This window comes from Nothobranchius furzeri, chromosome 1 (assembly GCF_043380555.1).
Source record: "Nothobranchius furzeri strain GRZ-AD chromosome 1, NfurGRZ-RIMD1, whole genome shotgun sequence".
NCBI lineage: Eukaryota > Metazoa > Chordata > Actinopteri > Cyprinodontiformes > Nothobranchiidae > Nothobranchius > Nothobranchius furzeri.
In genome coordinates this window covers 9,998,236-10,070,324 of record NC_091741.1, presented here as the reverse complement: position 1 = coordinate 10,070,324, position 72,089 = coordinate 9,998,236, and positions in this window count along the sequence as shown.

The window sequence follows — 72,089 nt, the reverse complement described above, 5'->3', positions numbered from 1 at the left end:
ACCAGATCTGGTGACCTTTGGGACAGGGTTTGACCCCCTTAAGAAAGTGCTATCATCATGAAACGTTCAGATCACTTACAACTCAATAGATTCTACCTTCCTGTAACGGTTCAGCCTGATTGGACCTTGTTTTCACACAAATGAACCCAGAATGATGTGAAATTGTGCTTCGTGCAACATAATTCTGGGTGCCATTTACAAACCATAAGTGCTAATGACTCCATTCCTTTTTGTGGTTGTAGGGGCTGTTGATTGGAGAACACTAAAACAAGCCTAACCTCTCTAGGACATTCTGAAGCCAAGTTATAAGCCCACAAAGGTGTAACTGGACTGCTTCTTTAAAGTGACACCAGGCCCGGTGACCTTTGGGACATGGTTTGACCCCCTATAGGAAATTGTGATCATCTTGAAACGTTCAGATCACTTACAACTCAATAGATTGTAGTTTCCTGTAACGTTTCAGCCTGATTGGACCTTGTTTTCACACAAATGAACCCAGAATGATGTGAAATTGTGCTTCGTGCAACATAATTCTGGGTGCCATTTAAAAACCATAAGTGCTAATGACTCCATTCCTTTTTTTGGTTGTAGGGGCTGTTGATTGGAGTACACTAAAACAAACCTGATCTCTCTAGGATATTCAGAAGCCAAGTTATAAGCCCTCAAAGATGTAACTGGACTACTTCTTTAAAGTGACACCAGGCCCGGTGACCTTTGGGACATGGTTTGACCCCCTTAGGAAAGTGCTATCATCATGAAACGTTCAGATCACTTACAACTCAATAGATTCTACCTTCCTGTAACATTTCAGCCTGATTGGACCTTGTTTTCACACAAATGAACCCAGAATGATGTGAAATTGTGCTTCGTGCAACATAATTCTGGGTGCCATTTAAAAACCATAAGTGCTAATGACTCCATTCCTTTTTGGGGTTGTAGGGGCTGTTGATTGGAGTACACTAAAACAAACCTGATCTCTCTAGGACATTCAGAAGCCAAGTTATAAGCCCTCAAAGGTGTAAATGGACTACTTCTTTAAAGTGACACCAGGCCCGGTGACCTTTGGGACATGGTTTGACCCCCTATAGGAATGTGCGATCATCATGAAAAGTTCAGATCACTTACAACTCAATAGATTCTACCTTCTTGTAACGTTTCAGCCTGATTGGACCTTGTTTTCACACAAATGAACCCAGAATGATGTGAAATTGTGCTTAGTGCAGCATAATTCTGGGTGCCATTTACAAACCATAAGTGCTAATGACTCCATTCCTTTTTGTGGTTGTAGGGGCTGTTGGTTGGAGTACATTAAAACAAACCTGATCTCTCTAGGACATTCAGAAGCCAAGTTATAAGCCCACAAATGTGTAACTGGACTACTTCTTTAAATTGACACCAGATCCGGTGACCTTTGGGACATGGTTTGACCCCCTTAGGAAAGTGTTATCATCATGAAACGTTCAGATCGCTTACAACTCAATAGATTCTACCTTCCTGTAACGTTTCAGCCTGATTGGACCTTGTTTGCACACAAATGAACCCAGAATGATGTGAAATTGTGCTTCGTGCAACATAATTCTTGGTGCCATTTACAAACCATAAGTGCTAATGACTCCATTCCTTTTTGTGGTTGTAGGGGCTGTTGATTGGAGTACATTAAAACAAACCTGATCTCTCTAGGACATTCAGAAGCCAAGTTATAAGCCCACAAATGTGTAACTGGACTACTTTAAATTGACACCAGATCTGGTGACCTTTGGGACAGGGTTTGACCCCCTTAAGAAAGTGCTATCATCATGAAACGTTCAGATCACTTACAACTCAATAGATTCTACCTTCCTGTAACGTTTCAGCCTGATTGGACCTTGTTTTCACACAAATGAACCCAGAATGATGTGAAATTGTGCTTCGTGCAACATAATTCTGGGTGCCATTTACAAACCATAAGTGCTAATGACTCCATTCCTTTTTGTGGTTGTAGGGGCTGTTGATTGGAGAACACTAAAACAAGCCTAACCTCTCTAGGACATTCTGAAGCCAAGTTATAAGCCCACAAAGGTGTAACTGGACTGCTTCTTTAAAGTGACACCAGGCCCGGTGACCTTTGGGACATGGTTTGACCCCCTATAGGAAATTGTGATCATCTTGAAACGTTCAGATCACTTACAACTCAATAGATTGTAGTTTCCTGTAACGTTTCAGCCTGATTGGACCTTGTTTTCACACAAATGAACCCAGAATGATGTGAAATTGTGCTTCGTGCAACATAATTCTGGGTGCCATTTAAAAACCATAAGTGCTAATGACTCCATTCCTTTTTTTGGTTGTAGGGGCTGTTGATTGGAGTACACTAAAACAAACCTGATCTCTCTAGGATATTCAGAAGCCAAGTTATAAGCCCTCAAAGATGTAACTGGACTACTTCTTTAAAGTGACACCAGGCCCGGTGACCTTTGGGACATGGTTTGACCCCCTTAGGAAAGTGCTATCATCATGAAACGTTCAGATCACTTACAACTCAATAGATTCTACCTTCCTGTAACATTTCAGCCTGATTGGACCTTGTTTTCACACAAATGAACCCAGAATGATGTGAAATTGTGCTTCGTGCAACATAATTCTGGGTGCCATTTAAAAACCATAAGTGCTAATGACTCCATTCCTTTTTGGGGTTGTAGGGGCTGTTGATTGGAGTACACTAAAACAAACCTGATCTCTCTAGGACATTCAGAAGCCAAGTTATAAGCCCTCAAAGGTGTAAATGGACTACTTCTTTAAAGTGACACCAGGCCCGGTGACCTTTGGGACATGGTTTGACCCCCTATAGGAATGTGCGATCATCATGAAAAGTTCAGATCACTTACAACTCAATAGATTCTACCTTCTTGTAACGTTTCAGCCTGATTGGACCTTGTTTTCACACAAATGAACCCAGAATGATGTGAAATTGTGCTTAGTGCAGCATAATTCTGGGTGCCATTTACAAACCATAAGTGCTAATGACTCCATTCCTTTTTGTGGTTGTAGGGGCTGTTGGTTGGAGTACATTAAAACAAACCTGATCTCTCTAGGACATTCAGAAGCCAAGTTATAAGCCCACAAATGTGTAACTGGACTACTTCTTTAAATTGACACCAGATCCGGTGACCTTTGGGACATGGTTTGACCCCCTTAGGAAAGTGCTATCATCATGAAACGTTCAGATCGCTTACAACTCAATAGATTCTACCTTCCTGCAACGTTTCAGCCTGATTGGACCTTGTTTTCACACAAATGAACCCAGAATGATGTGAAATTGTGCTTCGTGCAACATAATTCTGGGTGCCATTTACAAACCATAAGTGCTAATGACTCCATTCCTTTTTGTGGTTGTAGGGGCTGTTGATTGGAGAACACTAAAACAAACCTAACCTCTCTAGGACATTCAGAAGCCAAGTTATAAGCCCACAAAGGTTTAACTGGACTGCTTCTTTAAAGTGACACCAGGCCCGGTGACCTTTGGGACATGGTTTGACCCCCTATAGGAATGTGCGATCATCTTGAAATGTTCAGATCACTTACAACTCATTAGATTTTACCTTCCTGTAACGTTTCAGCCTGATTGGACCTTGTTTTCACACAAATGAACCCAGAATGATGTGAAATTGTGCTTCGTGCAACATAATTCTGGGTGCCATTTAAAAACCATAAGTGCTAATGACTCCATTCCTTTTTGTGGTTGTAGGGGCTGTTGATTGGAGAACACTAAAACAAACCTAACCTCTCTAGGACATTCAGAAGCCAAGTTATAAGCCCACAAAGGTTTAACTGGACTGCTTCTTTAAAGTGACACCAGGCCCGGTGACCTTTGGGACATGGTTTGACCCCCTATAGGAATGTGCGATCATCTTCAAATGTTCAGATCACTTACAACTCATTAGATTTTACCTTCCTGTAACGTTTCAGCCTGATTGGACCTTGTTTTCACACAAATGAACCCAGAATGATGTGAAATTGTGCTTCGTGCAACATAATTCTGGGTGCCATTTAAAAACCATAAGTGCTAATGACTCCATTCCTTTTTGTGGTTGTAGGGGCTGTTGATTGGAGTATACTAAAACAAACCTGATCTCTCTTGGACATTCAGAAGCCAAGTTATAAGCCCACAAAGGTGTAACTGGACTACTTCTTTAAATTGACACCAGATCCGGTGACCTTTGGGACATGGTTTGAACCCCTTAGGAAAGTGCTATCATCATGAAACGTTCAGATCACTTACAACTCAATAGATTCTACCTTCCTGTAACATTTCAGCCTGATTGGACCTTGTTTTCACACAAATGAACCCAGAATGATGTGAAATTGTGCTTCGTGCAACATAATTCTGGGTGCCATTTAAAAACCATAAGTGCTAATGACTCCATTCCTTTTTGAGGTTGTAGGAACTGTTGATTGGAGTACACTAAAACAAACCTGATCTCTCTAGGATATTCAGAAGCCAAGTTATAAGCCCTCAAAGGTGTAACTGGACTACCTCTTTAAAGGGACACCAGGCCCGGTGACCTTTGGGACATGGTTTGACCCCCTATAGGAATGTGCGATCATCATGAAACGTTCAGATCACTTACAACTCAATAGATTCTACCTTCTTGTAACGTTTCAGCCTGATTGGACCTTGTTTTCACACAAATGGACCCAGCATGATGTGAAATTGTGCTTCGTGCAACATAATTCTGGGTGCCATTTACAAACCATAAGTGCTAATGACTCCATTCCTTTTTGTGGTTGTAGGGGCTGTTGTTTGGAGTACATTAAAACAAACCTGATCTCTCTAGGACATTCAGAAGCCAAGTTATAAGCCCACAAATGTGTAACTGGACTACTTCTTTAAATTGACACCAGATCCGGTGACCTTTGGGACATGGTTTGACCCCCTTAGGAAAGTGCTATCATCATGAAACGTTCAGATCACTTACAACTCAATAGATTCTACCTTCCTGTAACGTTTCAGCCTGATTGGACCTTGTTTTCACACAAATGAACCCAGAATGTTGTGAAATTGTGCTTAGTGCAGCATAATTCTGGGTGCCATTTAAAAACCATAAGTGCTAATGACTCCATTCCTTTTTGAGGTTGTAGGAGATGTTGATTGGAGTACACTAAAACAAACCTGATCTCTCTAGGACATTCAGAAGCCAAGTTATAAGCCCACAAATGTGTAACTGGACTACTTCTTTAAATTGACACCAGATCCGGTGACCTCTGGGACATGGTTTGACCCCCTTAGGAAAGTGCTATCATCATGAAACGTTCAAATCACTTACAACTCAATAGATTCTACCTTCCTGTAACGTTTCAGCCTGATTGGACCTTGTTTTCACACAAATGAACCCAGAATGATGTGAAATTGTGCTTCGTGCAACATAATTCTGGGTGCCATTTACAAACCATAAGTGCTAATGACTCCATTCCTTTTTGTGGTTGTAGGGGCTGTTGATTGGAGTACACTAAAACAAACCTAACCTCTCTAGGACATTCAGAAGCCAAGTTATAAGCCCACAAAGGTTTAACTGGACTACTTCTTTAAAGTGACACCAGGCCCGGTGACCTTTGGGACATGGTTTTACCCCCTATAGGAATGTGCGATCATCTTGAAACGTTCAGATCACTTACAACTCAATAGATTCTACCTTCTTGTAGCGTTTCAGCCTGATTGGACCTTGTTTTCACACAAATGTTCCCAGAATGATGTGAAATTGTGCTTCGTGCAACATAAGTCTGGGTGCCATTTACAAACCATAAGTGCTAATGACTCCATTCCTTTTTGTGGTTGTAGGGGCTGTTGATTGGAGTACATTTAAACAAACCTGATCTCTCTAGGACATTCAGAAGCCAAGTTATAAGCCCACAAAGGTGTAACTGGACTACTTCTTTAAAGTGACACCAGGCCCGGTGACCTTTGGGACATGGTTTGACCCCCTTCAGGAAAGTGCTATCATCAGGAAACGTTCAGATCACTTACAACTCAATAGATTCTACCTTCTTGTAGCGTTTCAGCCTGATATGACCTTGTTTTCACACAAATGAACCCAGAATGATGTGAAATTGTGCTTCGTGCAACAAAATTCTGGGTGCCATTTAAACACCATAAGTGCTAATGACTCCATTCCTTTTTGTGGTTGTAGGGGCTGTTGATTGGAGTATACTAAAACAAACCTGATCTCTCTAGGACATTCAGAAGCCAAATTATAAGCCCACAAATGTGTAACTGGACTACTTCTTTAAATTGACACCAGATCCGGTGACCTTTGGGACATGGTTTGACCCCCTTAGGAAAGTGCTATCATCATGAAACGTTCAGATCACTTACAACTCAATAGATTCTATCTTCCTGTAACGTTTCAGCCTGATTGGACCTTGTTTTCACACAAATGAACCCAGAATGATGTGAAATTGTGCTTCATGCAACATAATTCTGGGTGACATTTACAAACCATAAGTGCTAATGACTCCATTCCTTTTTGTGGTTGTAGGGGCTGTTGATTGGAGTACACTAAAACAAACCTAACCTCTCTAGGACATTCAGAAGCCAAGTTATAAGCCCACAAAGGTGTAACTGGACTACTTCTTTAAATTGACACCAGATCCGGTGACCTTTGGGACATGGTTTGACCCTCTTAGGAAAGTGCTATCATCATGAAACGTTCAGATCACTTACAACTCAATAGATTCTACCTTCTTGTAGCGTTTCAGCCTGATTGGCCCTTGTTTTCACACAAATGATCCCAGAATGATGTGAAATTGTGCTTCGTGCAACAAAATTCGCTAATGACTCCATTCCTTTTTGTGGTTGTAGGGGCTGTTGATTGGAGTATACTAAAACAACCCTGATCTCTCTAGGACATTCAGAAGCCAAATTAAAAGCCCACAAAGGTGTAACTGGACTACTTCTTTAAATTGACACCAGATCCGGTGACCTTTGGGACATGGTTTGACCCTCTTAGGAAAGTGCTATCATCATGAAACGTTCAGATCACTTACAACTCAATAGATTCTACCTTCCTGTAATGTTTCAGCCTGATTGGACCTTGTTTTCACACAAATGAACCCAGAATGATGTGAAATTGTGCTTCGTGCAACATAATTCTGGGTGCCATTTACAAACCATAAGTGCTAATGACTCCATTCCTTTTTGTGGTTGTAGGGTCTGTTGATTGGAGTACACTAAAACAAACTTAACCTCTTTAGGACATTCAGAAGCCAAGTTATAAGCCCACAAAGGTGTAAATGGACTACTTCTTTAAAGTGACACCAGGCCCGGTGACCTTTGGGACATGGTTTTTCCCCCTATAGGAATGTGCGATCATCTTGAAACGTTCAGATCACTTACAACTCAATAGATTCTACCTTCTTGTAGCGTTTCAGCCTAATTGGACCTTGTTTTCACACAAATGTTCCCAGAATGATGTGAAATTTTGCTTCGTGCAACATCAGTCTGGGTGCCATTTACAAACCATAAGTGCTAAGGACTCCATTCCTTTTTGTGGTTGTAGGGGCTGTTGATTGGAGTACATTTAAACAAACCTGATCTCTCTAGGACATTCAGAAGCCAAGTTATAAGCCCACAAAGGTGTAACTGGACTACTTCTTTAAAGTGACACCAGGCCCGGTGACCTTTGGGACATGGTTTGACCCCCTTCAGGAAAGTGCTATCATCAGGAAACGTTCAGATCACTTACAACTCAATAGATTCTACCTTCTTGTAGCGTTTCAGCCTGATATGACCTTGTTTTCACACAAATGAACCCAGAATGATGTGAAATTGTGCTTCGTGCAACAAAATTCTGGGTGCCATTTAAACACCATAAGTGCTAATGACTCCATTCCTTTTTGTGGTTGTAGGGGCTGTTGATTGGAGTATACTAAAACAAACCTGATCTCTCTAGGACATTCAGAAGCCAAGTTATAAGCCCACAAATGTGTAACTGGACTACTTCTTTAAATTGACACCAGATCCGGTGACCTTTGGGACATGGTTTGACCCCCTTAGGAAAGTGCTATCATCATGAAACGTTCAGATCACTTACAACTCAATAGATTCTATCTTCCTGTAACGTTTCAGCCTGATTGGACCTTGTTTTCACACAAATGAACCCAGAATGATGTGAAATTGTGCTTCATGCAACATAATTCTGGGTGACATTTACAAACCATAAGTGCTAATGACTCCATTCCTTTTTGTGGTTGTAGGGGCTGTTGATTGGAGTACACTAAAACAAACCTAACCTCTCTAGGACATTCAGAAGCCAAGTTATAAGCCCACAAAGGTGTAACTGGACTACTTCTTTAAATTGACACCAGATCCGGTGACCTTTGGGACATGGTTTGACCCTCTTAGGAAAGTGCTATCATCATGAAACGTTCAGATCACTTACAACTCAATAGATTCTACCTTCTTGTAGCGTTTCAGCCTGATTGGCCCTTGTTTTCACACAAATGATCCCAGAATGATGTGAAATTGTGCTTCGTGCAACAAAATTCGCTAATGACTCCATTCCTTTTTGTGGTTGTAGGGGCTGTTGATTGGAGTATACTAAAACAACCCTGATCTCTCTAGGACATTCAGAAGCCAAATTAAAAGCCCACAAAGGTGTAACTGGACTACTTCTTTAAATTGACACCAGATCCGGTGACCTTTGGGACATGGTTTGACCCTCTTAGGAAAGTGCTATCATCATGAAACGTTCAGATCACTTACAACTCAATAGATTCTACCTTCCTGTAATGTTTCAGCCTGATTGGACCTTGTTTTCACACAAATGAACCCAGAATGATGTGAAATTGTGCTTCGTGCAACATAATTCTGGGTGCCATTTACAAACCATAAGTGCTAATGACTCCATTCCTTTTTGTGGTTGTAGGGTCTGTTGATTGGAGTACACTAAAACAAACTTAACCTCTTTAGGACATTCAGAAGCCAAGTTATAAGCCCACAAAGGTGTAAATGGACTACTTCTTTAAAGTGACACCAGGCCCGGTGACCTTTGGGACATGGTTTTTCCCCCTATAGGAATGTGCGATCATCTTGAAACGTTCAGATCACTTACAACTCAATAGATTCTACCTTCTTGTAGCGTTTCAGCCTAATTGGACCTTGTTTTCACACAAATGTTCCCAGAATGATGTGAAATTTTGCTTCGTGCAACATCAGTCTGGGTGCCATTTACAAACCATAAGTGCTAAGGACTCCATTCCTTTTTGTGGTTGTAGGGGCTGTTGATTGGAGTACATTTAAACAAACCTGATCTCTCTAGGACATTCAGAAGCCAAGTTATAAGCCCACAAAGGTGTAACTGGACTACTTCTTTAAAGTGACACCAGGCCCGGTGACCTTTGGGACATGGTTTGACCCCCTTAGGAAAGTGCTATCATCATGAAACGTTCAGATCACTTACAACTCAATAGATTCTACCTTCTTGTAGCGTTTCAGCCTGATTGGACCTTGTTTTCACACAAATGAACCCAGAATGATGTGAAATTGTGCTTCATGCAAAATAATTCTGGGTGCCATTTAAACACCATAAGTGCAAATGACTCCATTCCTTTTTGTGGTTGTAGGGGCTGTTGATTGGAGTATACTAAAACAAACCTGATCTCTCTAGGACATTCAGAAGCCAAGTTATAAGCCCACAAAGGTGTAACTGGACTACTTCTTTAAATTGACACCAGATCCGGTGACCTTTGGGACATGGTTTGACCCCCTTAGGAAAGTGCTATCATCATGAAACGTTCAGATCACTTACAACTCAATAGATTCTACCTTCCTGTAACATTTCAGCCTGATTGGACCTTGTTTTCACACAAATGAACCCAGAATGATGTGAAATTGTGCTTCGTGCAACATAATTCTGGGTGCCATTTAAAAACCATAAGTGCTAATGACTCCATTCCTTTTTGAGGTTGTAGGGGCTGTTGATTGGAGTACACTAAAACAAACCTGATCTCTCTAGGACATTCAGAAGCCAAGTTATAAGCCCTCAAAGGTGTAACTGGACTACTTCTTTAAAGTGACACCAGGCCCGGTGACCTTTGGGACATGGTTTTACCCCCTATAGGAATGTGCGATCATCTTGAAACGTTCAGATCACTTACAACTCAATAGATTCTACCTTTTTGTAGCGTTTCAGCCTGATTGGACCTTGTTTTCACACAAATGGACCCAGAATGATGTGAAATTGTGCTTCGTGCAACATAATTCTGGGTGCCATTTACAAACCTTAAGTGCTAATGACTCCATTCCTTTTTGTGGTTGTAGGGGCTGTTGATTGGAGTACACTAAAACAAACCTAACCTCTCTAGGACATTCAGAAGCCAAGTTATAAGCCCACAAAGGTGTAACTGGACTACTTCTTTAAAGTGACACCAGGCCCGGTGACCTTTGGGACATGGTTTGACCCCCTTAGGAAAGTGCTATCATCATGAAACGTTCAGATCACTTACAACTCAATAGATTCTACCTTCCTGTAACGTTTCAGCCTGATTGGACCTTGTTTTCACACAAATGAACCCAGAATGATGTGAAATTGTGCTTCGTGCAACATAATTCTGGGTGCCATTTAAACACCATAAGTGCTAATGACTCCATTCCTTTTTGTGGTTGTAGGGGCTGTTGATTGGAGTATACTAAAACAAACCTGATCTCTCTAGGACATTCAGAAGCCAAGTTATAAGCCCACAAAGGTGTAACTGGACTACTTCTTTAAATTGACACCAGATCCGGTGACCTTTGGGACATGGTTTGATCCCCTTAGGAAAGTGCTATAATCATGAAACGTTCAGACCACTTACAACTCAATAGATTCTACCTTCCTGTAACATTTCAGCCTGATTGGACCTTGTTTTCACACAAATGAACCCAGAATGATGTGAAATTGTGCTTCATGCAACATAATTCTGGGTGCCATTTACAAACCATAAGTGCTAATGACTCCATTCCTTTTTGAGGTTGTAGGGGCTGTTGATTGGAGTACACTAAAACAAACCTGATCTCTCTACGACATTAAGAAGGCAAGGTATAAGCCCTCAAAGGTGTAACTGGACTACTTCTTTAAAGTGACACCAGGCCCTGTGACCTTTGGGACATGGTTTTACCCCCTATAGGAATGTGCGATCATCTTGAAACGTTCAGATCACTTACAACTCAATAGATTCTACCTTCTTGTAATGTTTCAGCCTGAATGGACCTTGTTTTCACACAAATGGACCCAGAATGATGTGAAATTGTGCTTCGTGCAACATAATTCTGGGTGCCATTTACAAACCATAAGTGCTAATGACTCCATTCCTTTTTGTGGTTGTAGGGGCTGTTGGTTGGAGTACATTAAAACAAACCTGATCTCTCTAGGACATTCAGAAGCCAAGTTATAAGCCCACAAATGTGTAACTGGACTACGTTAAATTGACACCAGATCTGGTGACCTTTGGGACATGGTTTGTCCCCCTTAGGAAAGTGCTATCATCATGAAACGTTCAGATCACTTACAACTCAATAGATTCTACCTTCCTGTAACGTTTCAGCCTGATTGGACCTTGTTTTCACACAAATGAACCCAGAATGATGTGAAATTGTGCTTCGTGCAACATTATTCTGCGTGCCATTTACAAACCATAAGTGCTAATGACTCCATTCCTTTTTGTGGTTGTAGGGGCTGTTGATTGGAGAACACTAAAACAAGCCTAACCTCTCTAGGACATTCCGAAGCCAAGTTATAAGCCCACAAACGTGTAACTGGACTGCTTCTTTAAAGTGACACCAGGCCCGGTGACCTTTGGGACATGGTTTGAAACCCTATAGGAATGTGCGATCATCTTGAAACGTTCAGATCACTTACAACTCAATAGATTGTAGTTTCCTGTAACGTTTCAGCCTGATTGGACCTTGTTTTCACACAAATGAACCCAGAATGATGTGAAATTGTGCTTCGTGCAACATAATTCTGGGTGCCATTTAAAAACCATAAGTGCTAATGACTCAATTCCTTTTTGTGGTTGTAGGGGCTGTTGATTGGAGTACACTAAAACAAACCTGATCTCTCTAGGATATTCAGAAGCCAAGTTATAGGCCCTCAAAGATGTAACTGGACTACTTCTTTAAAGTGACACCAGGCCCGGTGACCTTTGGGACATGGTTTGACCCCCTTAGGAAAGTGCTATCTTCATGAAACGTTCAGATCACTTACAACTCAATAGATTCTACCTTCCTGTAACATTTCAGCCTGATTGGACCTTGTTTTCACACAAATGAACCCAGAATGATGTGAAATTGTGCTTCGTGCAACATAATTCTGGGTGCCATTTAAAAACCATAAGTGCTAATGACTCCATTCCTTTTTGGGGTTGTAGGGGCTGTTGATTGGAGTACACTAAAACAAATCTGATCTCTCTAGGACATTCAGAAGCCAAGTTATAAGCCCTCAAAGGTGTAAATGGACTACTTCTTTAAAGTGACACTAGGCCCGGTGACCTTTGGGACATGGTTTGACCCCCTATAGGAATGTGCGATCATCATGAAAAGTTCAGATCACTTACATTTCAATAGATTCTACCTTCTTGTAACGTTTCAGCCTAATTGGACCTTGTTTTCACACAAATGAACCCAGAATGATGTGAAATTGTGCTTAGTGCAGCATAATTCTGGGTGCCATTTACAAACCATAAGTGCTAATGACTCCATTCCTTTTTGTGGTTGTAGGGGCTGTTGATTGGAGTATACTAAAAAAACCTGATCTCTCTTGGACATTCAGAAGCCAAGTTATAAGCCCACAAAGGTGTAACTGGACTACTTCTTTAAAGTGACACCAGGCCCGGTGACCTTTGGGACATGGTTTGACCCCCTTAGGAAAGTGCTATCTTCATGAAACGTTCAGATCACTTACAACTCAACAGATTCTACCTTCCTGTAACATTTCAGCCTGATTGGACCTTGTTTTCACACAAATGAACCCAGAATGATGTGAAATTGTGCTTCGTGCAACATAATTCTGGGTGCCATTTAAAAACCATAAGTGCTAATGACTCCATTCCTTTTTGGGGTTGTAGGGGCTGTTGATTGGAGTACAGTAAAACAAACCCGATCTCTCTAGGACATTCAGAAGCCAAGTTATAAGCCCTCAAAGGTGTAAATGGACTACTTCTTTAAAGTGACACCAGGCCCGGTGACCTTTGGGACATGGTTTGACCCCCTATAGGAATGTGCGATCATCATGAAAAGTTCAGATCACTTACAACTCAATAGATTCTACCTTCTTGTAACGTTTCAGCCTGATTGGACCTTGTTTTCACACAAATGAACCCAGAATGATGTGAAATTGTGCTTAGTGCAGCATAATTCTGGGTGCCATTTACAAACCATAAGTGCTAATGACTCCATTCCTTTTTGTGGTTGTAGGGGCTGTTGGTTGGAGTACATTAAAACAAACCTGATCTCTCTAGGACATTCAGAAGCCAAGTTATAAGCCGACAAATGTGTAACTGGACTACTTCTTTAAATTGACACCAGATCCGGTGACCTTTGGGACATGGTTTGACCCCCTTAGGAAAGTGCTATCATCATGAAACGTTCAGATCGCTTACAACTCAATAGATTCTACCTTCCTGTAACGTTTCAGCCTGATTGGACCTTGTTTTCACACAAATGAACCCAGAATGATGTGAAATTGTGCTTCGTGCAACATAATTCTGGGTGCCATTTACAAACCATAAGTGCTAATGACTCAATTCCTTTTTGTGGTTGTAGGGGCTGTTGATTGGAGAACACTAAAACAAACCTAACCTCTCTAGGACATTCAGAAGCCAAGTTATAAGCCCACAAAGGTGTAACTGGACTGCTTCTTTAAAGTGACACCAGGCCCGGTGACCTTTGGGACATGGTTTGACCCCCTATAGGAATGTGCGATCATCTTGAAACGTTCATATCACTTACAACTCATTAGATTTTACCTTCCTGTAACGTTTCAGCCTGATTGGACCTTGTTTTCACACAAATGAACCCAGAATGATGTGAAATTGTGCTTCGTGCAACATAATTCTGGGTGCCATTTAAAAACCATAAGTGCTAATGACTCCATTCCTTTTTGTGGTTGTAGGGGCTGTTGATTGGAGTATACTAAAAAAAACCTGATCTCTCTTGGACATTCAGAAGCCAAGTTATAAGCCCACAAAGGTGTAACTGGACTACTTCTTTAAATTGACACCAGATCCGGTGACCTTTGGGACATGGTTTGACCCCCTTAGGAAAGTGCTATCATCATGAAACGTTCAGATCACTTACAACTCAATAGATTCTACCTTCCTGTAACATTTCAGCCTGATTGGACCTTGTTTTCACACAAATGAACCCAGAATGATGTGAAATTGTGCTTCGTGCAACATAATTCTGGGTGCCATTTAAAAACCATAAGTGCTAATGACTCCATTCCTTTTTGAGGTTGTAGGAACTGTTGATTGCAGTACACTAAAACAAACCTGATCTCTCTAGGATATTCAGAAGCCAAGTTATAAGCCCTCAAAGGTGTAACTGGACTACCTCTTTAAAGGGACACCAGGCCCGGTGACCTTTAGGACATGGTTTGACCCCCTATAGGAATGTGCGATCATCATGAAACGTTCAGATCACTTACAACTCAATAGATTCTACCTTCTTGTAACGTTTCAGCCTGATTGGACCTTGTTTTCACACAAATGGACCCAGAATGATGTGAAATTGTGCTTCGTGCAACATAATTCTGGGTGCCATTTACAAACCATAAGTGCTAATGACTCCATTCCTTTTTGTGGTTGTAGGGGCTGTTGTTTGGAGTACATTAAAACAAACCTAATCTCTCTAGGACATTCAGAAGCCAAGTTATAAGCCCACAAATGTGTAACTGGACTACTTCTTTAAATTGACACCAGATCCGATGACCTTTGGGACATGGTTTGACGCCCTTAGGAAAGTGCTATCATCATGAAACGTTCAGATCACTTACAACTCAATAGATTCTACCTTCCTGTAACGTTTCAGCCTGATTGGACCTTGTTTTCACACAAATGAACCCAGAATGTTGTGAAATTTTCCTTAGTGCAGCATAATTCTGGGTGCCATTTAAAGACCATAAGTGCTAATGACTCCATTCCTTTTTGAGGTTGTAGGAGATGTTGATTGGAGTACACTAAAACAAACCTGATCTCTCTAGGACATTCAGAAGCCAAGTTATAAGCCCACAAATGTGTAACTGGACTACTTCTTTAAATTGACACCAGATCCGGTGACCTCTGGGACATGGTTTGACCCCCTTAGGAAAGTGCTATCTTCATGAGACGTTCAGATCACTTTCAACTCAATAGATTCTACCTTCCTGTAACATTTCAGCCTGATTGGACCTTGTTTTCACACAAATGAACCCAGAATGATGTGAAATTGTGCTTCGTGCAACATAATTCTGGGTGCCATTTAAAAACCATAAGTGCTAATGACTCCATTCCTTTTTGGGGTTGTAGGGGCTGTTGATTGGAGTACACTAAAACAAACCTGATCTCTCTAGGACGTTCAGAAGCCAAGTTATAAGCCCTCAAAGGTGTAACTGGACTACTTCTTTAAAGTGACACCAGGCCCGGTGACCTTTGGGACATGGTTTTACCCCCTATAGGAATGTGCGATCATCTTGAAACGTTCAGATCACTTACAACTCAATTTATTCTACCTTCTTGTAGCGTTTCAGCCTGATTGGACCTTGTTTTCACACAAATGGACCCAGAATGATGTGAAATTGTGCTTCGTGCAACATAATTCTGGGTGCCATTTACAAACCTTAAGTGCTAATGACTCCATTCCTTTTTGTGGTTGTAGGGGCTGTTGATTGGAGTACACTAAAACAAACCTAACCTCTCTAGGACATTCAGAAGCCAAGTTATAAGCCCACAAAGGTGTAACTGGACTACTTCTTTAAAGTGACACCAGGCCCGGTGACCTTTGGGACATGGTTTGACCCCCTTAGGAAAGTGCTATCATCATGAAACCTTCAGATCACTTACAAATCAATAGATTCTACCTTCCTGTAACATTTCAGCCTGATTGGACCTTGTTTTCACACAAATGAACCCAGAATGATGTGAAATTGTGCTTCGTGCAACATAATTCTGGGTGCCATTTAAAAACCATAAGTGCTAATGACTCCATTCCTTTTTGAGGTTTTAGGGGCTGTTGATTGGAGTACACTAAAACAAACCTGATCTCTCTAGGACATTCAGAAGCCAAGTTATAAGCCCTCAAAGGTGTAACTGGACTACTTCTTTAAAGTGACACCAGGCCCGGTGACCTTTGGGACATGGTTTTACCCCCTATAGGAATGTGCGATCATCTTGAAACGTTCAGATCACTTACAACTCAATAGATTCTACCTTCTTGTAGCGTTTCAGCCTGATTGGACCTTGTTTTCACACAAATGGACCCAGAATGATGTGAAATTGTGCTTCGTGCAACATAATTCTGGGTGCCATTTACAAACCTTAAGTGCTAATGACTCCATTCCTTTTTGTGGTTGTAGGGGCTGTTGATTGGAGTACACTAAAACAATTCTAACCTCTCTAGGACATTCAGAAGCCAAGTTATAAGCCCACAAAGGTGTAACTGGACTACTTCTTTAAAGTGACACCAGGCCCGGTGACCTTTGGGACATGGTTTGACCCCCTTAGGAAAGTGCTATCATCATGAAACGTTCAGATCACTTACAACTCAATAGATTCTTTCAGCCTGATTGGACCTTGTTTTCACACAAATGAACCCAGAATGATGTGAAATTGTGCTTCGTGCAACATAATTCTGGGTGCCATTTAAAAACCATAAGTGCTAATGACTCCATTCCTTTTTGTGGTTGTAGGGGCTGTTGATTGGAGTACACTAAAACAAACCTAACCTCTCTAGGACATTCAGAAGCCAAGTTATAAGCCCACAAAGGTGTAACTGGACTACTTCTTTAAAGTGACACCAGGCCCGGTGACCTTTGGGACATGGTTTGACCCTCTTAGGAAAGTGCTATCATCATGAAACGTTCAGATCACTTACAACTCAATAGATTCTTTCAGCCTGATTGGACCTTGTTTTCACACAAATCAACCCAGAATGATGTGAAATTGTGCTTCGTGCAACATAATTCTGGGTGCCATTTACAAACCATAAGTGCTAATGACTCCATTCCTTTTAGTGGTTGTAGGGGCTGTTGATTGGAGAACACTAAAACAAACCTAACCTCTCTAGGACATTCAGAAGCCAAGTTATAAGCCCACAAAGGTGTAACTGGACTGCTTCTTTAAAGTGACACCAGGCCCGGTGACCTTTGGGACATGGTTTGACCCCCTTAGGAAAGTGCTATCATCATGAAACGTTCAGATCACTTACAACTCAATAGATTCTACCTTCCTGTAACGTTTCAGCCTGATTGGACCTTGTTTTCACACAAATGAACCCAGAATGATGTGAAATTGTGCTTAGTGCAGCATAATTCTGGGTGCCATTTAAAAACCATAAGTGCTAATGACTCCATTCCTTTCTGTGGTTGTAGGGGCTGTTGATTGGAGTATACTAAAACAAACCTGATCTCTCTAGGACATTCAGAAGCCAAGTTATAAGCCCACAAAGGTGTAACTGGACTACTTCTTTAAAGTGACACCAGGCCCGGTGACCTATGGGCCATGGTTTGACCCCCTTAGGAAAGTGCTATCATCATGAAACATTCAGATCACTTACAACTCAATAGATTCTACCTTCTTGTAATGTTTCAGCCTGAATGGACCTTATTTTCACACAAATGGACCCAGAATGATGTGAAATTGTGCTTCGTGCAACATAATTCTGGGTGCCATTTACAAACCATAAGTGCTAATCACTCCATTCATTTTTGTGGTTGTAGGGGCTGCTGGTTGGAGTACATTAAAACAAACCTGATCTCTCTAGGACATTCAGAAGCCAAGTTATAAGCCCACAAATGTGTAACTGGACTACTTTAAATTGACACCAGATCTGGTGACCTTTGGGACATGGTTTGACCCCCTTAGGAAAATGCTATCATTATGAAACGTTCAGATCAATTACAACTCAATAGATTCTACCTTCCTGTAACGTTTCAGCCTGATTGGACCTTGTTTTCACACAAATGAACCCAGAATGATGTGAAATTGTGCTTCGTGCAACATAATTCTGGGTGCCATTTACAAACCATAAGTGCTAATGACTCCATTCCTTTTTGTGGTTGTAGCGGCTGTTGATTGGAGAACACAAAAACAAGCCTAACCTCTCTAGGACATTCCGAAGCCAAGTTATAAGCCCACAAAGGTGTAACTGGACTGCTTCTTTAAAGTGACACCAGGCCCGGTGACCTTTGGGACATGGTTTGACCCCCTATAGGAATGTGCGATCATCTTGAAACGTTCAGATCACTTACAACTCAATAGATTGTAGTTTCCTGTAATGTTTCAGCCTGATTGGACCTTGTTTTCACACAAATGAACCCAGAATGATGTGAAATTGTGCTTCGTGCAACATAATTCTGGGTGCCATTTAAAAACCATAAGTGCTAATGACTCCAATCCTTTTTGAGGTTGTAGGGGCTGTTGATTGGAGTACACTAAAACAAACCTGATCTCTCTAGGACATTCAGAAGCCAAGGTATAAGCCCTCAAAGGTGTAACTGGACTACTTCTTTAAAGTGACACCAGGCCCGGTGACCTTTGGGACATGGTTTTACCCCCTATAGGAATGTGCGATCATCTTGAAACGTTCAGATCACTTACAACTCAATAGATTCTACCTTCTTGTAGCGTTTCAGCCTGATTGGACCTTGTTTTCACACAAATGGACCCAGAATGATGTGAAATTGTGCTTCGTGCAACATAATTCTGGGTGCCATTTACAAACCGTAAGTGCTAATGTCTCCATTCCTTTTTGTGGTTGTAGGGGCTGTTGGTTGGAGTACATTAAAACAAACCTGATCTCTCTAGGACATTCAGAAGCCAAGTTATAAGCCCACAAATGTGTAACTCGACTACTTTAAATTGACACCAGATCTGGTGACCTTTGGGACATGGTTTGACCCCCTTAGGAAAATGCTATCATTATGAAACGTTCAGATCAATTACAACTCAATAGATTCTACCTTCCTGTAAGGTTTCAGCCTGATTGGACCTTGTTTTCACACAAATGAACCCAGAATGATGTGAAATTGTGCTTCGTGCAACATAATTCTGGGTGCCATTTACAAACCATAAGTGCTAATGACTCCATTCCTTTTTGTGGTTGTAGCGGCTGTTGATTGGAGAACACAAAAACAAGCCTAACCTCTCTAGGACATTCCGAAGCCAAGTTATAAGCCCACAAAGGTGTAACTGGACTGCTTCTTTAAAGTGACACCAGGCCCGGTGACCTTTGGGACATGGTTTGACCCCCTATAGGAATGTGCGATCATCTTGAAACGTTCAGATCACTTACAACTCAATAGATTGTAGTTTCCTGTAATGTTTCAGCCTGATTGGACCTTGTTTTCACACAAATGAACCCAGAATGATGTGAAATTGTGCTTCGTGCAACATAATTCTGGGTGCCATTTAAAAACCATAAGTGCTAATGACTCCAATCCTTTTTGAGGTTGTAGGGGCTGTTGATTGGAGTACACTAAAACAAACCTGATCTCTCTAGGACATTCAGAAGCCAAGGTATAAGCCCTCAAAGGGGTAACTGGACTACTTCTTTAAAGTGACACCAGGCCCGGTGACCTTTGGGACATGGTTTTACCCCCTATAGGAATGTGCGATCATCTTGAAACGTTCAGATCACTTACAACTCAATAGATTCTACCTTCTTGTAGCGTTTCAGCCTGATTGGACCTTGTTTTCACACAAATGGACCCAGAATGATGTGAAATTGTGCTTCGTGCAACATAATTCTGGGTGCCATTTACAAACCTTAAGTGCTAATGACTCCATTCCTTTTTGTGGTTGTAGGGGCTGTTGATTGGAGTACACTAAAACAAACCTAACCTCTCTAGGACATTCAGAAGCCAAGTTATAAGCCCACAAAGGTGTAACTGGACTACTTCTTTAAAGTGACACCAGGCCCGGTGACCTTTGGGACATGGTTTGACCCCCTTAGGTAAGTGCTATCATCTTGAAACGTTCAGATCACTTACAACTCAATAGATTGTAGTTTCCTGTAACGTTTCAGCCTGATTGGACCTTGTTTTCACACAAATGAACCCAGAATGATGTGAAATTGTGCTTCGTGCAACATAATTCTGGGTGCCATTTACAAACCATAAGAGCTAATGACTCCATTCCTTTTTGTGGTTGTAGGGGCTGTTGATTGGAGAACACTAAAACAAACCTAACCTCTCTAGGACATTCAGAAGCCAAGTTATAAGCCCACAAAGGTGTAACTGGACTGCTTCTTTAAAGTGACACCAGGCCCGGTGACCTTTGGGACATGGTTTGACCCCCTTAGGAAAGTGCTATCATCATGAAACGTTCAGATCACTTACAACTCAATAGATTCTACCTTCCTGTAACGTTTCAGCCTGATTGGACCTTGTTTTCACACAAATGAACCCAGAATGATGTGAAATTGTGCTTAGTGCAGCATAATTCTGGGTACCATTTAAAAACCATAAGTGCAAATGACTCCATTCCTTTTTGTGGTTGTAGGGGCTGTTGATTGGAGTATACAAAAACAAACCTGATCTCTCTAGGACATTCAGAAGCCAAGTTATAAGCCCACAAAGGTGTAACTGGACTACTTCTTTAAAGTGACACCAGGCCCGGTGACCTTTGGGACATGGTTTGACCCCCTATAGGAATGTGCGATCATCATGAAACGTTCAGATCACTTACAACTCAATAGATTCTACCTTCTTGTAATGTTTCAGCCTGAATGGACCTTGTTTTCACACAAATGGACCCAGAATAATGTGAAATTGTGCTTCGTGCAACATAATTCTGGGTGCCATTTACAAACCATAAGTGCTAATCACTCCATTCCTTTTTGTGGTTGTAGGGGCTGTTGGTTGGAGTACATTAAAACAAACCTGATCTCTCTAGGACATTCAGAAGCCAAATTATAAGCCAACAAATGTGTAAATGGACTACTTTAAATTGACACCAGATCTGGTGACCTTTGGGACATGGTTTGACCCCCTTAGGAAAGTGCTATCATCATGAAACGTTCAGATCACTTACAACTCAATAGATTCTACCTTCCTGTAACGTTTCAGCCTGATTGGACCTTGTTTTCACACAAATGAACCCAGAATGATGTGAAATTGTGCTTCGTGCAACATAATTCTGGGTGCCATTTACAAACCATAAGTGCTAATGACTCCATTCCTTTTAGTGGTTGTAGGGGCTGTTGATTGGAGAACACTAAAACAAACCTAACCTCTCTAGGACATTCAGAAGCCAAGTTATAAGCCCACAAAGGTGTAACTGGACTGCTTCTTTAAAGTGACACCAGGCCCGGTGACCTTTGGGACATGGTTTGACCCTCTTAGGAAAGTGCTATCATCATGAAACGTTCAGATCACTTACAACTCAATAGATTCTTTCAGCCTGATTGGACCTTGTTTTCACACAAATGAACCCAGAATGATGTGAAATTGTGCTTCTTGCAACATAATTCTGGGTGCCATTTACAAACCATAAGTGCTAATGACTCCATTCCTTTTAGTGGTTGTAGGGGCTGTTGATTGGAGAACACTAAAACAAACCTAACCTCTCTAGGACATTCAGAAGCCAAGTTATAAGCCCACAAAGGTGTAACTGGACTGCTTCTTTAAAGTGACACCAGGCCCGGTGACCTTTGGGACATGGTTTGACCCCCTTAGGAAAGTGCTATCATCATGAAACGTTCAGATCACTTACAACTCAATAGATTCTACCTTCCTGTAACGTTTCAGCCTGATTGGACCTTGTTTTCACACAAATGAACCCAGAATGATGTGAAATTGTGCTTAGTGCAGCATAATTCTGGGTGCCATTTGAAAACCATAAGTGCTAATGACTCCATTCCTTTTTGTGGTTGTAGGGGCTGTTGATTGGAGTATACTAAAACAAACCTGATCTCTCTAGGACATTCAGAAGCCAAGTTATAAGCCCACAAAGGTGTAACTGGACTACTTCTTTAAAGTGACACCAGGCCCGGTGACCTTTGGGCCATGGTTTGACCCCCTTAGGAAAGTGCTATCATCATGAAACGTTCAGATCACTTACAACTCAATAGATTCTACCTTCTTGTAATGTTTCAGCCTGAATGGACCTTGTTTTCACACAAATGGACCCAGAATGATGTGAAATTGTGCTTCGTGCAACATAATTCTGGGTGCCATTTACAAACCATAAGTGCTAATGACTCCATTCCTTTTTGTGGTTGTAGCGGCTGTTGATTGGAGAACACAAAAACAAGCCTAACCTCTCTAGGACATTCCGAAGCCAAGTTATAAGCCCACAAAGGTGTAACTGGACTGCTTCTTTAAAGTGACACCAGGCCCGGTGACCTTTGGGACATGGTTTGACCCCCTATAGGAATGTGCGATCATCTTGAAACGTTCAGATCACTTACAACTCAATAGATTGTAGTTTCCTGTAATGTTTCAGCCTGATTGGACCTTGTTTTCACACAAATGAACCCAGAATGATGTGAAATTGTGCTTCGTGCAACATAATTCTGGGTGCCATTTAAAAACCATAAGTGCTAATGACTCCATTCCTTTTTGTGGTTGTAGGGGCTGTTGACTGGAGTACACTAAAACAAACCTGATCTCTCTAGGATATTCAGAAGCCAAGTTATAAGCCCTCAAAGATGTAACTGGACTACTTCTTTAAAGTGACACCAGGCCCGGTGACCTTTGGGACATGGTTTGACCCCCTTAGGAAAATGCTATAATCATGAAACGTTCAGATCACTTACAACTCAATAGATTCTACCTTCCTGTAACATTTCAGCCTGATTGGACCTTGTTTTCACACAAATGAACCCAGAATGATGTGAAATTGTGCTTCGTGCAACATAATTCTGGGTGCCATTTAAAAACCATAAGTGCTAATGACTCCAATCCTTTTTGAGGTTGTAGGGGCTGTTGATTGGAGTACACTAAAACAAACCTGATCTCTCTAGGACATTCAGAAGCCAAGGTATAAGCCCTCAAAGGTGTAACTGGACTACTTCTTTAAAGTGACACCAGGCCCGGTGACCTTTGGGACATGGTTTTACCCCCTATAGGAATGTGCGATCATCTTGAAACGTTCAGATCACTTACAACTCAATAGATTGTACCTTCTTGTAGCGTTTCAGCCTGATTGGACCTTGTTTTCACACAAATGGACCCAGAATGATGTGAAATTGTGCTTCGTGCAACATAATTCTGGGTGCCATTTACAAACCTTAAGTGCTAATGACTCCATTCCTTTTTGTGGTTGTAGGGGCTGTTGATTGGAGTACACTAAAACAAACCTAACCTCTCTAGGACATTCAGAAGCCAAGTTATAAGCCCACAAAGGTGTAACTGGACTACTTCTTTAAAGTGACACCAGGCCCGGTGACCTTTGGGACATGGTTTGACCCCCTTAGGTAAGTGCTATCATCTTGAAACGTTCAGATCACTTACAACTCAATAGATTGTAGTTTCCTGTAACGTTTCAGCCTGATTGGACCTTGTTTTCACACAAATGAACCCAGAATGATGTGAAATTGTGCTTCGTGCAACATAATTCTGGGTGCCATTTACAAACCATAAGAGCTAATGACTCCATTCCTTTTTGTGGTTGTAGGGGCTGTTGATTGGAGAACACTAAAACAAACCTAACCTCTCTAGGACATTCAGAAGCCAAGTTATAAGCCCACAAAGGTGTAACTGGACTGCTTCTTTAAAGTGACACCAGGCCCGGTGACCTTTGGGACATGGTTTGACCCCCTTAGGAAAGTGCTATCATCATGAAACGTTCAGATCACTTACAACTCAATAGATTCTACCTTCCTGTAACGTTTCAGCCTGATTGGACCTTGTTTTCACACAAATGAACCCAGAATGATGTGAAATTGTGCTTAGTGCAGCATAATTCTGGGTGCCATTTAAAAACCATAAGTGCAAATGACTCCATTCCTTTTTGTGGTTGTAGGGGCTGTTGATTGGAGTATACTAAAACAAACCTGATCTCTCTAGGACATTCAGAAGCCAAGTTATAAGCCCACAAAGGTGTAACTGGACTACTTCTTTAAAGTGACACCAGGCCCGGTGACCTTTGGGACATGGTTTGACCCCCTATAGGAATGTGCGATCATCATGAAACGTTCAGATCACTTACAACTCAATAGATTCTACCTTCTTGTAATGTTTCAGCCTGAATGGACCTTGTTTTCACACAAATGGACCCAGAATAATGTGAAATTGTGCTTCGTGCAACATAATTCTGGGTGCCATTTACAAACCATAAGTGCTAATCACTCCATTCCTTTTTGTGGTTGTAGGGGCTGTTGGTTGGAGTACATTAAAACAAACCTGATCTCTCTAGGACATTCAGAAGCCAAATTATAAGCCAACAAATGTGTAAATGGACTACTTTAAACTGACACCAGATCTGGTGACCTTTGGGACATGGTTTGACCCCCTTAGGAAAGTGCTATCATCATGAAACGTTCAGATCACTTACAACTCAATAGATTCTACCTTCCTGTAATGTTTCAGCCTGATTGGACCTTGTTTTAACACAAATGAACCCAGAATGATGTGAAATTGTGCTTCGTGCAACATAATTCTGGGTGCCATTTACAAACCATAAGTGCTAATGACTCCATTCCTTTTTGTGGTTGTAGGGGCTGTTGATTGGAGAACACTAAAACAAGCCTAACCTCTCTAGGACATTCCGAAGCCAAGGTATAAGCCCACAAAGGTGTAACTGGACTGCTTCTTTAAAGTGACACCAGGCCCGGTGACCTTTGGGACATGGTTTGACCCCCTTAGGAAAGTGCTATCATCATGAAATGTTCAGATCACTTACAACTCAATAGATTCTACCTTCTTGTAGCGTTTCAGCCTGATTGGACCTTGTTTTCACACAAATGAACCCAGAATGATGTGAAATTGTGCTTCGTGCAACATAATTCTGGGTGCCATTTAAACACCATAAGTGCTAATGACTCCATTCCTTTTTGTGGTTGTAGGGGCTGTTGATTGGAGTACACTAAAACAAACCTAACCTCTCTAGGACATTCAGAAGCCAAGTTATAAGCCCAGAAAGGTGTAACTGGACTACTTCTTTAAAGTGACACCAGGCCCGGTGACCTTTGGGACATGGTTTGACCCTCTTAGGAAAGTGCTATCATCATGAAACGTTCAGATCACTTACAACTCAATAGATTCTTTCAGCCTGATTGGACCTTGTTTTCACACAAATGAACCCAGAATGATGTGAAATTGTGCTTCGTGCAACATAATTCTGGGTGCCATTTACAAACCATAAGTGCTAATGACTCCATTCCTTTTAGTGGTTGTAGGGGCTGTTGATTGGAGAACACTAAAACAAACCTAACCTCTCTAGGACATTCAGAAGCCAAGTTATAAGCCCACAAAGGTGTAACTGGACTGCTTCTTTAAAGTGACACCAGGCCCGGTGACCTTTGGGACATGGTTTGACCCCCTTAGGAAAGTGCTATCATCATGAAACGTTCAGATCACTTACAACTCAATAGATTCTACCTTCCTGTAACGTTTCAGCCTGATTGGACCTTGTTTTCACACAAATGAACCCAGAATGATGTGAAATTGTGCTTAGTGCAGCATAATTCTGGGTGCCATTTAAAAACCATAAGTGCTAATGACTCCATTCCTTTTTGTGGTTGTAGGGGCTGTTGATTGGAGTATACTAAAACAAACCTGATCTCTCTAGGACATTCAGAAGCCAAGTTATAAGCCCACAAAGGTGTAACTGGACTACTTCTTTAAAGTGACACCAGGCCCGGTGACCTTTGGGCCATGGTTTGACCCCCTTAGGAAAGTGCTATCATCATGAAACGTTCAGATCACTTACAACTCAATAGATTCTACCTTCTTGTAATGTTTCAGCCTGAATGGACCTTGTTTTCACACAAATGGACCCAGAATGGTGTGAAATTGTGCTTCGTGCAACATAATTCTGGGTGCCATTTACAAACCATAAGTGCTAATCACTCCATTCCTTTTTGTGGTTGTAGGGGCTGTTGGTTGGAGTACATTAAAACAAACCTGATCTCTCTAGGACATTCAGAAGCCAAGTTATAAGCCCACAAATGTGTAACTGGACTACTTTAAATTGACACCAGATCTGGTGACCTTTGGGACATGGTTTGACCCCCTTAGGAAAATGCTATCATTATGAAACGTTCAGATCAATTACAACTCAATAGATTCTACCTTCCTGTAACGTTTCAGCCTGATTGGACCTTGTTTTCACACAAATGAACCCAGAATGATGTGAAATTGTGCTTCATGCAACATAATTCTGGGTGCCATTTACAAACCATAAGTGCTAATGACTCCATTCCTTTTTGTTGGTGTAGCGGCTGTTGATTGGAGAACACAAAAACAAGCCTAACCTCTCTAGGACATTCCGAAGCCAAGTTATAAGCCCACAAAGGTGTAACTGGACTGCTTCTTTAAAGTGACACCAGGCCCGGTGACCTTTGGGACATGGTTTGACCCCCTATAGGAATGTGCGATCATCTTGAAACGTTCAGATCACTTACAACTCAATAGATTGTAGTTTCCTGTAATGTTTCAGCCTGATTGGACCTTGTTTTCACACAAATGAACCCAGAATGATGTGAAATTGTGCTTCGTGCAACATAATTCTGGGTGCCATTTAAAAACCATAAGTGCTAATGACTCCATTCCTTTTTGTGGTTGTAGGGGCTGTTGATTGGAGTACACTAAAACAAACCTGATCTCTCTAGGATATTCAGAAGCCAAGTTATAAGCCCTCAAAGATGTAACTGGACTACTTCTTTAAAGTGACACCAGGCCCGGTGACCTTTGGGACATGGTTTGACCCCCTTAGGAAAGTGCTATAATCATGAAACGTTCAGATCACTTACAACTCAATAGATTCTACCTTCCTGTAACATTTCAGCCTGATTGGACCTTGTTTTCACACAAATGAACCCAGAATGATGTGAAATTGTGCTTCGTGCAACATAATTCTGGGTGCCATTTAAAAACCATAAGTGCTAATGACTCCAATCCTTTTTGAGGTTGTAGGGGCTGTTGATTGGAGTACACTAAAACAAACCTGATCTCTCTAGGACATTCAGAAGCCAAGGTATAAGCCCTCAAAGGTGTAACTGGACTACTTCTTTAAAGTGACACCAGGCCCGGTGACCTTTGGGACATGGTTTTACCCCCTATAGGAATGTGCGATCATCTTGAAACGTTCAGATCACTTACAACTCAATAGATTCTACCTTCTTGTAGCGTTTCAGCCTGATTGGACCTTGTTTTCACACAAATGGACCCAGAATGATGTGAAATTGTGCTTCGTGCAACATAATTCTGGGTGCCATTTACAAACCTTAAGTGCTAATGACTCCATTCCTTTTTGTGGTTGTAGGGGCTGTTGATTGGAGTACACTAAAACAAACCTAACCTCTCTAGGACATTCAGAAGCCAAGTTATAAGCCCACAAAGGTGTAACTGGACTACTTCTTTAAAGTGACACAAGGCCCGGTGACCTTTGGGACAAGGTTTGACCCCCTTAGGTAAGTGCTATCATCTTGAAACGTTCAGATCACTTACAACTCAATAGATTGCAGTTTCCTGTAACGTTTCAGCCTGATTGGACCTTGTTTTCACACAAATGAACCCAGAATGATGTGAAATTGTGCTTCGTGCAACATAATTCTGGGTGCCATTTACAAACCATAAGAGCTAATGACTCCATTCCTTTTTGTGGTTGTAGGGGCTGTTGATTGGAGAACACTAAAACAAACCTAACCTCTCTAGGACATTCAGAAGCCAAGTTATAAGCCCACAAAGGTGTAACTGGACTGCTTCTTTAAAGTGACACCAGGCCCGGTGACCTTTGGGACATGGTTTGACCCCCTTAGGAAAGTGCTATCATCATGAAACGTTCAGATCACTTACAACTCAATAGATTCTACCTTCCTGTAACGTTTCAGCCTGATTGGACCTTGTTTTCACACAAATGAACCCAGAATGATGTGAAATTGTGCTTAGTGCAGCATAATTCTGGGTGCCATTTAAAAACCATAAGTGCAAATGACTCCATTCCTTTTTGTGGTTGTAAGGGCTGTTGATTGGAGTATACTAAAACAAACCTGATCTCTCTAGGACATTCAGAAGCCAAGTTATAAGCCCACAAAGGTGTAACTGGACTACTTCTTTAAAGTGACACCAGACCCGGTGACCTTTGGGACATGGTTTGACCCCCTATAGGAATGTGCGATCATCATGAAACGTTCAGATCACTTACAACTCAATAGATTCTACCTTCTTTTAATGTTTCAGCCTGAATGGACCTTGTTTTCACACAAATGGACCCAGAATAATGTGAAATTGTGCTTCGTGCAACATAATTCTGGGTGCCATTTACAAACCATAAGTGCTAATCACTCCATTCCTTTTTGTGGTTGTAGGGGCTGTTGATTGGAGAACACTAAAACAAGCCTAACCTCTCTAGGACATTCCGAAGCCAAGTTATAAGCCAACAAATGTGTAAATGGACTACTTTAAATTGACACCAGATCTGGTGACCTTTGGGACATGGTTTGACCCCCTTAGGAAAGTGCTATCATCATGAAACGTTCAGATCACTTACAACTCAATAGATTCTACCTTCCTGTAACGTTTCAGCCTGATTGGACCTTGTTTTCACACAAATGAACCCAGAATGATGTGAAATTGTGCTTAGTGCAGCATAATTCTGGGTGCCATTTAAAAACCATAAGTGCAAATGACTCCATTCCTTTTTGTGGTTGTAGGGGCTGTTGGTTGGAGTACATTAAAACAAACCTGATCTCTCTAGGACATTCAGAAGCCAAATTATAAGCCAACAAATGTGTAAATGGACTACTTTAAATTGACACCAGATCTGGTGACCTTTGGGACATGGTTTGACCCCCTTAGGAAAGTGCTATCATCATGAAACGTTCAGATCACTTACAACTCAATAGATTCTACCTTCCTGTAACGTTTCAGCCTGATTGGACCTTGTTTTCACACAAATGAACCCAGAATGATGTGAAATTGTGCTTCGTGCAACATAATTCTGGGTGCCATTTACAAACCATAAGTGCTAATGACTCCATTCCTTTTTGTGGTTGTAGGGGCTGTTGATTGGAGAACACTAAAACAAGCCTAACCTCTCTAGGACATTCCGAAGCCAAGTTATAAGCCCACAAAGGTGTAACTGGACTGCTTCTTTAAAGTGACACCAGGCCCGGTGACCTTTGGGACATGGTTTGACCCCCTTAGGAAAGTGCTATCATCATGAAACGTTCAGATCACTTACAACTCAATAGATTCTACCTTCTTGTAGCGTTTCAGCCTGATTGGACCTTGTTTTCACACAAATGAACCCAGAATGATGTGAAATTGTGCTTCGTGCAACATAATTCTGGGTGCCATTTAAACACCATAAGTGCTAATGACTCCATTCCTTTTTGTGGTTGTAGGGGCTGTTGATTGGAGTATACTAAAACAAACCTGATCTCTCTAGGACATTCAGAAGCCAAGTTATAAGCCCACAAAGGTGTAACTGGACTACTTCTTTAAATTGACACCAGATCCGGTGACATTTGGGAAATGGTTTGACCCCCTTAGGAAAGTGCTATCATCATGAAACGTTCAGATCACTTACAACTCAATAGATTCTACCTTCCTGTAACATTTCAGCCCTATTGGACCTTGTTTTCACACAAATGAACCCAGAATGATGTGAAATTGTGCTTCGTGCAACATAATTCTGGGTGCCATTTAAAAACCATAAGTGCTAATGACTCAATTCCTTTTTGAGGTTGTAGGGGCTGTTGATTGGAGTACAAGAAAACAAACCTGATCTCTCTAGGACATTCAGAAGCAAAGTTATAAGCCCTCAAAGATGTAACTGGACTACTTCTTTAAAGTGACACCAGGCCTGGTGACCTTTGGGACATGGTTTTACCCCCTATAGGAATGTGCGATCATCTTGAAACGTTCAGATCACTTACAACTCAATAGATTCTACCTTCTTGTAGCGTTTCAGCCTGATTGGACCTTGTTTTCACACAAATGGACCCAGAATGATGTGAAATTGTGCTTCGTGCAACATAATTCTGGGTGCCATTTACAAACCTTAAGTGCTAATGACTCCATTCCTTTTTGTGGTTGTAGGGGCTGTTGATTGGAGTATACTAAAACAAACCTGATCTCTCTAGGACATTCAGAAGCCAAGTTATAAGCCCACAAAGGTGTAACTGGACTACTTCTTTAAAGTGACACCAGGCCCGGTGACCTTTGGGACATGGTTTTACCCCCTATAGGAATGTGCGATCATCATGAAACGTTCAGATCACTTACAACTCAATAGATTCTACCTTCCTGTAACGTTTCAGCCTGATTGGACCATGTTTTCACACAAATGAACCCAGAATGATGTGAAATTGTGCTTAGTGCAGCATAATTCTGGGTGCCATTTAAAAACCATAAGTGCTAATGACTCCATTCCTTTTTGTGATTGTAGGGGCTGTTGGTTGGAGTACATTAAAACAAACCTGATCTCTCTAGGACATTCAGAAGCCAAGTTATAAGCCCACAAATGTGTAACTGGACTACTTAAAATTGACACCAGATCTGGTGACCTTTGGGACATGGTTTGACCCCCTTAGGAAAGTGCTATCATCATGAAACGTTCAGATCACTTACAACTCAATAGATTCTACCTTCCTGTAATGTTTAAGCCTGATTGGACCTTGTTTTCACACAAATGAACCCAGAATGATGTGAAATTGTGCTTCGTGCAACATAATTCTGGGTGCCATTTAAAAACCATAAGTGCTAATGACTCCATTCCTTTTTGTGGTTGTAGGGGCTGTTGATTGGAGTACACTAAAACAAACCTGATCTCTCTAGGATATTCAGAAGCCAAGTTATAAGCCCTCAAAGATGTAACTGGACTACTTCTTTAAAGTGACACCAGGCCCAGTGACCTTTGGGACATGTTTTGACCCCCTTAGGAAAGTGCTATCATCATGAAACGTTCAGATCACTTACAACTCAATAGATTCTACCTTCCTGTAACATTTCAGCCTGATTGGACCTTGTTTTCACACTAATGAACCCAGAATGATGTGAAATTGTGCTTCGTGCAACATAATTCTGGGTGCCATTTACAAACCATAAGTGCTAATGACTCCATTCCTTTTTGGGGTTGTAGGGGCTGTTGATTGGAGTACACTAAAACAAACCTGATCTCTCTAGGACATTCAGAAGCCAAGTTATAAGCCCTCAAAGGTGTAAATGGACTACTTCTTTAAAGTGACACCAGGCCCGGTGACCTTTGGGACATGGTTTGACCCCCTATAGGAATGTGCGATCATCATGAAAAGTTCAGATCACTTACAACTCAATAGATTCTACCTTCTTGTAACGTTTCAGCCTGATTTGACCTTGTTTTCACACAAATGAACCCAGAATGATGTGAAATTGTGCTTAGTGCAGCATAATTCTGGGTGCCATTTACAAACCATAAGTGCTAATGACTCCATTCCTTTTTGTGGTTGTAGGGGCTGTTGGTTGGAGTACATTAAAACAAACCTGATCTCTCTAGGACATTCAGAAGCCAAGTTATAAGCCCACAAATGTGTAACTGGACTACTTCTTTAAATTGACACCAGATCCGGTGACCTTTGGGACATGGTTTGACCCCCTTAGGAAAGTGCTATCATCATGAAACGTTCAGATCGCTTACAACTCAATAGATTCTACCTTCCTGTAACGTTTCAGCCTGATTGGACCTTGTTTGCACACAAATGGACCCAGAATGATGTGAAATTGTGCTTCGTGCAACATAATTCTTGGTGCCATTTACAAACCATAAGTGCTAATGACTCCATTCCTTTTTGTGGTTGTAGGGGCTGTTGATTGGAGTACATTAAAACAAACCTGATCTCTCTAGGACATTCAGAAGCCAAGTTATAAGCCCACAAATGTGTAACTGGACTACTTTAAATTGACACCAGATCTGGTGACCTTTGGGACAGGGTTTGACCCCCTTAAGAAAGTGCTATCATCATGAAACGTTCAGATCACTTACAACTCAATAGATTCTACCTTCCTGTAACGTTTCAGCCTGATTGGACCTTGTTTTCACACAAATGAACCCAGAATGATGTGAAATTGTGCTTCGTGCAACATAATTCTGGGTGCCATTTACAAACCATAAGTGCTAATGACTCCATTCCTTTTTGTGGTTGTAGGGGCTGTTGATTGGAGAACACTAAAACAAGCCTAACCTCTCTAGGACATTCCGAAGCCAAGTTATAAGCCCACAAAGGTGTAACTGGACTGCTTCTTTAAAGTGACACCAGGCCCGGTGACCTTTGGGACATGGTTTGACCCCCTATAGGAAATTGTGATCATCTTGAAACGTTCAGATCACTTACAACTCAATAGATTGTAGTTTCCTGTAACGTTTCAGCCTGATTGGACCTTGTTTTCACACAAATGAACCCAGAATGATGTGAAATTGTGCTTCGTGCAACATAATTCTGGGTGCCATTTAAAAACCATAAGTGCTAATGACTCCATTCCTTTTTTTGGTTGTAGGGGCTGTTGGTTGGAGTACATTAAAACAAACCTGATCTCTCTTGGACATTCAGAAGCCAAGTTATAAGCCCACAAATGTGTAACTGGACTACTTCTTTAAATTGACACCAGATCCGGTGACCTTTGGGACATGGTTTGACCCCCTTAGGAAAGTGCTATCATCATGAAACGTTCAGATCGCTTACAACTCAATAGATTCTACCTTCTTGTAACGTTTCAGCCTGATTTGACCTTGTTTTCACACAAATGAACCCAGAATGATGTGAAATTGTGCTTAGTGCAGCATAATTCTGGGTGCCATTTACAAACCATAAGTGCTAATGACTCCATTCCTTTTTGTGGTTGTAGGGGCTGTTGGTTGGAGTACATTAAAACAAACCTGATCTCTCTAGGACATTCAGAAGCCAAGTTATAAGCCCACAAATGTGTAACTGGACTACTTCTTTAAAGTGACACCAGGCCCGGTGACCTTTGGGACATGGTTTGACCCCCTTAGGAAAGTGCTATCATCATGAAACGTTCAGATCGCTTACAACTCAATAGATTCTACCTTCTTGTAACGTTTCAGCCTGATTTGACCTTGTTTTCACACAAATGAACCCAGAATGATGTGAAATTGTGCTTAGTGCAGCATAATTCTGGGTGCCATTTACAAACCATAAGTGCTAATGACTCCATTCCTTTTTGTGGTTGTAGGGGCTGTTGATTGGAGTACACTAAAACAAACCTGATCTCTCTAGGATATTCAGAAGCCAAGTTATAAGCCCTCAAAGATGTAACTGGACTACTTCTTTAAAGTGACACCAGGCCCGGTGACCTTTGGGACATGGTTTGACCCCCTTAGGAAAGTGCTATAATCATGAAACGTTCAGATCACTTACAACTCAATAGATTCTACCTTCCTGTAACATTTCAGCCTGATTGGACCTTGTTTTCACACAAATGAACCCAGAATGATGTGAAATTGTGCTTCGTGCAACATAATTCTGGGTGCCATTTAAAAACCATAAGTGCTAATGACTCCAATCCTTTTTGAGGTTGTAGGGGCTGTTGATTGGAGTACACTAAAACAAACCTGATCTCTCTAGGACATTCAGAAGCCAAGGTATAAGCCCTCAAAGGTGTAACTGGACTACTTCTTTAAAGTGACACCAGGCCCGGTGACCTTTGGGACATGGTTTTACCCCCTATAGGAATGTGCGATCATCTTGAAACGTTCAGATCACTTACAACTCAATAGATTCTACCTTCTTGTAGCGTTTCAGCCTGATTGGACCTTGTTTTCACACAAATGGACCCAGAATGATGTGAAATTGTGCTTCGTGCAACATAATTCTGGGTGCCATTTACAAACCTTAAGTGCTAATGACTCCATTCCTTTTTGTGGTTGTAGGGGCTGTTGATTGGAGTACACTAAAACAAACCTAACCTCTCTAGGACATTCAGAAGCCAAGTTATAAGCCCACAAAGGTGTAACTGGACTACTTCTTTAAAGTGACACAAGGCCCGGTGACCTTTGGGACAAGGTTTGACCCCCTTAGGTAAGTGCTATCATCTTGAAACGTTCAGATCACTTACAACTCAATAGATTGCAGTTTCCTGTAACGTTTCAGCCTGATTGGACCTTGTTTTCACACAAATGAACCCAGAATGATGTGAAATTGTGCTTCGTGCAACATAATTCTGGGTGCCATTTACAAACCATAAGAGCTAATGACTCCATTCCTTTTTGTGGTTGTAGGGGCTGTTGATTGGAGAACACTAAAACAAACCTAACCTCTCTAGGACATTCAGAAGCCAAGTTATAAGCCCACAAAGGTGTAACTGGACTGCTTCTTTAAAGTGACACCAGGCCCGGTGACCTTTGGGACATGGTTTGACCCCCTTAGGAAAGTGCTATCATCATGAAACGTTCAGATCACTTACAACTCAATAGATTCTACCTTCCTGTAACGTTTCAGCCTGATTGGACCTTGTTTTCACACAAATGAACCCAGAATGATGTGAAATTGTGCTTAGTGCAGCATAATTCTGGGTGCCATTTAAAAACCATAAGTGCAAATGACTCCATTCCTTTTTGTGGTTGTAAGGGCTGTTGATTGGAGTATACTAAAACAAACCTGATCTCTCTAGGACATTCAGAAGCCAAGTTATAAGCCCACAAAGGTGTAACTGGACTACTTCTTTAAAGTGACACCAGACCCGGTGACCTTTGGGACATGGTTTGACCCCCTATAGGAATGTGCGATCATCATGAAACGTTCAGATCACTTACAACTCAATAGATTCTACCTTCTTTTAATGTTTCAGCCTGAATGGACCTTGTTTTCACACAAATGGACCCAGAATAATGTGAAATTGTGCTTCGTGCAACATAATTCTGGGTGCCATTTACAAACCATAAGTGCTAATCACTCCATTCCTTTTTGTGGTTGTAGGGGCTGTTGATTGGAGAACACTAAAACAAGCCTAACCTCTCTAGGACATTCCGAAGCCAAGTTATAAGCCAACAAATGTGTAAATGGACTACTTTAAATTGACACCAGATCTGGTGACCTTTGGGACATGGTTTGACCCCCTTAGGAAAGTGCTATCATCATGAAACGTTCAGATCACTTACAACTCAATAGATTCTACCTTCCTGTAACGTTTCAGCCTGATTGGACCTTGTTTTCACACAAATGAACCCAGAATGATGTGAAATTGTGCTTAGTGCAGCATAATTCTGGGTGCCATTTAAAAACCATAAGTGCAAATGACTCCATTCCTTTTTGTGGTTGTAGGGGCTGTTGGTTGGAGTACATTAAAACAAACCTGATCTCTCTAGGACATTCAGAAGCCAAATTATAAGCCAACAAATGTGTAAATGGACTACTTTAAATTGACACCAGATCTGGTGACCTTTGGGACATGGTTTGACCCCCTTAGGAAAGTGCTATCATCATGAAACGTTCAGATCACTTACAACTCAATAGATTCTACCTTCCTGTAACGTTTCAGCCTGATTGGACCTTGTTTTCACACAAATGAACCCAGAATGATGTGAAATTGTGCTTCGTGCAACATAATTCTGGGTGCCATTTACAAACCATAAGTGCTAATGACTCCATTCCTTTTTGTGGTTGTAGGGGCTGTTGATTGGAGAACACTAAAACAAGCCTAACCTCTCTAGGACATTCCGAAGCCAAGTTATAAGCCCACAAAGGTGTAACTGGACTGCTTCTTTAAAGTGACACCAGGCCCGGTGACCTTTGGGACATGGTTTGACCCCCTTAGGAAAGTGCTATCATCATGAAACGTTCAGATCACTTACAACTCAATAGATTCTACCTTCTTGTAGCGTTTCAGCCTGATTGGACCTTGTTTTCACACAAATGAACCCAGAATGATGTGAAATTGTGCTTCGTGCAACATAATTCTGGGTGCCATTTAAACACCATAAGTGCTAATGACTCCATTCCTTTTTGTGGTTGTAGGGGCTGTTGATTGGAGTATACTAAAACAAACCTGATCTCTCTAGGACATTCAGAAGCCAAGTTATAAGCCCACAAAGGTGTAACTGGACTACTTCTTTAAATTGACACCAGATCCGGTGACATTTGGGAAATGGTTTGACCCCCTTAGGAAAGTGCTATCATCATGAAACGTTCAGATCACTTACAACTCAATAGATTCTACCTTCCTGTAACGTTTCAGCCTGATTGGACCTTGTTTTCACACACATGAACCCAGAATGATGTGAAATTGTGCTTCGTGCAACTTAATTCTGGGTGCCATTTAAACACCATAAGTGCTAATGACTCCATTCCTTTTTGAGGTTGTAGGGGCTGTTGATTGGAGTACAAGAAAACAAACCTGATCTCTCTAGGACATTCAGAAGCCAAGTTATAAGCCCTCAAAGATGTAACTGGACTACTTCTTTAAAGTGACACCAGGCCTGGTGACCTTTGGGACATGGTTTTACCCCCTATAGGAATGTGCGATCATCTTGAAACGTTCAGATCACTTACAACTCAATAGATTCTACCTTCTTGTAGCGTTTCAGCCTGATTGGACCTTGTTTTCACACAAATGGACCCAGAATGATGTGAAATTGTGCTTCGTGCAACATAATTCTGGGTGCCATTTACAAACCTTAAGTGCTAATGACTCCATTCCTTTTTGTGGTTGTAGGGGCTGTTGATTGGAGTATACTAAAACAAACCTGATCTCTCTAGGACATTCAGAAGCCAAGTTATAAGCCCACAAAGGTGTAACTGGACTACTTCTTTAAAGTGACACCAGGCCCGGTGACCTTTGGGACATGGTTTTACCCCCTATAGGAATGTGCGATCATCATGAAACGTTCAGATCACTTACAACTCAATAGATTCTACCTTCCTGTAACGTTTCAGCCTGATTGGACCATGTTTTCACACAAATGAACCCAGAATGATGTGAAATTGTGCTTAGTGCAGCATAATTCTGGGTGCCATTTAAAAACCATAAGTGCTAATGACTCCATTCCTTTTTGTGATTGTAGGGGCTGTTGGTTGGAGTACATTAAAACAAACCTGATCTCTCTAGGACATTCAGAAGCCAAGTTATAAGCCCACAAATGTGTAACTGGACTACTTAAAATTGACACCAGATCTGGTGACCTTTGGGACATGGTTTGACCCCCTTAGGAAAGTGCTATCATCATGAAACGTTCAGATCGCTTACAACTCAATAGATTCTACCTTCTTGTAACGTTTCAGCCTGATTTGACCTTGTTTTCACACAAATGAACCCAGAATGATGTGAAATTGTGCTTAGTGCAGCATAATTCTGGGTGCCATTTACAAACAATAAGTGCTAATGACTCCATTCCTTTTTGTGGTTGTAGGGGCTGTTGGTTGGAGTACATTAAAACAAACCTGATCTCTCTAGGACATTCAGAAGCCAAGTTATAAGCCCACAAATGTGTAACTGGACTACTTCTTTAAATTGACACCAGATCCGGTGACCTTTGGGACATGGTTTGACCCCCTTAGGAAAGTGCTATCATCATGAAACGTTCAGATCGCTTACAACTCAATAGATTCTACCTTCCTGTAACGTTTCAGCCTGATTGGACCTTGTTTTCACACAAATGAACCCAGAATGATGTGAAATTGTGCTTCGTGCAACATAATTCTGGGTGCCATTTACAAACCATAAGTGCTAATGACTCCATTCCTTTTTGTGGTTGTAGGGGCTGTTGATTGGAGAACACTAAAACAAGCCTAACCTCTCTAGGACATTCCGAAGCCAAGTTATAAGCCCACAAAGGTGTAACTGGACTGCTTCTTTAAAGTGACACCAGGCCCGGTGACCTTTGGGACATGGTTTGACCCCCTATAGGAAATTGTGATCATCTTGAAACGTTCAGATCACTTACAACTCAATAGATTGTAGTTTCCTGTAACGTTTCAGCCTGATTGGACCTTGTTTTCACACAAATGAACCCAGAATGATGTGAAATTGTGCTTCGTGCAACATAATTCTGGGTGCCATTTAAAAACCATAAGTGCTAATGACTCCATTCCTTTTTTTGGTTGTAGGGGCTGTTGATTGGAGTACACTAAAACAAACCTGATCTCTCTAGGATATTCAGAAGCCAAGTTATAAGCCCTCAAAGATGTAACTGGACTACTTCTTTAAAGTGACACCAGGCCCGGTGACCTTTGGGACATGGTTTGACCCCCTTAGGAAAGTGCTATCATCATGAAACGTTCAGATCACTTACAACTCAATAGATTCTACCTTCCTGTAACATTTCAGCCTGATTGGACCTTGTTTTCACACAAATGAACCCAGAATGATGTGAAATTGTGCTTCGTGCAACATAATTCTGGGTGCCATTTAAAAACCATAAGTGCTAATGACTCCATTCCTTTTTGGGGTTGTAGGGGCTGTTGATTGGAGTACACTAAAACAAACCTGATCTCTCTAGGACATTCAGAAGCCAAGTTATAAGCCCTCAAAGGTGTAAATGGACTACTTCTTTAAAGTGACACCAGGCCCGGTGACCTTTGGGACATGGTTTGACCCCCTATAGGAATGTGCGATCATCATGAAAAGTTCAGATCACTTACAACTCAATAGATTCTACCTTCTTGTAACGTTTCAGCCTGATTGGACCTTGTTTTCACACAAATGAACCCAGAATGATGTGAAATTGTGCTTAGTGCAGCATAATTCTGGGTGCCATTTACAAAACATAAGTGCTAATGACTCCATTCCTTTTTGTGGTTGTAGGGGCTGTTGGTTGGAGTACATTAAAACAAACCTGATCTCTCTAGGACATTCAGAAGCCAAGTTATAAGCCCACAAATGTGTAACTGGACTACTTCTTTAAATTGACACCAGATCCGGTGACCTTTGGGACATGGTTTGACCCCCTTAGGAAAGTGCTATCATCATGAAACGTTCAGATCGCTTACAACTCAATAGATTCTACCTTCCTGCAACGTTTCAGCCTGATTGGACCTTGTTTTCACACAAATGAACCCAGAATGATGTGAAATTGTGCTTCGTGCAACATAATTCTGGGTGCCATTTACAAACCATAAGTGCTAATGACTCCATTCCTTTTTGTGGTTGTAGGGGCTGTTGATTGGAGAACACTAAAACAAACCTAACCTCTGTAGGACATTCAGAAGCCAAGTTATAAGCCCACAAAGGTTTAACTGGACTGCTTCTTTAAAGTGACACCAGGCCCGGTGACCTTTGGGACATGGTTTGACCCCCTATAGGAATGTGCGATCATCTTGAAATGTTCAGATCACTTACAACTCATTAGATTTTACCTTCCTGTAACGTTTCAGCCTGATTGGACCTTGTTTTCACACAAATGAACCCAGAATGATGTGAAATTGTGCTTCGTACAACATAATTCTGGGTGCCATTTAAAAACCATAAGTGCTAATGACTCCATTCCTTTTTGTGGTTGTAGGGGCTGTTGATTGGAGTATACTAAAACAAACCTGATCTCTCTTGGACATTCAGAAGCCAAGTTATAAGCCCACAAAGGTGTAACTGGACTACTTCTTTAAATTGACACCAGATCCGGTGACCTTTGGGACATGGTTTGACCCCCTTAGGAAAGTGCTATCATCATGAAACGTTCAGATCACTTACAACTCAATAGATTCTACCTTCCTGTAACATTTCAGCCTGATTGGACCTTGTTTTCACACAAATGAACCCAGAATGATGTGAAATTGTGCTTCGTGCAACATAATTCTGGGTGCGATTTAAAAACCATAAGTGCTAATGACTCCATTCCTTTTTGAGGTTGTAGGAACTGTTGATTGGAGTACACTAAAACAAACCTGATCTCTCTAGGATATTCAGAAGCCAAGTTATAAGCCCTCAAAGGTGTAACTGGACTACCACTTTAAAGGGACACCAGGCCCGGTGACCTTTGGGACATGGTTTGACCCCCTATAGGAATGTGCGATCATCATGAAACGTTCAGATCACTTACAACTCAATAGATTCTACCTTCTTGTAACGTTTCAGCCTGATTGGACCTTGTTTTCACACAAATGGACCCAGCATGATGTGAAATTGTGCTTCGTGCAACATAATTCTGGGTGCCATTTACAAACCATAAGTGCTAATGACTCCATTCCTTTTTGTGGTTGTAGGGGCTGTTGTTTGGAGTACATTAAAACAAACCTGATCTCTCTAGGACATTCAGAAGCCAAGTTATAAGCCCACAAATGTGTAACTGGACTACTTCTTTAAATTGACACCAGATCCGGTGACCTTTGGGACATGGTTTGACCCCCTTAGGAAAGTGCTATCATCATGAAACGTTCAGATCACTTACAACTCAATAGATTCTACCTTCCTGTAACGTTTCAGCCTGATTGGACCTTGTTTTCACACAAATGAACCCAGAATGTTGTGAAATTGTGCTTAGTGCAGCATAATTCTGGGTGCCATTTAAAAACCATAAGTGCTAATGACTCCATTCCTTTTTGAGGTTGTAGGAGATGTTGATTGGAGTACACTAAAACAAACCTGATCTCTCTAGGACATTCAGAAGCCAAGTTATAAGCCCACAAATGTGTAACTGGACTACTTCTTTAAATTGACACCAGATCGGGTGACCTCTGGGACATGGTTTGACCCCCTTAGGAAAGTGCTATCATCATGAAACGTTCAAATCACTTACAACTCAATAGATTCTACCTTCCTGTAACGTTTCAGCCTGATTGGACCTTGTTTTCACACAAATGAACCCAGAATGATGTGAAATTGTGCTTCGTGCAACATAATTCTGGGTGCCATTTACAAACCATAAGTGCTAATGACTCCATTCCTTTTTGTGGTTGTAGGGGCTGTTGATTGGAGTACACTAAAACAAACCTAACCTCTCTAGGACATTCAGAAGCCAAGTTATAAGCCCACAAAGGTTTAACTGGACTACTTCTTTAAAGTGACACCAGGCCCGGTGACCTTTGGGACATGGTTTTACCCCCTATAGGAATGTGCGATCATCTTGAAACGTTCAGATCACTTACAACTCAATAGATTCTACCTTCTTGTAGCGTTTCAGCCTGATTGGACCTTGTTTTCACACAAATGTTCCCAGAATGATGTGAAATTGTGCTTCGTGCAACATAAGTCTGGGTGCCATTTACAAACCATAAGTGCTAATGACTCCATTCCTTTTTGTGGTTGTAGGGGCTGTTGATTGGAGTACATTTAAACAAACCTGATCTCTCTAGGACATTCAGAAGCCAAGTTATAAGCCCACAAAGGTGTAACTGGACTACTTCTTTAAAGTGACACCAGGCCCGGTGACCTTTGGGACATGGTTTGACCCCCTTAGGAAAGTGCTATCATCATGAAACGTTCAGATCACTTACAACTCAATAGATTCTATCTTTCTGTAACGTTTCAGCCTGATTGGACCTTGTTTTCACACAAATGAACCCAGAATGATGTGAAATTGTGCTTCGTGCAACATAATTCTGGGTGACATTTACAAACCATAAGTGCTAATGACTCCATTCCTTTTTGTGGTTGTAGGGGCTGTTGATTGGAGTACACTAAAACAAACCTAACCTCTCTAGGACATTCAGAAGCCAAGTTATAAGCCCACAAAGGTGTAACTGGACTACTTCTTTAAATTGACACCAGATCCGGTGACCTTTGGGACATGGTTTGACCCCCTTAGGAAAGTGCTATCATCATGAAACGTTCAGATCACTTACAACTCAATAGATTCTACCTTCTTGTAGCGTTTCAGCCTGATTGGCCCTTGTTTTCACACAAATGAACCCAGAATGATGTAAAATTGTGCTTCGTGCAACAAAATTCGCTAATGACTCCATTCCTTTTTGTGGTTGTAGGGGCTGTTGATTGGAGTATACTAAAACAACCCTGATCTCTCTAGGACATTCAGAAGCCAAATTAAAAGCCCACAAAGGTGTAACTGGACTACTTCTTTAAATTGACACCAGATCCGGTGACCTTTGGGACATGGTTTGACCCTCTTAGGAAAGTGCTATCATCATGAAACGTTCAGATCACTTACAACTCAATAGATTCTACCTTCCTGTAATGTTTCAGCCTGATTGGACCTTGTTTTCACACAAATGAACCCAGAATGATGTGAAATTGTGCTTCGTGCAACATAATTCTGGGTGCCATTTACAAACCATAAGTGCTAATGACTCCATTCCTTTTTGTGGTTGTAGGGGCTGTTGATTGGAGTACACTAAAACAAACCTAACCTCTCTAGGACATTCAGAAGCCAAGTTATAAGCCCACAAAGGTGTAAATGGACTACTTCTTTAAAGTGACACCAGGCCCGGTGACCTTTGGGACATGGTTTTACCCCCTATAGGAATGTGCGATCATCTTGAAACGTTCAGATGACTTACAACTCAATAGATTCTACCTTCTTGTAGCGTTTCAGCCTAATTGGACCTTGTTTTCACACAAATGTTCCCAGAATGATGTGAAATTGTGCTTCGTGCAACATCAGTCTGGGTGCCATTTACAAACCATAAGTGCTAAGGACTCCATTCCTTTTTGTGGTTGTAGGGGCTGTTGATTGGAGTACATTTAAACAAACCTGATCTCTCTAGGATATTCAGAAGCCAAGTTATAAGCCCACAAAGGTCAAACTGGACTACTTCTTTAAATTGACACCAGATCCGGTGACCTTTGGGACATGGTTTGACCCCCTTAGGAAAGTGCTATCATCATGAAACGTTCAGATCACTTACAACTCAATAGATTCTACCTTCCTGTAACATTTCAGCCTGATTGGACCTTGTTTTCACACAAATGTACCCAGAATGATGTGAAATTGTGCTTCGTGCAACATAATTCTGGGTGCCATTTAAAAACCATAAGTGCTAATGACTCCATTCCTTTTTGAGGTTGTAGGGGCTGTTGATTGGAGTACACTAAAACAAACCTGATCTCTCTAGGACATTCAGAAGCCAAGTTATAAGCCCTCAAAGGTGTAACTGGACTACTTCTTTAAAGTGACACCAGGCCCGGTGACCTTTGGGACATGGTTTTACCCCCTATAGGAATGTGCGATCATCTTGAAACGTTCAGATCACTTACAACTCAATAGATTCTACCTTTTTGTAGCGTTTCAGCCTGATTGGACCTTGTTTTCACACAAATGGACCCAGAATGATGTGAAATTGTGCTTCGTGCAACATAATTCTGGGTGCCATTTACAAACCTTAAGTGCTAATGACTCCATTCCTTTTTGTGGTTGTAGGGGCTGTTGATTGGAGTACACTAAAACAAACCTAACCTCTCTAGGACATTCAGAAGCCAAGTTATAAGCCCACAAAGGTGTAACTGGACTACTTCTTTAAAGTGACACCAGGCCCGGTGACCTTTGGGACATGGTTTGACCCCCTTAGGAAAGTGCTATCATCATGAAACGTTCAGATCACTTACAACTCAATAGATTCTACCTTCCTGTAACGTTTCAGCCTGATTGGACCTTGTTTTCACACAAATGAACCCAGAATGATGTGAAATTGTGCTTCGTGCAACATAATTCTGGGTGCCATTTAAACACCATAAGTGCTAATGACTCCATTCCTTTTTGTGGTTGTAGGGGCTGTTGATTGGAGTATACTAAAACAAACCTGATCTCTCTAGGACATTCAGAAGCCAAGTTATAAGCCAACAAAGTTGTAAGTGGACTACTTCTTTAAATTGACACCAGATCCGGTGACCTTTGGGACATGGTTTGACCCCCTTAGGAAAGTGCTATAATCATGAAACGTTCAGATCACTTACAACTCAATAGATTCTACCTTCCTGTAACATTTCAGCCTGATTGGACCTTGTTTTCACACAAATGAACCCAGAATGATGTGAAATTGTGCTTCATGCAACATAATTCTGGGTGCCATTTAAAAACCATAAGTGCTAATGACTCCATTCCTTTTTGAGGTTGTAGGGGCTGTTGATTGGAGTACACTAAAACAAACCTGATCTCTCTACGACATTAAGAAGCCAAGGTATAAGCCCTCAAATGTGTAACTGGACTACTTCTTTAAAGTGACACCAGGCCCGGTGACCTTTGGGACATGGTTTTACGCCCTATAGGAATGTGCGATCATCTTGAAACGTTCAGATCACTTACAACTCAATAGATTCTACCTTCTTGTAATGTTTCAGCCTGAATGGACCTTGTTTTCACACAAATGGACCCAGAATGATGTGAAATTGTGCTTCGTGCAACATAATTCTGGGTGCCATTTACAAACCATAAGTGCTAATGACTCCATTCCTTTTTGTGGTTGTAGGGGCTGTTGGTTGGAGTACATTAAAACAAACCTGATCTCTCTAGGACATTCAGAAGCCAAGTTATAAGCCCACAAATGTGTAACTGGACTACGTTAAATTGACACCAGATCTGGTGACCTTTGGGACATGGTTTGACCCCCTTAGGAAAGTGCTATCATCATGAAACGTTCAGATCACTTACAACTCAATAGATTCTACCTTCCTGTAACGTTTCAGCCTGATTGGACCTTGTTTTCACACAAATGAACCCAGAATGATGTGAAATTGTGCTTCGTGCAACATAATTCTGGGTGCCATTTAAACACCATAAGTGCTAATGACTCCATTCCTTTTTGTGGTTGTAGGGGCTGTTGATTGGAGTATACTAAAACAAACCTGATCTCTCTAGGACATTCAGAAGCCAAGTTATAAGCCAACAAAGGTGTAAGTGGACTACTTCTTTAAATTGACACCAGATCCGGTGACCTTTGGGACATGGTTTGACCCCCTTAGGAAAGTGCTATAATCATGAAACGTTCAGATCACTTACAACTCAATAGATTCTACCTTCCTGTAACATTTCAGCCTGATTGGACCTTGTTTTCACACAAATGAACCCAGAATGATGTGAAATTGTGCTTCATGCAACATAATTCTGGGTGCCATTTAAAAACCATAAGTGCTAATGACTCCATTCCTTTTTGAGGTTGTAGGAGCTGTTGATTGGAGTACACTAAAACAAACCTGATCTCTCTACGACATTAAGAAGCCAAGGTATAAGCCCTCAAATGTGTAACTGGACTACTTCTTTAAAGTGACACCAGGCCCGGTGACCTTTGGGACATGGTTTTACGCCCTATAGGAATGTGCGATCATCTTGAAACGTTCAGATCACTTACAACTCAATAGATTCTACCTTCTTGTAACGTTTCAGCCTGATTGGACCTTGTTTTCACACAAATGAACCCAGAATGATGTGAAATTGTGCTTCGTGCAACATAATTCTGGGTGCCATTTACAAACCATAAGTGCTAATGACTCCATTCCTTTTTGTGGTTGTAGGGGCTGTTGATTGGAGTACACTAAAACAAACCTAACCTCTCTAGGACATTCAGAAGCCAAGTTATAAGCCCACAAAGGTTTAACTGGACTACTTCTTTAAAGTGACACCAGGCCCGGTGACCTTTGGGACATGGTTTTACCCCCTATAGGAATGTGCGATCATCTTGAAACGTTCAGATCACTTACAACTCAATAGATTCTACCTTCTTGTAGCGTTTCAGCCTGATTGGACCTTGTTTTCACACAAATGTTCCCAGAATGATGTGAAATTGTGCTTCGTGCAACATAAGTCTGGGTGCCATTTACAAACCATAAGTGCTAATGACTCCATTCCTTTTTGTGGTTGTAGGGGCTGTTGATTGGAGTACATTTAAACAAACCTGATCTCTCTAGGACATTCAGAAGCCAAGTTATAAGCCCACAAAGGTGTAACTGGACTACTTCTTTAAAGTGACACCAGGCCCGGTGACCTTTGGGACATGGTTTGACCCCCTTAGGAAAGTGCTATCATCATGAAACGTTCAGATCACTTACAACTCAATAGATTCTACCTTCTTGTAGCGTTTCAGCCTGATATGACCTTGTTTTCACACAAATGAACCCAGAATGATGTGAAATTGTGCTTCGTGCAACAAAATTCTGGGTGCCATTTAAACACCATAAGTGCTAATGACTCCATTCCTTTTTGTGGTTGTAGGGGCTGTTGATTGGAGTATACTAAAACAAACCTGATCTCTCTTGGACATTCAGAAGCCAAATTATAAGCCCACAAAGGTGTAACTGGACTACTTCTTTAAATTGACACCAGATCCCGTGACCTTTGGGACATGGTTTGACCCCCTTAGGAAAGTGCTATCATCATGAAACGTTCAGATCACTTACAACTCAATAGATTCTATCTTTCTGTAACGTTTCAGCCTGATTGGACCTTGTTTTCACACAAATGAACCCAGAATGATGTGAAATTGTGCTTCGTGCAACATAATTCTGGGTGACATTTACAAACCATAAGTGCTAATGACTCCATTCCTTTTTGTGGTTGTAGGGGCTGTTGATTGGAGTACACTAAAACAAACCTAACCTCTCTAGGACATTCAGAAGCCAAGTTATAAGCCCACAAAGGTGTAACTGGACTACTTCTTTAAATTGACACCAGATCCGGTGACCTTTGGGACATGGTTTGACCCCCTTAGGAAAGTGCTATCATCATGAAACGTTCAGATCACTTACAACTCAATAGATTCTACCTTCTTGTAGCGTTTCAGCCTGATTGGCCCTTGTTTTCACACAAATGAACCCAGAATGATGTAAAATTGTGCTTCGTGCAACAAAATTCGCTAATGACTCCATTCCTTTTTGTGGTTGTAGGGGCTGTTGATTGGAGTATACTAAAACAACCCTGATCTCTCTAGGACATTCAGAAGCCAAATTAAAAGCCCACAAAGGTGTAACTGGACTACTTCTTTAAATTGACACCAGATCCGGTGACCTTTGGGACATGGTTTGACCCTCTTAGGAAAGTGCTATCATCATGAAACGTTCAGATCACTTACAACTCAATAGATTCTACCTTCCTGTAATGTTTCAGCCTGATTGGACCTTGTTTTCACACAAATGAACCCAGAATGATGTGAAATTGTGCTTCGTGCAACATAATTCTGGGTGCCATTTACAAACCATAAGTGCTAATGACTCCATTCCTTTTTGTGGTTGTAGGGGCTGTTGATTGGAGTACACTAAAACAAACCTAACCTCTCTAGGACATTCAGAAGCCAAGTTATAAGCCCACAAAGGTGTAAATGGACTACTTCTTTAAAGTGACACCAGGCCCGGTGACCTTTGGGACATGGTTTTACCCCCTATAGGAATGTGCGATCATCTTGAAACGTTCAGATGACTTACAACTCAATAGATTCTACCTTCTTGTAGCGTTTCAGCCTAATTGGACCTTGTTTTCACACAAATGTTCCCAGAATGATGTGAAATTGTGCTTCGTGCAACGTCAGTCTGGGTGCCATTTACAAACCATAAGTGCTAAGGACTCCATTCCTTTTTGTGGTTGTAGGGGCTGTTGATTGGAGTACATTTAAACAAACCTGATCTCTCTAGGACATTCAGAAGCCAAGTTATAAGCCCACAAAGGTCAAACTGGACTACTTCTTTAAATTGACACCAGATCCGGTGACCTTTGGGACATGGTTTGACCCCCTTAGGAAAGTGCTATCATCATGAAACGTTCAGATCACTTACAACTCAATAGATTCTACCTTCCTGTAACATTTCAGCCTGATTGGACCTTGTTTTCACACAAATGTACCCAGAATGATGTGAAATTGTGCTTCGTGCAACATAATTCTGGGTGCCATTTAAAAACCATAAGTGCTAATGACTCCATTCCTTTTTGAGGTTGTAGGGGCTGTTGATTGGAGTACACTAAAACAAACCTGATCTCTCTAGGACATTCAGAAGCCAAGTTATAAGCCCTCAAAGGTGTAACTGGACTACTTCTTTAAAGTGACACCAGGCCCGGTGACCTTTGGGACATGGTTTTACCCCCTATAGGAATGTGCGATCATCTTGAAACGTTCAGATCACTTACAACTCAATAGATTCTACCTTTTTGTAGCGTTTCAGCCTGATTGGACCTTGTTTTCACACAAATGGACCCAGAATGATGTGAAATTGTGCTTCGTGCAACATAATTCTGGGTGCCATTTACAAACCTTAAGTGCTAATGACTCCATTCCTTTTTGTGGTTGTAGGGGCTGTTGATTGGAGTACACTAAAACAAACCTAACCTCTCTAGGACATTCAGAAGCCAAGTTATAAGCCCACAAAGGTGTAACTGGACTACTTCTTTAAAGTGACACCAGGCCCGGTGACCTTTGGGACATGGTTTGACCCCCTTAGGAAAGTGCTATCATCATGAAACGTTCAGATCACTTACAACTCAATAGATTCTACCTTCCTGTAACGTTTCAGCCTGATTGGACCTTGTTTTCACACAAATGAACCCAGAATGATGTGAAATTGTGCTTCGTGCAACATAATTCTGGGTGCCATTTAAACACCATAAGTGCTAATGACTCCATTCCTTTTTGTGGTTGTAGGGGCTGTTGATTGGAGTATACTAAAACAAACCTGATCTCTCTAGGACATTCAGAAGCCAAGTTATAAGCCAACAAAGGTGTAAGTGGACTACTTCTTTAAATTGACACCAGATCCGGTGACCTTTGGGACATGGTTTGACCCCCTTAGGAAAGTGCTATAATCATGAAACGTTCAGATCACTTACAACTCAATAGATTCTACCTTCCTGTAACATTTCAGCCTGATTGGACCTTGTTTTCACACAAATGAACCCAGAATGATGTGAAATTGTGCTTCATGCAACATAATTCTGGGTGCCATTTAAAAACCATAAGTGCTAATGACTCCATTCCTTTTTGAGGTTGTAGGGGCTGTTGATTGGAGTACACTAAAACAAACCTGATCTCTCTACGACATTAAGAAGCCAAGGTATAAGCCCTCAAATGTGTAACTGGACTACTTCTTTAAAGTGACACCAGGCCCGGTGACCTTTGGGACATGGTTTTACGCCCTATAGGAATGTGCGATCATCTTGAAACGTTCAGATCACTTACAACTCAATAGATTCTACCTTCTTGTAATGTTTCAGCCTGAATGGACCTTGTTTTCACACAAATGGACCCAGAATGATGTGAAATTGTGCTTCGTGCAACATAATTCTGGGTGCCATTTACAAACCATAAGTGCTAATGACTCCATTCCTTTTTGTGGTTGTAGGGGCTGTTGGTTGGAGTACATTAAAACAAACCTGATCTCTCTAGGACATTCAGAAGCCAAGTTATAAGCCCACAAATGTGTAACTGGACTACGTTAAATTGACACCAGATCTGGTGACCTTTGGGACATGGTTTGACCCCCTTAGGAAAGTGCTATCATCATGAAACGTTCAGATCACTTACAACTCAATAGATTCTACCTTCCTGTAACGTTTCAGCCTGATTGGACCTTGTTTTCACACAAATGAACCCAGAATGATGTGAAATTGTGCTTCGTGCAACATAATTTTGGGTGCCATTTAAACACCATAAGTGCTAATGACTCCATTCCTTTTTGTGGTTGTAGGGGCTGTTGATTGGAGTATACTAAAACAAACCTGATCTCTCTAGGACATTCAGAAGCCAAGTTATAAGCCAACAAAGGTGTAAGTGGACTACTTCTTTAAATTGACACCAGATCCGGTGACCTTTGGGACATGGTTTGACCCCCTTAGGAAAGTGCTATAATCATGAAACGTTCAGATCACTTACAACTCAATAGATTCTACCTTCCTGTAACATTTCAGCCTGATTGGACCTTGTTTTCACACAAATGAACCCAGAATGATGTGAAATTGTGCTTCATGCAACATAATTCTGGGTGCCATTTAAAAACCATAAGTGCTAATGACTCCATTCCTTTTTGAGGTTGTAGGGGCTGTTGATTGGAGTACACTAAAACAAACCTGATCTCTCTACGACATTAAGAAGCCAAGGTATAAGCCCTCAAATGTGTAACTGGACTACTTCTTTAAAGTGACACCAGGCCCGGTGACCTTTGGGACATGGTTTTACGCCCTATAGGAATGTGCGATCATCTTGAAACGTTCAGATCACTTACAACTCAATAGATTCTACCTTCTTGTAATGTTTCAGCCTGAATGGACCTTGTTTTCACACAAATGGACCCAGAATGATGTGAAATTGTGCTTCGTGCAACATAATTCTGGGTGCCATTTACAAACCATAAGTGCTAATGACTCCATTCCTTTTTGTGGTTGTAGGGGCTGTTGATTGGAGTACATTTAAACAAACCTGATCTCTCTAGGACATTCAGAAGCCAAGTTATAAGCCCACAAAGGTGTAACTGGACTACTTCTTTAAAGTGACACCAGGCCCGGTGACCTTTGGGACATGGTTTGACCCCCTTAGGAAAGTGCTATCATCATGAAACGTTCAGATCACTTACAACTCAATAGATTCTACCTTCTTGTAGCGTTTCAGCCTGATATGACCTTGTTTTCACACAAATGAACCCAGAATGATGTGAAATTGTGCTTCGTGCAACAAAATTCTGGGTGCCATTTAAACACCATAAGTGCTAATGACTCCATTCCTTTTTGTGGTTGTAGGGGCTGTTGATTGGAGTATACTAAAACAAACCTGATCTCTCTTGGACATTCAGAAGCCAAATTATAAGCCCACAAAGGTGTAACTGGACTACTTCTTTAAATTGACACCAGATCCCGTGACCTTTGGGACATGGTTTGACCCCCTTAGGAAAGTGCTATCATCATGAAACGTTCAGATCACTTACAACTCAATAGATTCTATCTTTCTGTAACGTTTCAGCCTGATTGGACCTTGTTTTCACACAAATGAAACCAGAATGATGTGAAATTGTGCTTCGTGCAACATAATTCTGGGTGACATTTACAAACCATAAGTGCTAATGACTCCATTCCTTTTTGTGGTTGTAGGGGCTGTTGATTGGAGTACACTAAAACAAACCTAACCTCTCTAGGACATTCAGAAGCCAAGTTATAAGCCCACAAAGGTGTAACTGGACTACTTCTTTAAATTGACACCAGATCCGGTGACCTTTGGGACATGGTTTGACCCCCTTAGGAAAGTGCTATCATCATGAAACGTTCAGATCACTTACAACTCAATAGATTCTACCTTCTTGTAGCGTTTCAGCCTGATTGGCCCTTGTTTTCACACAAATGAACCCAGAATGATGTAAAATTGTGCTTCGTGCAACAAAATTCGCTAATGACTCCATTCCTTTTTGTGGTTGTAGGGGCTGTTGATTGGAGTATACTAAAACAACCCTGATCTCTCTAGGACATTCAGAAGCCAAATTAAAAGCCCACAAAGGTGTAACTGGACTACTTCTTTAAATTGACACCAGATCCGGTGACCTTTGGGACATGGTTTGACCCTCTTAGGAAAGTGCTATCATCATGAAACGTTCAGATCACTTACAACTCAATAGATTCTACCTTCCTGTAATGTTTCAGCCTGATTGGACCTTGTTTTCACACAAATGAACCCAGAATGATGTGAAATTGTGCTTCGTGCAACATAATTCTGGGTGCCATTTACAAACCATAAGTGCTAATGACTCCATTCCTTTTTGTGGTTGTAGGGGCTGTTGATTGGAGTACACTAAAACAAACCTAACCTCTCTAGGACATTCAGAAGCCAAGTTATAAGCCCACAAAGGTGTAAATGGACTACTTCTTTAAAGTGACACCAGGCCCGGTGACCTTTGGGACATGGTTTTACCCCCTATAGGAATGTGCGATCATCTTGAAACGTTCAGATGACTTACAACTCAATAGATTCTACCTTCTTGTAGCGTTTCAGCCTAATTGGACCTTGTTTTCACACAAATGTTCCCAGAATGATGTGAAATTGTGCTTCGTGCAACATCAGTCTGGGTGCCATTTACAAACCATAAGTGCAAATGACTCCATTCCCTTTTGTGGTTGTAGGGGCTGTTGATTGGAGTACATTTAAACAAACCTGATCTCTCTAGGACATTCAGAAGCCAAGTTATAAGCCCACAAAGGTGTAACTGGACTACTTCTTTAAATTGACACCAGATCCGGTGACCTTTGGGACATGGTTTGACCCCCTTAGGAAAGTGCTATCATCATGAAACGTTCAGATCACTTACAACTCAATAGATTCTACCTTCCTGTAACATTTCAGCCTGATTGGACCTTGTTTTCACACAAATGTACCCAGAATGATGTGAAATTGTGCTTCGTGCAACATAATTCTGGGTGCCATTTAAAAACCATAAGTGCTAATGACTCCATTCCTTTTTGAGGTTGTAGGGGCTGTTGATTGGAGTACACTAAAACAAACCTGATCTCTCTAGGACATTCAGAAGCCAAGTTATAAGCCCTCAAAGGTGTAACTGGACTACTTCTTTAAAGTGACACCAGGCCCGGTGACCTTTGGGACATGGTTTTACCCCCTATAGGAATGTGCGATCATCTTGAAACGTTCAGATCACTTACAACTCAATAGATTCTACCTTTTTGTAGCGTTTCAGCCTGATTGGACCTTGTTTTCACACAAATGGACCCAGAATGATGTGAAATTGTGCTTCGTGCAACATAATTCTGGGTGCCATTTACAAACCTTAAGTGCTAATGACTCCATTCCTTTTTGTGGTTGTAGGGGCTGTTGATTGGAGTACACTAAAACAAACCTAACCTCTCTAGGACATTCAGAAGCCAAGTTATAAGCCCACAAAGGTGTAACTGGACTACTTCTTTAAAGTGACACCAGGCCCGGTGACCTTTGGGACATGGTTTGACCCCCTTAGGAAAGTGCTATCATCATGAAACGTTCAGATCACTTACAACTCAATAGATTCTACCTTCCTGTAACGTTTCAGCCTGATTGGACCTTGTTTTCACACAAATGAACCCAGAATGATGTGAAATTGTGCTTCGTGCAACATAATTCTGGGTGCCATTTAAACACCATAAGTGCTAATGACTCCATTCCTTTTTGTGGTTGTAGGGGCTGTTGATTGGAGTATACTAAAACAAACCTGATCTCTCTAGGACATTCAGAAGCCAAGTTATAAGCCAACAAAGGTGTAAGTGGACTACTTCTTTAAATTGACACCAGATCCGGTGACCTTTGGGACATGGTTTGACCCCCTTAGGAAAGTGCTATAATCATGAAACGTTCAGATCACTTACAACTCAATAGATTCTACCCTCCTGTAACATTTCAGCCTGATTGGACCTTGTTTTCACACAAATGAACCCAGAATGATGTGAAATTGTGCTTCATGCAACATAATTCTGGGTGCCATTTAAAAACCATAAGTGCTAATGACTCCATTCCTTTTTGGGGTTGTAGGGGCTGTTGATTGGAGTACACTAAAACAAACCTGATCTCTCTAGGACATTCAGAAGCCAAGTTATAAGCCCTCAAAGGTGTAAATGGACTACTTCTTTAAAGTGACACCAGGCCCGGTGACCTTTGGGACATGGTTTGACCCCCTATAGGAATGTGCGATCATCTTGAAACGTTCAGATCACTTACAACTCAATAGATTCTACCTTCTTGGAATGTTTCAGCCTGAATGGACCTTGTTTTCACACAAATGGACCCAGAATGATGTGAAATTGTGCTTCGTGCAACATAATTCTGGGTGCCATTTACAAACCATAAGTGCTAATGACTCCATTCCTTTTTGTGGTTGTAGGGGCTGTTGGTTGGAGTACATTAAAACAAACCTGATCTCTCTAGGACATTCAGAAGCCAAGTTACAAGCCCACAAATGTGTAACTGGACTACGTTAAATTGACACCAGATCTGGTGACCTTTGGGACATGGTTTGACCCCCTTAGGAAAGTGCTATCATCATGAAACGTTCAGATCACTTACAACTCAATAGATTCTACCTTCCTGTAACGTTTCAGCCTGATTGGACCATGTTTTCACACAAATGAACCCAGAATGATGTGAAATTGTGCTTCGTGCAACATAATTCTGGGTGCCATTTACAAACCATAAGTGCTAATGACTCCATTCCTTTTTGTGATTGTAGGGGCTGTTGATTGGAGAACACTAAAACAAGCCTAACCTCTCTAGGACATTCCGAAGCCAAGTTATAAGCCCACAAAAGTGTAACTGGACTGCTTCTTTAAAGTGACACCAGGCCCGGTGACCTTTGGGACATGGTTTGAAACCCTATAGGAATGTGCGATCATCTTGAAACGTTCAGATCACTTACAACTCAATAGATTGTAGTTTCCTGTAACGTTTCAGCCTGATTGGACCTTGTTTTCACACAAATGAACCCAGAATGATGTGAAATTGTGCTTCGTGCAACATAATTCTGGGTGCCATTTAAAAACCATAAGTGCTAATGACTCAATTCCTTTTTGTGGTTGTAGGGGCTGTTGATTGGAGTACACTAAAACAAACCTGATCTCTCTAGGATATTCAGAAGCCAAGTTATAAGCCCTCAAAGATGTAACTGGACTACTTCTTTAAAGTGACACCAGGCCCGGTGACCTTTGGGACATGGTTTGACCCCCTTAGGAAAGTGATATCTTCATGAAACGTTCAGATCACTTACAACTCAATAGATTCTACCTTCCTGTAACATTTCAGCCTGATTGGACCTTGTTTTCACACAAATGAACCCAGAATGATGTGAAATTGTGCTTCGTGCAACATAATTCTGGGTGCCATTTAAAAACCATAAGTGCTAATGACTCCATTCCTTTTTGGGGTTGTAGGGGCTGTTGATTGGAGTACACTAAAACAAACCTGATCTCTCTAGGACATTCAGAAGCCAAGTTATAAGCCCTCAAAGGTGTAAATGGACTACTTCTTTAAAGTGACACCAGGCCCGGTGACCTTTGGGACATGGTTTGACCCCCTATAGGAATGTGCGATCATCATGAAAAGTTCAGATCACTTACAACTCAATAGATTCTACCTTCTTGTAACGTTTCAGCCTGATTGGACCTTGTTTTCACACAAATGAACCCAGAATGATGTGAAATTGTGCTTAGTGCAGCATAATTCTGGGTGCCATTTACAAACCATAAGTGCTAATGACTCCATTCCTTTTTGTGGTTGTAGGGGCTGTTGATTGGAGTATACTAAAAAAACCTGATCTCTCTTGGACATTCAGAAGCCAAGTTATAAGCCCACAAAGGTGTAACTGGACTACTTCTTTAAAGTGACACCAGGCCCGGTGACCTTTGGGACATGGTTTGACCCCCTTAGGAAAGTGCTATCTTCATGAAACGTTCAGATCACTTACAACTCAATAGATTCTACCTTCCTGTAACATTTCAGCCTGATTGGACCTTGTTTTCACACAAATGAACCCAGAATGATGTGAAATTGTGCTTCGTGCAACATAATTCTGGGTGCCATTTAAAAACCATAAGTGCTAATGACTCCATTCCTTTTTGGGGTTGTAGGGGCTGTTGATTGGAGTACACTAAAACAAACCCGATCTCTCTAGGACATTCAGAAGCCAAGTTATAAGCCCTCAAAGGTGTAAATGGACTACTTCTTTAAAGTGACACCAGGCCCGGTGACCTTTGGGACATGGTTTTACCCCCTATAGGAATGTGCGATCATCTTGAAACGTTCAGATGACTTACAACTCAATAGATTCTACCTTCTTGTAGCGTTTCAGCCTAATTGGACCTTGTTTTCACACAAATGTTCCCAGAATGATGTGAAATTGTGCTTCGTGCAACATCAGTCTGGGTGCCATTTACAAACCATAAGTGCTAAGGACTCCATTCCTTTTTGTGGTTGTAGGGGCTGTTGATTGGAGTACATTTAAACAAACCTGATCTCTCTAGGACATTCAGAAGCCAAGTTATAAGCCCACAAAGGTGTAACTGGACTACTTCTTTAAAGTGACACCAGGCCCGGTGACCTTTGGGACATGATTTGACCCCCTTAGGAAAGTGCTATCATCATGAAACGTTCAGATCACTTACAACTCAATAGATTCTACCTTCTTGTAGCGTTTCAGCCTGATTGGACCTTGTTTTCACACAAATGAACCCAGAATGATGTGAAATTGTGCTTCGTGCAAAATAATTCTGGGTGCCATTTAAACACCATAAGTGCAAATGACTCCATTCCTTTTTGTGGTTGTAGGGGCTGTTGATTGGAGTATACTAAAACAAACCTGATCTCTCTAGGACATTCAGAAGCCAAGTTATAAGCCCACAAAGGTGTAACTGGACTACTTCTTTAAATTGACACCAGATCCGGTGACCTTTGGGACATGGTTTGACCCCCTTAGGAAAGTGCTATCATCATGAAACGTTCAGATCACTTACAACTCAATAGATTCTACCTTCCTGTAACATTTCAGCCTGATTGGACCTTGTTTTCACACAAATGAACCCAGAATGATGTGAAATTGTGCTTCGTGCAACATAATTCTGGGTGCCATTTAAAAACCATAAGTGCTAATGACTCCATTCCTTTTTGAGGTTGTAGGGGCTGTTGATTGGAGTACACTAAAACAAACCTGATCTCTCTAGGACATTCAGAAGCCAAGTTATAAGCCCTCAAAGGTGTAACTGGACTACTTCTTTAAAGTGACACCAGGCCCGGTGACCTTTGGGACATGGTTTTACCCCCTATAGGAATGTGCGATCATCTTGAAACGTTCAGATCACTTACAACTCAATAGATTCTACCTTTTTGTAGCGTTTCAGCCTGATTGGACCTTGTTTTCACACAAATGGACCCAGAATGATGTGAAATTGTGCTTCGTGCAACATAATTCTGGGTGCCATTTACAAACCTTAAGTGCTAATGACTCCATTCCTTTTTGTGGTTGTAGGGGCTGTTGATTGGAGTACACTAAAACAAACCTGATCTATCTAGGACATTCAGAAGCCAAGTTATAAGCCCACAAAGGTGTAACTGGACTACTTCTTTAAAGTGACACCAGGCCCGGTGACCTTTGGGACATGGTTTGACCCCCTTAGGAAAGTGCTATCATCATGAAACGTTCAGATCACTTACAACTCAATAGATTCTACCTTCCTGTAAAGTTTCAGCCTGATTGGACCTTGTTTTCACACAAATGAACCCAGAATGATGTGAAATTGTGCTTCGTGCAACATAATTCTGGGTGCCATTTAAACACCGTAAGTGCTAATGACTCCATTCCTTTTTGTGGTTGTAGGGGCTGTTGATTGGAGTATACTAAAACAAACCTGATCTCTCTAGGACATTCAGAAGCCAAGTTATAAGCCCACAAAGGTGTAAGTGGACTACTTCTTTAAATTGACACCAGATCCGGTGACCTTTGGGACATGGTTTGACCCCCTTAGGAAAGTGCTATAATCATGAAACGTTCAGATCACTTACAACTCAATAGATTCTACCTTCCTGTAACATTTCAGCCTGATTGGACCTTGTTTTCACACAAATGAACCCAGAATGATGTGAAATTGTGCTTCATGCAACATAATTCTGGGTGCCATTTAAAAACCATAAGTGCTAATGACTCCATTCCTTTTTGAGGTTGTAGGGGCTGTTGATTGGAGTACACTAAAACAAACCTGATCTCTCTACGACATTAAGAAGCCAAGGTATAAGCCCTCAAATGTGTAACTGGACTACTTCTTTAAAGTGACACCAGGCCCGGTGACCTTTGGGACATGGTTTTACCCCCTATAGGAATGTGCGATCATCTTGAAACGTTCAGATCACTTACAACTCAATAGATTCTACCTTCTTGTAATGTTTCAGCCTGAATGGACCTTGTTTTCACACAAATGGACCCAGAATGATGTGAAATTGTGCTTCGTGCAACATAATTCTGGGTGCCATTTACAAACCATAAGTGCTAATGACTCCATTCCTTTTTGTGGTTGTAGGGGCTGTTGGTTGGAGTACATTAAAACAAACCTGATCTCTCTAGGACATTCAGAAGCCAAGTTATAAGCCCACAAATGTGTAACTGGACTACGTTAAATTGACACCAGATCCGGTGACCTTTGGGACATGGTTTGACCCCCTTAGGAAAGTGCTATCATCATGAAACGTTCAGATCACTTACAACTCAATAGATTCTACCTTCCTGTAACGTTTCAGCCTGATTGGACCATGTTTTCACACAAATGAACCCAGAATGATGTGAAATTGTGCTTCGTGCAACATAATTCTGGGTGCCATTTACAAACCATAAGTGCTAATGACTCCATTCCTTTTTGTGGTTGTAGGGGCTGTTGATTGGAGAACACTAAAACAAGCCTAACCTCTCTAGGACATTCCGAAGCCAAGTTATAAGCCCACAAAAGTGTAACTGGACTGCTTCTTTAAAGTGACACCAGGCCCGGTGACCTTTGGGACATGGTTTGAAACCCTATAGGAATGTGCGATCATCTTGAAACGTTCAGATCACTTACAACTCAATAGATTGTAGTTTCCTGTAACGTTTCAGCCTGATTGGACCTTGTTTTCACACAAATGAACCCAGAATGATGTGAAATTGTGCTTCGTGCAACATAATTCTGGGTGCCATTTACAAACCATAAGTGCTAATGACTCCATTCCTTTTTGTGGTTGTAGGGGCTGTTGTTTGGAGTACATTAAAACAAACCTGATCTCTCTAGGACATTCAGAAGCCAAGTTATAAGCCCACAAATGTGTAACTGGACTACTTCTTTAAATTGACACCAGATCCGGTGACCTCTGGGACATGGTTTGACCCCCTTAGGAAAGTGCTATCTTCATGAAACGTTCAGATCACTTTCAACTCAATAGATTCTACCTTCCTGTAACATTTCAGCCTGATTGGACCTTGTTTTCACACAAATGAACCCAGAATGATGTGAAATTGTGCTTCGTTCAACATAATTCTGGGTGCCATTTAAAAACCATAAGTGCTAATGACTCCATTCCTTTTTGGGGTTGTAGGGGCTGTTGATTGGAGTACACTAAAACAAACCTGATCTCTCTAGGACATTCAGAAGCCAAGTTATAAGCCCTCAAAGATGTAACTGGACTACTTCTTTAAAGTGACACCAGGCCCGGTGACCTTTGGGACATGGTTTGACCCCCTTAGGAAAGTGATATCTTCATGAAACGTTCAGATCACTTACAACTCAATAGATTCTACCTTCCTGTAACATTTCAGCCTGATTGGACCTTGTTTTCACACAAATGAACCCAGAATGATGTGAAATTGTGCTTCGTGCAACATAATTCTGGGTGCCATTTAAAAACCATAAGTGCTAATGACTCCATTCCTTTTTGGGGTTGTAGGGGCTGTTGATTGGAGTACACTAAAACAAACCTGATCTCTCTAGGACATTCAGAAGCGAAGTTATAAGCCCTCAAAGTTGTAAATGGACTACTTCTTTAAAGTGACACCAGGCCCGGTGACCTTTGGGACATGGTTTGACCCCCTATAGGAATGTGCGATCATCATGAAAAGTTCAGATCACTTACAACTCAATAGATTCTACCTTCTTGTAACGTTTCAGCCTGATTGGACCTTGTTTTCACACAAATGAACCCAGAATGATGTGAAATTGTGCTTAGTGCAGCATAATTCTGGGTGCCATTTACAAACCATAAGTGCTAATGACTCCATTCCTTTTTGTGGTTGTAGGGGCTGTTGATTGGAGTATACTAAAAAAACCTGATCTCTCTTGGACATTCAGAAGCCAAGTTATAAGCCCACAAAGGTGTAACTGGACTACTTCTTTAAAGTGACACCAGGCCCGGTGACCTTTGGGACATGGTTTGACCCCCTTAGGAAAGTGCTATCTTCATGAAACGTTCAGATCACTTACAACTCAATAGATTCTACCTTCCTGTAACATTTCAGCCTGATTGGACCTTGTTTTCACACAAATGAACCCAGAATGATGTGAAATTGTGCTTCGTGCAACATAATTCTGGGTGCCATTTAAAAACCATAAGTGCTAATGACTCCATTCCTTTTTGGGGTTGTAGGGGCTGTTGATTGGAGTACACTAAAACAAACCCGATCTCTCTAGGACATTCAGAAGCCAAGTTATAAGCCCTCAAAGGTATAAATGGACTACTTCTTTAAAGTGACACCAGGCCCGGTGACCTTTGGGACATGGTTTGACCCCCTATAGGAATGTGCGATCATCATGAAAAGTTCAGATCACTTACAACTCAATAGATTCTACCTTCTTGTAACGTTTCAGCCTGATTGGACCTTGTTTTCACACAAATGAACCCAGAATGATGTGAAATTGTGCTTAGTGCAGCATAATTCTGGGTGCCATTTACAAGCCATAAGTGCTAATGACTCCATTCCTTTTTGTGGTTGTAGGGGCTGTTGGTTGGAGTACATTAAAACAAACCTGATCTCTCTAGGACATTCAGAAGCCAAGTTATAAGCCGACAAATGTGTAACTGAACTACTTCTTTAAATTGACACCAGATCCGGTGACCTTTGGGACATGGTTTGACCCCCTTAGGAAAGTGCTATCATCATGAAACGTTCAGATCGCTTACAACTCAATAGATTCTACCTTCCTGTAACGTTTCAGCCTGATTGGACCTTGTTTTCACACAAATGAACCCAGAATGATGTGAAATTGTGCTTCGTGCAACATAATTCTGGGTGCCATTTACAAACCATAAGTGCTAATGACTCCATTCCTTTATGAGGTTGTAGGGGCTGTTGATTGGAGAACACTAAAACAAACCTAACCTCTCTAGGACATTCAGAAGCCAAGTTATAAGCCCACAAAGGTGTAACTGGACTGCTTCTTTAAAGTGACACCAGGCCTGGTGACCTTTGGGACATGGTTTGACCCCCTATAGGAATGTGCAATCATCTTGAAACTTTCATATCACTTACAACTCATTAGATTTTACCTTCCTGTAACGTTTCAGCCTGATTGGACCTTGTTTTCACACAAATGAACCCAGAATGATGTGAAATTGTGCTTCGTGCAACATAATTCTGGGTGCCATTTAAAAACCATAAGTGCTAATGACTCCATTCATTTTTGTGGTTGTAGGGGCTGTTGATTGGAGTATACTAAAAAAAACCTGATCTCTCTTGGACATTCAGAAGCCAAGTTATAAGCCCACAAAGGTGTAACTGGACTACTTCTTTAAATTGACACCAGATCCGGTGACCTTTGGGACATGGTTTGACCCCCTTAGGAAAGTGCTATCATCATGAAACGTTCAGATCACTTACAACTCAATAGATTCTACCTTCCTGTAACATTTCAGCCTGATTGGACCTTGTTTTCACACAAATGAACCCAGAATGATGTGAAATTGTGCTTCGTGCAACATAATTCTGGGTGCCATTTAAAAACCATAAGTGCTAATGACTCCATTCCTTTTTGAGGTTGTAGGAACTGTTGATTGGAGTACACTAAAACAAACCTGATCTCTCTAGGATATTCAGAAGCCAAGTTATAAGCCCTCAAAGGTGTAACTGGACTACCTCTTTAAAGGGACACCAGGCCCGGTGACCTTTAGGACATGGTTTGACCCCCTATAGGAATGTGCGATCATCTTGAAACGTTCAGATCACTTACAACTCAATAGATTCTACCTTCTTGTAGCGTTTCAGCCTGATTGGACCTTGTTTTCACACAAATGGACCCAGAATGATGTGAAATTGTGCTTCGTGCAACATAATTCTGGGTGCCATTTACAAACCATAAGTGCTAATGACTCCATTCCTTTTTGTGGTTGTAGGGGCTGTTGTTTGGAGTACATTAAAACAAACCTGATCTCTCTAGGACATTCAGAAGCCAAGTTATAAGCCCACAAATGTGTAACTGGACTACTTCTTTAAATTGACACAAGATCCGGTGACCTCTGGGACATGGTTTGACCCCCTTAGGAAAGTGCTATCTTCATGAAACGTTCAGATCACTTTCAACTCAATAGATTCTACCTTCCTGTAACATTTCAGCCTGATTGGACCTTGTTTTCACACAAATGAACCCAGAATGATGTGAAATTGTGCTTCGTTCAACATAATTCTGGGTGCCATTTAAAAACCATAAGTGCTAATGACTCCATTCCTTTTTGGGGTTGTAGGGGCTGTTGATTGGAGTACACTAAAACAAACCTAACCTCTCTAGGACATTCAGAAGCCAAGTTATAAGCCCACAAAGGTGTAACTGGACTACTTCTTTAAAGTGACACCAGGCCCGGTGACCTTTGGGACATGGTTTGACCCCCTTAGGAAAGTGCTATCATCATGAAACGTTCAGATCACTTACAACTCAATAGATTCTACCTTCCTGTAACATTTCAGCCTGATTGGACCTTGTTTTCACACAAATGAACCCAGAATGATGTGAAATTGTGCTTCGTGCAACATAATTCTGGGTGCCATTTAAAAACCATAAGTGCTAATGACTCCATTCCTTTTTGAGGTGTTAGGGGCTGTTGATTGGAGTACACTAAAACAAACCTGATCTCTTTAGGACATTCAGAAGCCAAGTTATAAGCCCTCAAAGGTGTAACTGGACTACTTCTTTAAAGTGACACCAGGCCCAGTGACCTTTGGGACATGGTTTTACCCCCTATAGGAATGTGCGATCATCTTGAAACGTTCATATCACTTACAACTCAATAGATTCTACCTTCTTGTAGCGTTTCAGCCTGATTGGACCTTGTTTTCACACAAATGGACCCAGAATGATGTGAAATTGTGCTTCGTGCAACATAATTCTGGGTGCCATTTACAAACCTTAAGTGCTAATGACTCCATTCCTTTTTGTGGTTGTAGGGGCTGTTGATTGGAGTACACTAAAACAAACCTAACCTCTCTAGGACATTCAGAAGCCAAGTTATAAGCCCACAAAGGTGTAACTGGACTGCTTCTTTAAAGTGACACCAGGCCCGGTGACCTTTGGGACATGGTTTGACCCCCTTAGGAAAGTGCTATCATCATGAAACGTTCAGATCACTTACAACTCAATAGATTCTTTCAGCCTGATTGGACCTTGTTTTCACACAAATGAACCCAGAATGATGTGAAATTGTGCTTTGTGCAACATAATTCTGGGTGCCATTTACAAACCATAAGTGCTAATGACTCCATTCCTTTTTGTGGTTGTAGGGGCTGTTGATTGGAGAACACTAAAACAAACCTAACCTCTTTAGGACATTCAGAAGCCAAGTTATAAGCCCACAAAGGTGTAACTGGACTGCTTCTTTAAAGTGACACCAGGCCCGGTGACCTTTGGGACATGGTTTGACCCCCTTAGGAAAGTGCTATCATCATGAAACGTTCAGATCACTTACAACTCAATAGATTCTACCTTCCTGTAACGTTTCAGCCTGATTGGACCTTGTTTTCACACAAATGAACCCAGAATGATGTGAAATTGTGCTTAGTGCAGCATAATTCTGGGTGCCATTTAAAAACCATAAGTGCTAATGACTCCATTCCTTTTTGTGGTTGTAGGGGCTGTTGATTGTAGTATACTAAAACAAACCTGATCTCTCTAGGACATTCAGAAGCCAAGTTATAAGCCCACAAATGTGTAACTGGACTACTTTAAATTGACACCAGATCTGGTGACCTTTGGGACATGGTTTGACCACCTTAGGAAAGTGCTATCATCATGAAACGTTCAGATCACTTACAACTCAATAGATTCTACCTTCCTGTAACGTTTCAGCCTGATTGGACCTTGTTTTCACACAAATGAACCCAGAATGATGTGAAATTGTGCTTCGTGCAACATAATTCTGGGTGCCATTTACAAACCATAAGTGCTAATGACTCCATTCCTTTTTGTGGTTGTAGGGGCTGTTGATTGGAGAACACTAAAACAAACCTGATCTCTCTAGGATATTCAGAAGCCAAGTTATAAGCCCTCAAAGATGTAACTGGACTACTTCTTTAAAGTGACACCAGGCCCGGTGACCTTTGGGACATGGTTTGACCCCCTTAGGAAAGTGCTATCTTCATGAAACGTTCAGATCACTTACAACTCAATAGATTCTACCTTCCTGTAACGTTTCAGCCTAATTGGACCTTGTTTTCACACAAATGAACCCAGAATCATGTGAAATTGTGCTTCGTGCAACATAATTCTGGGTGCCATTTAAAAACCATAAGTGCTAATGACTGAATTCCTTTTTGTGGTTGTAGGAGCTGTTGATTGGAGTACACTAAAACAAACCTGATCTCTCTAGGATATTCAGAAGCCAAGTTATAAGCCCTCAAAGATGTAACTGGACTACTTCTTTAAAGTGACACCAGGCCCGGTGACCTTTGGGACATGGTTTGACCCCCTTAGGAAAGTGCTATCTTCATGAAACGTTCAGATCACTTACAACTCAATAGATTCTACCTTCCTGTAACATTTCAGCCTGATTGGACCTTGTTTTCACACAAATGAACCCAGAATGATGTGAAATTGTGCTTCGTGCAACATAATTCTGGGTGCCATTTAAAAACCATAAGTGCTAATGACTCCATTCCTTTTTGGGGTTGTAGGGGCTGTTGATTGGAGTACACTAAAACAAACCTGATCTCTCTAGGACATTCAGAAGCCAAGTTATAAGCCCTCAAAGGTGTAAATGGACTACTTCTTTAAAGTGACACCAGGCCCGGTGACCTTTGGGACATGGTTTGACCCCCTACAGGAATGTGCGATCATCATGAAAAGTTCAGATCACTTACAACTCAATAGATTCTACCTTCTTGTAACGTTTCAGCCTGATTGGACCTTGTTTTCACACAAATGAACCCAGAATGATGTGAAATTGTGCTTAGTGCAGCATAATTCTGGGTACCATTTACAAACCATAAGTGCTAATGACTCCATTCCTTTTTGTGGTTGTAGGGGCTGTTGGTTGGAGTACATTAAAACAAACCTGATCTCTCTAGGACATTCAGAAGCCAAGTTATAAGCCCACAAATGTGTAACTGGACTACTTCTTTAAATTGACACCAGATCCGGTGACCTTTGGGACATGGTTTGACCCCCTTAGGAAAGTGCTATCATCATGAAACGTTCAGATCACTTACAACTCAATAGATTCTACCTTCCTGTAACATTTCAGCCTGATTGGACCTTGTTTTCACACAAATGAACCCAGAATGATGTGAAATTGTGCTTCGTACAACATAATTCTGGGTGCCATTTACAAGCCATAAGTGCTAATGACTCCATTCCTTTTTGTGGTTGTAGGGGCTGTTGGTTGGAGTACATTAAAACAAACCTGATCTCTCTAGGACATTCAGAAGCCAAGTTATAAGCCGACAAATGTGTAACTGAACTACTTCTTTAAATTGACACCAGATCCGGTGACCTTTGGGACATGGTTTGACCCCCTTAGGAAAGTGCTATCATCATGAAACGTTCAGATCGCTTACAACTCAATAGATTCTACCTTCCTGTAACGTTTCAGCCTGATTGGACCTTGTTTTCACACAAATGAACCCAGAATGATGTGAAATTGTGCTTCGTGCAACATAATTCTGGGTGCCATTTACAAACCATAAGTGCTAATGACTCCATTCCTTTATGAGGTTGTAGGGGCTGTTGATTGGAGAACACTAAAACAAACCTAACCTCTCTAGGACATTCAGAAGCCAAGTTATAAGCCCACAAAGGTGTAACTGGACTGCTTCTTTAAAGTGACACCAGGCCTGGTGACCTTTGGGACATGGTTTGACCCCCTATAGGAATGTGCAATCATCTTGAAACTTTCATATCACTTACAACTCATTAGATTTTACCTTCCTGTAACGTTTCAGCCTGATTGGACCTTGTTTTCACACAAATGAACCCAGAATGATGTGAAATTGTGCTTCGTGCAACATAATTCTGGGTGCCATTTAAAAACCATAAGTGCTAATGACTCCATTCATTTTTGTGGTTGTAGGGGCTGTTGATTGGAGTATACTAAAAAAAACCTGATCTCTCTTGGACATTCAGAAGCCAAGTTATAAGCCCACAAAGGTGTAACTGGACTACTTCTTTAAATTGACACCAGATCCGGTGACCTTTGGGACATGGTTTGACCCCCTTAGGAAAGTGCTATCATCATGAAACGTTCAGATCACTTACAACTCAATAGATTCTACCTTCCTGTAACATTTCAGCCTGATTGGACCTTGTTTTCACACAAATGAACCCAGAATGATGTGAAATTGTGCTTCGTGCAACATAATTCTGGGTGCCATTTAAAAACCATAAGTGCTAATGACTCCATTCCTTTTTGAGGTTGTAGGAACTGTTGATTGGAGTACACTAAAACAAACCTGATCTCTCTAGGATATTCAGAAGCCAAGTTATAAGCCCTCAAAGGTGTAACTGGACTACCTCTTTAAAGGGACACCAGGCCCGGTGACCTTTAGGACATGGTTTGACCCCCTATAGGAATGTGCGATCATCTTGAAACGTTCAGATCACTTACAACTCAATAGATTCTACCTTCTTGTAGCGTTTCAGCCTGATTGGACCTTGTTTTCACACAAATGGACCCAGAATGATGTGAAATTGTGCTTCGTGCAACATAATTCTGGGTGCCATTTACAAACCATAAGTGCTAATGACTCCATTCCTTTTTGTGGTTGTAGGGGCTGTTGTTTGGAGTACATTAAAACAAACCTGATCTCTCTAGGACATTCAGAAGCCAAGTTATAAGCCCACAAATGTGTAACTGGACTACTTCTTTAAATTGACACAAGATCCGGTGACCTCTGGGACATGGTTTGACCCCCTTAGGAAAGTGCTATCTTCATGAAACGTTCAGATCACTTTCAACTCAATAGATTCTACCTTCCTGTAACATTTCAGCCTGATTGGACCTTGTTTTCACACAAATGAACCCAGAATGATGTGAAATTGTGCTTCGTTCAACATAATTCTGGGTGCCATTTAAAAACCATAAGTGCTAATGACTCCATTCCTTTTTGGGGTTGTAGGGGCTGTTGATTGGAGTACACTAAAACAAACCTAACCTCTCTAGGACATTCAGAAGCCAAGTTATAAGCCCACAAAGGTGTAACTGGACTACTTCTTTAAAGTGACACCAGGCCCGGTGACCTTTGGGACATGGTTTGACCCCCTTAGGAAAGTGCTATCATCATGAAACGTTCAGATCACTTACAACTCAATAGATTCTACCTTCCTGTAACATTTCAGCCTGATTGGACCTTGTTTTCACACAAATGAACCCAGAATGATGTGAAATTGTGCTTCGTGCAACATAATTCTGGGTGCCATTTAAAAACCATAAGTGCTAATGACTCCATTCCTTTTTGAGGTGTTAGGGGCTGTTGATTGGAGTACACTAAAACAAACCTGATCTCTTTAGGACATTCAGAAGCCAAGTTATAAGCCCTCAAAGGTGTAACTGGACTACTTCTTTAAAGTGACACCAGGCCCAGTGACCTTTGGGACATGGTTTTACCCCCTATAGGAATGTGCGATCATCTTGAAACGTTCATATCACTTACAACTCAATAGATTCTACCTTCTTGTAGCGTTTCAGCCTGATTGGACCTTGTTTTCACACAAATGGACCCAGAATGATGTGAAATTGTGCTTCGTGCAACATAATTCTGGGTGCCATTTACAAACCTTAAGTGCTAATGACTCCATTCCTTTTTGTGGTTGTAGGGGCTGTTGATTGGAGTACACTAAAACAAACCTAACCTCTCTAGGACATTCAGAAGCCAAGTTATAAGCCCACAAAGGTGTAACTGGACTGCTTCTTTAAAGTGACACCAGGCCCGGTGACCTTTGGGACATGGTTTGACCCCCTTAGGAAAGTGCTATCATCATGAAACGTTCAGATCACTTACAACTCAATAGATTCTTTCAGCCTGATTGGACCTTGTTTTCACACAAATGAACCCAGAATGATGTGAAATTGTGCTTTGTGCAACATAATTCTGGGTGCCATTTACAAACCATAAGTGCTAATGACTCCATTCCTTTTTGTGGTTGTAGGGGCTGTTGATTGGAGAACACTAAAACAAACCTAACCTCTTTAGGACATTCAGAAGCCAAGTTATAAGCCCACAAAGGTGTAACTGGACTGCTTCTTTAAAGTGACACCAGGCCCGGTGACCTTTGGGACATGGTTTGACCCCCTTAGGAAAGTGCTATCATCATGAAACGTTCAGATCACTTACAACTCAATAGATTCTACCTTCCTGTAACGTTTCAGCCTGATTGGACCTTGTTTTCACACAAATGAACCCAGAATGATGTGAAATTGTGCTTAGTGCAGCATAATTCTGGGTGCCATTTAAAAACCATAAGTGCTAATGACTCCATTCCTTTTTGTGGTTGTAGGGGCTGTTGATTGTAGTATACTAAAACAAACCTGATCTCTCTAGGACATTCAGAAGCCAAGTTATAAGCCCACAAATGTGTAACTGGACTACTTTAAATTGACACCAGATCTGGTGACCTTTGGGACATGGTTTGACCACCTTAGGAAAGTGCTATCATCATGAAACGTTCAGATCACTTACAACTCAATAGATTCTACCTTCCTGTAACGTTTCAGCCTGATTGGACCTTGTTTTCACACAAATGAACCCAGAATGATGTGAAATTGTGCTTCGTGCAACATAATTCTGGGTGCCATTTACAAACCATAAGTGCTAATGACTCCATTCCTTTTTGTGGTTGTAGGGGCTGTTGATTGGAGAACACTAAAACAAACCTGATCTCTCTAGGATATTCAGAAGCCAAGTTATAAGCCCTCAAAGATGTAACTGGACTACTTCTTTAAAGTGACACCAGGCCCGGTGACCTTTGGGACATGGTTTGACCCCCTTAGGAAAGTGCTATCTTCATGAAACGTTCAGATCACTTACAACTCAATAGATTCTACCTTCCTGTAACGTTTCAGCCTAATTGGACCTTGTTTTCACACAAATGAACCCAGAATCATGTGAAATTGTGCTTCGTGCAACATAATTCTGGGTGCCATTTAAAAACCATAAGTGCTAATGACTGAATTCCTTTTTGTGGTTGTAGGAGCTGTTGATTGGAGTACACTAAAACAAACCTGATCTCTCTAGGATATTCAGAAGCCAAGTTATAAGCCCTCAAAGATGTAACTGGACTACTTCTTTAAAGTGACACCAGGCCCGGTGACCTTTGGGACATGGTTTGACCCCCTTAGGAAAGTGCTATCTTCATGAAACGTTCAGATCACTTACAACTCAATAGATTCTACCTTCCTGTAACATTTCAGCCTGATTGGACCTTGTTTTCACACAAATGAACCCAGAATGATGTGAAATTGTGCTTCGTGCAACATAATTCTGGGTGCCATTTAAAAACCATAAGTGCTAATGACTCCATTCCTTTTTGGGGTTGTAGGGGCTGTTGATTGGAGTACACTAAAACAAACCTGATCTCTCTAGGACATTCAGAAGCCAAGTTATAAGCCCTCAAAGGTGTAAATGGACTACTTCTTTAAAGTGACACCAGGCCCGGTGACCTTTGGGACATGGTTTGACCCCCTACAGGAATGTGCGATCATCATGAAAAGTTCAGATCACTTACAACTCAATAGATTCTACCTTCTTGTAACGTTTCAGCCTGATTGGACCTTGTTTTCACACAAATGAACCCAGAATGATGTGAAATTGTGCTTAGTGCAGCATAATTCTTGGTACCATTTACAAACCATAAGTGCTAATGACTCCATTCCTTTTTGTGGTTGTAGGGGCTGTTGGTTGGAGTACATTAAAACAAACCTGATCTCTCTAGGACATTCAGAAGCCAAGTTATAAGCCCACAAATGTGTAACTGGACTACTTCTTTAAATTGACACCAGATCCGGTGACCTTTGGGACATGGTTTGACCCCCTTAGGAAAGTGCTATCATCATGAAACGTTCAGATCACTTACAACTCAATAGATTCTACCTTCCTGTAACATTTCAGCCTGATTGGACCTTGTTTTCACACAAATGAACCCAGAATGATGTGAAATTGTGCTTCGTACAACATAATTCTGGGTGCCATTTACAAACCATAAGTGCTAATGACTCCATTCCTTTTTGTGGTTGTAGGGGCTGTTGATTGGAGAACACTAAAACAAACCTAACCTCTCTAGGACATTCAGAAGCCAAGTTATAAGCCCACAAAGGTGTAACTGGACTGCTTCTTTAAAGTGACACCAGGCCCGGTGACCTTTGGGACATGGTTTGACCCCCTATAGGAATGTGCGATCATCTTGAAACGTTCATATCACTTACAACTCATTAGATTTTACCTTACTGTAACGTTTCAGCCTGATTGGACCTTGTTTTCACACAAATGAACCCAGAATGATGTGAAATTGTGCTTCGTGCAACATAATTCTGGGTGCCATTTAAAAACCATAAGTGCTAATGACTCCATTCCTTTTTGTGGTTGTAGTGGCTGTTGATTGGAGTATACTAAAAAAAATCTGATCTCTCTTGGACATTCAGAAGCCAAGTTGTAAGCCCACAAAGGTGTAACTGGACTACTTCTTTAAATTGACACCAGATCCAGTGACCTTTGGGACATGGTTTGACCCCCTTAGGAAAGTGCTATCATCATGAAACGTTCAGATCACTTACAACTCAATAGATTCTACCTTCCTGTAACATTTCAGCCTGATTGGACCTTGTTTTCACACAAATGAACCCAGAATGATGTGAAATTGTGCTTCGTACAACATAATTCTGGGTGCCATTTAAAAACCATAAGTGCTAATGACTCCATTCCTTTTTGAGGTTGTAGGAACTGTTGATTGGAGTACACTAAAACAAATCTGATCTCTCTAGGATATTCAGAAGCCACGTTATAAGCCCTCAAAGGTGTAACTGGACTACCTCTTTAAAGGGACACCAGGCCCGGTGACCTTTGGGACATGGTTTGACCCCCTATAGGAATGTGCGATCATCATGAAACGTTCAGATCACTTACAACTCAATAGATTCTACCTTCTTGTAACGTTTCAGCCTTATTGGACCTTGTTTTCACACAAATGGACCCAGAATGATGTGAAATTGTGCTTCGTGCAACATAATTCTGGGTGCCATTTACAAACCATAAGTGCCAATGACTCCATTCCTTTTTGTGGTTGTAGGGGCTGTTGGTTGGAGTACATTAAAACAAACCTGATCTCTCTAGGACATTCAGAAGCCAAGTTATAAGCCCACAAATTTGTAACTGGACTACTTCTTTAAATTGACACCAGATCCGGTGACCTTTGGGACATGGTTTGACGCCCTTAGGAAAGTACTATCATCATGAAACGTTCAGATCACTTACAACTCAATAGATTCTACCTTCCTGTAACGTTTCAGCCTGATTGGACCTTGTTTTCACACAAATGAACCCAGAATGTTGTGAAATTGTGCTTAGTGCAGCATAATTCTGGGTGCCATTTAAAAACCATAAGTGCTAATGACTCCATTCCTTTTTGAGGTTGTAGGAGATGTTGATTGGAGTACACTAAAACAAACCTGATCTCTCTAGGACATTCAGAAGCCAAGTTATAAGCCCACAAATGTGTAACTGGACTACTTCTTTAAATTGACACCAGATCCGGTGACCTCTGGGACATGGTTTGACCCCCTTAGGAAAGTGCTATCATCATGAAATGTTCAAATCACTTACAACTCAAAAGATTCTAACTTCCTGTAACGTTTCAGCCTGATTGGACCTTGTTTTCACACAAATGAACCCAGAATGATGTGAAATTGTGCTTCGTGCAACATAATTCTGGGTGCCATTTACAAACCATAAGTGCTAATGACTCCATTCCTTTTTGTGGTTGTAGGGGCTGTTGATTGG